This window comes from Schistocerca gregaria, chromosome 2 (genome assembly GCF_023897955.1).
Source record: "Schistocerca gregaria isolate iqSchGreg1 chromosome 2, iqSchGreg1.2, whole genome shotgun sequence".
Taxonomy (NCBI): Eukaryota; Metazoa; Arthropoda; class Insecta; order Orthoptera; family Acrididae; genus Schistocerca; species Schistocerca gregaria.
This window is the reverse complement of record NC_064921.1, coordinates 222832402-222904490: the sequence shown is the minus strand read 5'-3', so window position 1 is coordinate 222904490 and position 72089 is coordinate 222832402. Positions and strand designations below refer to the sequence as shown.

The following is a 72089-nucleotide window of genomic DNA, read 5'->3' as shown; positions in this document are numbered from 1 at the left end:
GGTAACGAAGTCCACGAATGGCTGAAAATTGTCTCCAAGTAGCCGAACATAAGCATTTCTTGTCAATGATCGGTTCAGTTGGACCAGAGGACCCGATCCACTCCATGTGAACACGGTCCACACCATTGGCGGAGCCACCACCAACTCACGCAGTGGCTTTTTGAAAACTTGATTTCATGGCTCAGTGAGGCATGTGCCGCAGTTGAACCGTACCATCAGCTCTTACCAAATCAATTGAGGACTCATTTGATCAGGCCCCAGATTTCCAGTCTTCTAGGGTCCAATCGATATGGTCGCGAGTCCAGGAGAGGCGATGCAGGCGGCGTCGTGTTGCTAGGAAAGGCACTCGCATCCGTCGTCTGCCGCCGTAGCCCATTAACGCCAGATTCCACCGCACTGTCCTAACAGATACGTTCGTCGTACGTCCCACATCGACTTTTGCAGCTACTTCACGCATTGTTGCTTGTCTGTTAGCACTGACAATTCTACTCAAACGCCGCTGCTCTCGGTCTTTAAGTGAAGGCCGTCGACGACTGCGTTGTCCGCAATGAGAGGTAACGCCTGATATTTGGTATCCTAGGCACACTCGTGACACTGTAGATCTCGGAATATTGAATTATCTAATTATTTCCGGAGTGGAATGCGTCTATCTGCCTTTCTGCGTTAGAAGTCTGTTAATCACGTCGGAAACATTTTCACATGGATCACCTGAGTACAAATGACAGCTCCGCCAATGCACTGCCCTCTTACCTATACTACCGCCATTTGTAAACTGCACACCGCTACCACATGAACTTTGTCCCCTCGGTGTATATACCCTACGAGGTCTGGTAAGAACACTAAATATGAACAACACTAATGCATATAATTTATTCCAGTCCAAACCAGCGTGGTGGTACAGCAACCTTATATAGTGATAAATTATAGTCCTAGTTTGCACACTGCTCTTTAATGGCTCGAAATACGTTGCGTTTCAACAAAGTAGGGTGAGCACAGATCGCCCACCAGTAATTTGTTCCAGGGCCTTATTTACGGTTTATGACCGTGGTCTTACTCTACGCTGCTATGACTGATGACCCACATCGCATGAGGTAAAGTGATGATGCCCCACCCAGGTGGAACGTGTCGATTTTGAGCGAATAAAGAGCGTCTTGCAACCTAGGACTGTCTTTCAATTTTAAACATTAGTACTCATAGCCTGGTGTTCTATATGTCACAGAGTATTGCACACCTATCACGTACATACCCGCCGATAGTGAATATGTGAACGAAGTTACCCTGACATCCGATTATGTCTTCTGGGTACTTCAATCTCCTTGACAGACAGTGTGTTTCCAGCTGCGACTGATGAATCACTATATCAGCTTAAATTTCCTTAATTTCCTGCAGTTACGTACATTTGGTCGCTGTTTTCGGTTTGGATCTGCTGACTTCCACTTCTTCACACAGAATGTGTACCTTTTTGCCCAGGAGAACAAAAGAAAAAACAGACTCAGTAAGTCTCTCTGAATGGATGCATAATTAATACAGCTATTTCATCATTACAGGACGAGCAGATCTCGGCTTAACAGCATTAACATTAAAGAAAACTGGTTTACAGAAACATTTTTGATGTTTTGTTTTCAGTGTCTGCGCATTACTGAAAAGATTTCTGAATGTTTTGATGCCTAGTAAAATGACAGAAATCGTCATCTACTACTATACCTTTTTAACAGGTGATGGAAGACATATTACGAATCCAAAGATTCACAAAGAGTCTTCTTAAGGAGAGATGGTAAGGAGAAATGTAGAGGAGAGAAATCTAGAGGGATAGGAGAGATCTAGAGAGATAGGACACTAAAACATCGACTACGGTTTGCACTTTTAATTAACAAATTGAGACAGAGAGGTTAATTAGGGAAGAAAAATTGGAATTTAAACGAGAAGATAGCTCAAAAATACCAGTTTGCGTTTAGAAATAAAGATGATACTCAAGCATAAAGAGTGTAATTTAATCGCAAGGCCCGTGTAATTTATGACACTCCTATAAATATAATCCCAGTGTTTTCACTATCGATTGCCGAGTGGCCAGTGAAAAATCTGCAGAAAGTCAATTGATATCTTTCTGTTTTTTTTCTTTTTGCTATACTGGCCACAATCAATTTACTCTTCCCTCTATCTGGTTCATGTTCCTTAATTTCTGACTCACAATGGATTTCTTTTTAATGACTGAAAAGGATCCAAAATACTATTTCTGAATTTTATTTCATGTTGCATCTTCTCTCTTCAGTGGCGATCCATAAGTGATGCGTCCTATTCAGGGAAAAATAATAGACTCAAAATGTCAATTCCTAATTGAAAAGTTCAGTTTATGCAACTGGTTTCTTATCACGACGCTTGAAACAAGTCTGAGGTGATGTGCCCAGTGTTCGAGGACATTGTCAATTATATGGGGAGGGGGGGCGGGTGCAGGCACTTGCCGCTAAATACTCTTCAATTATTATACGATGAAATGTGATTGTACATCCAGATACTGTTCACGATATTTGTTTCCACCACAATGATTGTATGTATCATGTATGATGCCTCTGAATCGATCGTGCATGGGTGAATTCGACAACGGAGACTGGTCTACTTTCCAATGGGTATTTGATATAGATTGCTTAAAATTACGATCGCAAATTCAGTCATATTGGGAGACACAATATTCTTAATGCGACCAAATCAACGAAGTGCTTTCAGAAGGAATCAATTAACACGACAGCGCAACGCTTGCCGCTCCTTCAACCAGTATCAGAGAAAATAACGCTCTGACATGCGTTGGCAGGTTTTGTTCAGAAGAGCAGAGAGCACGCTTAGTTGCAGTTTACTGTGTCTGGAGGGATGTCTGTGTTATGTATAACAACCAAGTAAAAGCAATAGAAAAGTAAAATCCGTAGGTAGCTGATTGCAAGTCGCAAATTTTCATAAAATGCATGCTGGTGACTTCTATATCGTACTCAAACCGCTATGTACAGTATTAGAGATAGTTGGGCTAATGCCTTCCAAACGAACGGTTAGAGCAGAGTCGTCAGTGATGTTTAAAGTGGTGAAAGCAAAGTCCAATATTTTTTTTCTTTTAGCGGCCACCACGCTAGTCGTGGACATGTATGCAATGCTCAAACTTTATCAGGAACTGCCAAAAATAACCGTTTTCGTAGATGTCGCAATGAGACTACTCAGCTATTCAAGAGCACTCTGGCCGTTTGCATGTAGTACAATCTTTATGTTGAAAGACATGGAATTGTTTCTCGAAGCTCTCGAATACTTCGATGGACGTGTACAGTACAAAACGCAGAAAAGAGGAAAACTCGTCGGCTTACTTTTGTGCTGCGTTTCCATTGTTCTAAGAGCGGCAGAATTCTCTTTTGCTACAGTTTATCTTCGCCGGTACCCTGAGAATACACGTGTACTACTGTGGATACTGTATGCATTATCTGGAGGCCTGGAATCCCTCGTCCTACTGCAGATCACCACGCTTGTACTCGAACTGCGTGAGAGATTTCGTGTACTCAACGACAGTATCCTTACGGCTGCCACTCCTCAAGGCGACAAGCACTTTTCACGCATCCTCCTGGGCTACGTTCGACATGCAGCGCTGGTATCCCATCTCGGGGTTGACCGGCTGCACCATGCACACGCAGTTCTCCAGCGGGCGGCAGAACTTTTCCAGCACCACTTCGGCGTCACCTTGGTCCTTCACGTGACGACGGCATTCTCCGCTCTCATATACGGCGCGTACGAGTTCCTGGTGATGTGGGTGGCTCCAGAGAAGAGCCACGCCACCGTGGTCAGCAATTCCAAGGCGTCGGTGGCAACGTGGCTGACGTCACACCTGCTGAACCTGGTGGCCGTGGTGCTCTCCTGCTCGGCGACGGTGGACGAGGCAGAGCGCACGCGCGACCTGGTGGTGAGGGTCGCCACGCTGCAGGGGCGCCCCTTTCTCAGCGCGGGGATGGAGCCGCTGCTGACGCAAGTGCTGACCTCTCGCCCGCTGTCGTTCAAGGCTGCCGGTTTCCTCACCATCGACCGCAATCTCCTGGTGTCTGGTCTCTGTGTCACCATCACATACTTAGTCATATTAGCTCAAATTTCTCTCAATTAACTATTTAATTGGCAGCCTTTTATTCAGGGAGAATAACCAAAAGAAACCGAACTAACTTCCTGGTGGACAGAGCTTTCGTAGCACCGAAATTTATGATTAGGAGTGCATAGAGCGAACATTCTGTCGCTCAAGATCGTAGGGACTTGTTTGGGCAGAGTTTACAGTGACAACTGAATCGTGTGATCGTCGATATTGAAATGGTTCATTTTTTAGAACAGCTCTGTGGCCATGAAAAGTGGAACAGAAACTCTTGAAATGTTGAAAACGGCGTACATGGACAATGCTTTGGAGAGAACTCAAGTGTTTGAGTGGATTTTCCGTTTCAAGAATGGTGAAATGTCAGTTGGTGACAAACCTCTTTTTGGCCGTCCTTCCAGGGCCCGAACACATGAAAATATTGAAAACATTCATTCAGTCATCAACGAAGATCGACGACGCACCATTAAAGAAACTGCAGAGCTGTCGACAGTGACTTGCACTTCAGTGCAGTGAACTGTGACAGAAGATTTCGGAATGAAAAGCGTGGCAGCAATTTCTTGCTACAACTACTCATCCCACAATAAAAACAAGGTCGCACAGAAGCATGCTGTACTTCGAAAAAAGGGTTCCGACGCTGTTTTTTCAAAACAAAGTAGTGGCTTGGTTTGACGTAGAAGGGTGACTGTTTATTCCCTCACGGCAATGGGTGCTTTCACATTGCCCTGCCTGATCAAAAATGGTGTAACTTCTGTTTTACTCATCCTCAATACTCAAACGACCTTGCTTCGTGGGCCTTTTTTTTATTTCCTAAGATGAAAACAGGCATGAAAGAAAGAGTTTTGCTGATATTGGTGAGGCACAGAGAAAAACGACAGAACAAAAGCAAACTGGTGCTTTTCATTTATTAAAAACGACAGTCACCATCAATCATCAAAAAAGGTTGAATTTAAACAATGTTTTGAAAAATGAATTAAAAGAGTAGACAGATGTATTAGTGCAATAGGAGAGTGATTTGAAAGGTTGTGAAAGTCTGTGCTTAAAATATGAACAAATAAGTTCAGTTTCTTTTGGGTGCCCCCTCGTATGTGCTGGCATTTAGTTATATGTGGCAATGGGTACTGCAGTTCAGGAAGTAGTTGTGTTTCTTTACAGCGTGTAGAAAACCGTTTAGTCTACACTGACGCAAAGGCAATGTTTTACATCATGAGGCACCAGTCAGATATCTATCAGACTTTGTGGAGATGATGTTAGCACAACAGATATCAAATTATTAAACCTTCACACAAACTTGAATTAATGTTCATCATCGCTGTCAGCATACCCCCTGCACGCCCAAATAGCTTCTGAAACTCATACTGACGAGGAGAAGACAGCAAGCCATCACCAGTTTCCCAGGAAATTCCCTCAGTCGAAGGGGACTCAAAATAAGGTAATACGCGACTCACATTATCCATAGGTACTCGATTGTTTCTGAGAAATCGACGGTCAAAGTTTACGAGGTATTTTTGAGGATTTTACTGCATTCAGGGTTTCTTAAATTTCCGCCCTATGTTCGAAACCAGGTTATTGTTTTCGTTTAATTTGTTATTATTATTTTCATTTATCTACACCTGTCCCTAAAAGTTACTACACGAATATTTCTTAGCAAATTATAGCATAGGAGGATATTATATTAACTGTAAAATTACAACTGAATTTCACAGTAAGTGTCACGCATTTATTATATAATATGTGTACATATGATATGTTGAGGGGTTACAATTTTTTTAAATTCCCATGTTCTAATATTTCACTCCCATATTAATTCCAATATTAATTATTATATTTTGTTCGTATGTTTATTCTCCGGGAAGACTTGATACATTCCCTTGGATGATACCTATCGTAGAAACATTCTATATATAGAAGTTCCGAACACCACGAGCTTCACACGAAGGCAGGTTTGGCACAATGACATTTCTTGATATGAATTTCACAGGGAAAAGAAACGTCGTTAATAATGCTGAAGATTTCACGCGTTGGCAATAATTTCGCGGCAAATCACGCATAACGGACCACTTTACAGCCGTTTGGTGCTTGCACTTGCTTATGAATTAATACACACAAAATGAGTTACTACGGAAACATGTTGAAATAATTTTTTTTTTTTTGCTTCTCTTTCATTCACCTAATATACACTCCTGGAGATGGAAAAAAGAACACATTGACACCGGTGTGTCAGACCCACCATACTTGCTCCGGACACTGCGAGAGGGCTGTACAAGCAATGATCACACGCACGGCACAGCGGACACACCACAAACCGCGGTGTTGGCCGTCGAATGGCGCTAGCTGCGCAGCATTTGTGCACCGCCGCCGTCAGTGTCAGCCAGTTTGCCGCGGCATACGGAGCTCCATCGCAGTCTTTAACACTGGTAGCATGCCGCGACAGCGTGGACGTGAACCGTATGTGCAGTTGACGGACTTTGAGCGAGGGCGTATAGTGGGCATGCGGGAGGCCGGGTGGACGTACCGCCGAATTGCTCAACACGTGGGGCGTGAGGTCTCCACAGTACATCGATGTTGTCGCCAGTGGTCGGCGGAAGGTGCACGTGCCCGTCGACCTGGGACCGGACCGCAGCGACGCACGGATGCACGCCAAGACCTTAGGATCCTACGCAGTGCCGTAGGGGACCGCACCGCCACTTCCCAGCAAATTAGGGACACTGTTGCTCCTGGGGTATCGGCGAGGACCATTAGCAACCGTCTCCATGAAGCTGGGCTACTGTCCCGCACACCGTTAGGCCGTCTTCCGCTCACGCCCTAACATCGTGCAGCCCGCCTCCAGTGGTGTCGCGACAGGCGTGAATGGAGGGACGAATGGAGACGTGTCGTCTTCAGCGATGAGAGTCGCTTCTGCCTTGGTGCCAATGATGGTCGTATGCGTGTTTGGCGCCGTGCAGGTGAGCGCCACAATCAGGACTGCATACGACCGAGGCACACAGGGCCAACACCCGGCATCATGGTGTGGGGAGCGATCTCCTACACTGGCCGTACACCTCTGGTGATCGTCGAGGGGACACTGAATAGTGCACGGTACATCCAAACCGTCATCGAACCCATCGTTCTACCATTCCTAGACCGGCAAGGGAACTTGCTGTTCCAACAGGGCAATGCACGTCCGCATGTATCCCGTGCCACCCAACGTGCTCTAGAAGGTGTAAGTCAACTACCCTGGCCAGCAAGATCTCCGGATCTGTCCCCCATTGAGCATGTTTGGGACTGGATGAAGCGTCGTCTTACGCGGTCTGCACGTCCAGGTGGATATACACTGTACTAGTGCCGACATTGTGCATGCTCTGTTGCCTGTGTCTATGTGCCTGTGGTTTTGTCAGTGTGATCATGTGATGTATCTGACCCCAGGAATGTATCAATAAAGTTTCCCCTTCCTGGGACAATGCATTCACGGTGTTCTTATTTCAATTTCCAGGAATGTACAAGTAGTACACGAAGTAGGACAAGTTATGTCAATACGCACTGGCAAATATTCACTTAATAATCTACTACAGACAACGGTATATAACTGAAAAACGTAACTGAAGGTAATGATCCGATTCGATCACGGGGCTCAAATTACGGAGCCGTGATATTAGCTACTGAGTCACCACGTCGTCAGAGATATCACCTGGTAAAAGCCAGATGCAGCACCTCAAAAAACCTTTGGATCCCTTACCGCCGTTTTTTAAAAACCAGCAAAGTATCTAGGATAAGCCGAAACACATGCTCGCTTAATTTGACCCCTCTTCCACAGAACAAAAGTCCACAGCTCGTGGTCGTGCGGTAGCCTTCTCGCTTCCCACGCCCGGGTTCCCGGGTTCGATTCCCGGCGTGGATTTTCGCTGCCTCGTGATGACTGGGTGTTGTGTGATGTCCTTAGGTTAGTTAGGATTAAATAGTTCCAAGTTATAGGGGACTGACAACCATAGAAGTTAAGTCCCAGAGTGCTCAGAGCTATTTGGACCATTGAACAGAACGAAATTTCTGGGAAATTGGGTTATGGCACTTGCCGTGTTCTCCTCGTGAGGAATTTCGTGTGACACTCTGCATGAGCACACGATGATAGCAGCAGGAAGGTGGTGTAAAAATTACTTCTCTTTGTGTCCCCCCCCCCCCCCCTCTGGGTGACTCATCAGGAGACCAGGCATCCCATGAAGGGTCCTCACCGGCCGGAGTGGCCATGCGGTTCTAGGCGCTACAGTCTGGAGCCGAGCGGCCGATACGGTCGCAGGTTCCAATCCTGCCTCGGGCACAGATGTGTGTGATGTCCTTAGGTTAGGTAGGTTTAATTAGTTCTAAGTTCTAGGCGATTGATGATCTCAGAAGTTAAGTCGCATAGTGCTCAGAGCCATTTGAACCATTTGAAGGGTCCTCACTTTCCTCAAGATGTGTATGGTGTAAAATGTAGTATGGGGTCTTGGATTATCCTGCTAGAGTATGCTACTTCTGTACTCCAACCATGAAAGCTATGATAACAGGGTTTACTGTTCTCGCCGCAGACTGGTGCGCATTCGGCCTTCCCTACGACTATTACGAAATCAATGCTGTTGTCATAGCCAATAGCTCCCGACACTATTTGGACAGCAGTAAACCTCGAGAATCGCTGCTTCTAGTGACATTTTATTGGGTCGTCTACTGAGACGTTTGCGTCGTTATGGTTGCCATAAAAAAGTCTATGTCGTCTGTGGTATGGTGTCAGCGGTAAACAATGCTTGGCAACAGTAGTTCTAACTCCAGCGATACATTCCCGAACGTTCGTGGCGACATTCTGTCTGTAATCTTTGCCCGGATATTATTTGGTTCATATGCCTCTTCGTCAGAGCCAGCCGAAAAATCCCACGGTCCTTTCGTCGTGATTCCTTCTGGAAGGCCCTGTGCCTACTCTTTTCAGCACACTGTTGTATTGAGCCCATTTTGTCACCACTCATTCTACTGTGACTGCGCTATACATGTAAGATGTCTGTTGTGTTTTCACATGTCACTCATACCAATGATCTTTCTGAACGTCCAAAAGACTGTGATAAGTTACACGTACACGTCCTTTGGCCATGCTGTGATGCGATCCCCACATGAAAAGTTGCAGCAATATCACTCACTATTCTACTCATTCTTCATATTGGGAATGGTATTTTTAAAAATAAGCACGCGTTACTGTGAGATATAATACTGGAATATAATACTGGAATACCGGTTTGGGAGCATTGGGTTCAGGGGATAAGATATGGCGTCGCCTGCGATGGATGCATCGTTGCGTTGGACAAGCCTGCATGTACGAAATAGCAGACACTGCTGTGGTTAAGGCCTTGGTGAAATACATGAAATGCATTAGCTGTTGGGAATATGAACAAAGTAACAGTTGCATAATGGAATGACGTATTTCCCGCTTATCGCGAGCGATTACCTTACCATTAGACTATCCGAGCATGACTCAGTACCAGGCCCAAATTTCCATTTGTCGTCAACCATGTGTCTATAGCCTGTACTGGTACATCCATTACGTACATTCCCGTGCAGAGGAGACATTTTACTTGAAATCAGCTTCTCCTGTGTCGCGGATAAATGAATCATTGCGGTGCCTGTGTTGTTCCGAATTAACTTGTAATGCTCCTTCTGAAAAGCATAAACGGCAATATCGTATGTATCCGCCGACACCCGGCAAGTGACTTTCAAGTAAAATGTTTCCCCTGTACGGAAATATACAGAATGGATGTACGAATACAGGTTATAGACACACTTATAAGTGCCGAAGGACATGAAAGGTAAGCAGTAGCTGAGAAGGGAGAGAAACATCATTGCAGCCTTTCCTCGAGGTTATTTAGTCCGTCCGTTGAGTAAGTTGTGAAAATTCTGGAACTTCGCTGATAACCTGTATCAGATCGACGTTCGTTAATCCGCCACGCAGAGTGGATCTGACTCTGGACCACCTACCTGTCTCTCAAGCCAAACTGTAAGAATTGGTCAGGTTTCGCTGAGATGCGTTGTACTCAACAGCTTTATAACCGTTTTTATTAACACAGTTGAAAAGTCACTGTGCACTTTCGTGGTTGAATGTATGTCATTGTCACTATCATGACTAGAATTACTTATATATGTTCATTTGTATGTGCATTTTTGCATTGGCATTGTAAAACTGTAAGAGTTGGTCAGTTTTCGTTGAGCTGCGTTTTACTCAACAGCTTTATAACCGTTTTTATGAATACAATTGAAAAATCACTCTGTACTTTCGTGGTTGAATCTATGTCATTGTCACTATTATGACTAGAATTACTTATATATGATCATTTGTATGTGCATGATTGCATTGGTATTGTATGTGTGTGTGTGTAACATAAAAAACAAGTAAATTTGTTATAAAATATTCCCACTGTCGGTAGCACAATTGTTTTTTGTGTTCTTTACAAAGAACATGTTCTTTACACGTAACATTTGTTTCTAAAACGCCTTCTTTGCTTTCTTAAATGTATACAAAGTGTATGTTGTGTAAACACAACGGAAAAAGTATATGTGACCACCGGAGATTTTTGTGTTTGTCTTTCTAACCATATTTGCAATACAGGACACCAACTATATTTTGAGACTTGTGCCAATTTAATGTTCTGTTTTTTTCAGTGTTGGCAGTATTAGTTTTATACATGTTCCCCGTAATCATTACTTTCAAGACGCTGTTACTGATTACTTCAGTGTTTACAATGTGTATGTGATGTAGAGTGCGATGTAATCGGGACAGAAAATCGAGGCTATGACCGCTGGAAGTAATTTTGCCTTTATATTTTTGTTTGTATTTGCAGCAAAGATCTTCACTAACTTTGATCCATGTGCTAAAACAGAGTTTTGTTTTCGTCTTTCTTCTGCTACTACTCAGTACCGCAGGTTACACCTAAATTTTACTCACAGTGCACACACATCATTGTAATTCATGTGAATCTTCATGGTGAGGAACTTGTAAACTTTTGAACAAGAACTAAAATAAATCTTGATTGCTAACGGTAAACGTGTGTTTCAGTTCTTAACAATAAAAACTACGGTAAGTCCTAACCTAAAACGTTGATCACTAATTACAATCACAAGCTCTTTTCTGGAAAATAAAACGGAAAAGGAATAAAGCTATCACGTCAATAAATTTGCACACTGAAATAATCTTAGGGTAGTTTGGGTACTGAGAAACATCATAAAACGATGTTAAACTGGTTTTGCAATACGGTAATGCAGTAATAAATTTAACTCTTAACACACAGGGTACAGTTCAATGATTTTAAATACTGGCATAGCTATATTGCGTCACTGTGCTTTGAGAACAGACTACTTGTATAACGAAATTGCGCCCTTTTATTGCACGACGTGAAATTAAATAGAACGGAAACCCACATGGAGTGGTGTTCTTACAGAGTTGGGTAAGTCTTACAAGAATCTAGTAAGATGGCTACTGTAGAGAGTCAGAAAGGATCAGAACACTGTACTTGTAGCTGTTTAAGAAGTGTGGTGTGTGTACTGTAAGACCTTCTGTACACACACCATCAGATTATTTGACATGTCCCTCTAACGCAGTACCCGAGTGTCAGCAATATGTCTCTTGGTTTTATCATGGCGTGTGTATCTTCTGCCGTTACGTCAGACAATAGAAATTCCACTTGCATGCATAGAGTAGCAGATTGACGGTGACCAACTTTAAACAGAACTTGATTAATTTTCACACACATTTATTAAAATAATAAAAAGTATAGACATTATGTAACTTGATTCTGGATGCTGTTTACAATTGACAATCTGAAGTTCCTTTGGTGTTGGTAAGTTAATCTTATTCTCACATATCTCTGATACTTGACAAAAGTGTCTATACATTTATCTTCATGGCTAAGTACAGGAATATGATAATCTTATTAGGTGCAGACTGAAACTTGACTATAGACTGGTACAGACTAAGGTAGACTGGTACAGACTGGTGCAGACAAATGCAGATTGACTAACCTGAGGTCTGCACACTCATTATAATACCTCGCGCTTTCAGGTATCACTGCGCGAGTGTGATTCCCGAGGAGAAAAAATTTTACGTTAGCAGCAATCTCATTGGCTGCGTTACATATTAATACGCGAATCGGCCGAAGCAGAATTTGGTCCGTCTCTAAGGCAGCTCGAAAATGGTTCTCAGATGTTTGTGATCTGTAACTAAGTGAAGTTTACTACTCTCAAAGAAGGTACAAAATTTCTTTACTCCTGAGATTATCACAAGTACATTCGTTTTCAATATAACATCAATACAGTAATTTGCTTTGGCACGAGTCGAGGATATTTAAGGGTAGCCAACTGGCTGTATTTTTATGGAACAGGACAGCTTCTGTGCTACGATTTGAGGGATCAGGAGACTTGTCAATCGTCGGTAGCCCGTAAAGACACTGATTTGGGCATTGTTTTAAGAACTCAATGGCATGCTGATAATTTGGCGTCCACTGATAACAGACACCCATTTGTTTAATCTTATTGAGAATCCTGCCTTTCTGGGAAGCTCAATGATTAATACATTACTAGGTTTAGATGAAAATCTTCATTCATGGGGGCTCATTGCTTATGACAATCGATGTTCCCTATTCCTGCACAGTATTACGTGTATTTTTTTCTTTCTTTGTGAAAGACACTCTCATTGTCAACGTTAATCTGTATACGAATAAAATGTCTACTAATATAAACTTCTGGCGATATATTGGGTTATTTTGCATCAGAACTTCTAATCCATGAATCGGACACTTAATGATTCTATCAGAATCATCACTGATGTTTCATAAAACTAAGACAAAACTGAAAAGTCGCTTACTGTTTCCAGGAGCGATTACATCGTGTTTACCATGGTATTTACAGACATTTACATACAGATACACATTTATCCTCTCACAGAACATTTGTAAACAAAATTCAGAGAAGTCAAAAGCTTCCAAACGTAAGGATGTTACATTTACACAGGTACACAAATGTTAATTTACGTTGTTATTTATAAACAAATCGAAAAAAGCTTTGCATCACATCGGTTCCAAGAGTTCCGGAAGCTGTACAGAAAACTGGAATAGAGAACAACATAAAACTTCATTTCCGCCCTTTTTATTGCTCATGAAAACCACACATTGCATCTTGTACCACCATGCAGCGAGACCTTCATAGGTGGTGGTCCAGAATGCTGTACACAATGGTACCTCCAATGCTGAGTAGCACGTCTGCTTCCATTGCTGCATACCTGTATTTGTCGTGGCATACTATCCACATGTTCATCGAGGCACTGTTTGTCCAGGTTGTACCACTCCTCATCGGCGATTCGGCATATATTCCTCAGAGTGGTTGGTGAATCACGTCGTCCATAAACAGCCCTTTTCAATCCATCCCGGGTATGTTCGACAGCGTTCATGTCTGGATAACATGCCAGCCACTCCAGTCGAGCGATGTCGTTATCTTGAAGGAAGTAAGGAAGTCATTCATATGATGTGCACGATGGGGATGCGAATTGTCGTCTACAAAGACGAATACCTCGCCAGTATGCTGCCGACATGGTTTCACAATCGGTCGGAGGATGGTATTCACGTATCGTACAGCCATTACGGCGCCTTCCATGACCACCAGTGGCGTACGTCGGCCCCACATAGCTCCACCTCAAAACAGCAGGGAATCTCTACCTTGCTGCACTCGATGGACAGTGTGTACGCTGGATTAGCCGAGCGCTCTAAGGCGGGGCAGTCATGCACTGTGCGGCTGGTCCCAGAGGAGGTTCGAGTCCTCCCTCGGGCATGGGTGTGTGTGTTTGTCCATAGGATAATTTAGGTTAAGTAGTACTTAAGCTTAGGAACATGAACTTAGCAGTTAAGTGCCATATGATTTCACATATATTTGAACATTTTTTGACAGTGTGTCTAAGGCGTTCAGCCTGATCGTGTTGCCTCCAAACACGTCTCTGACGATTGTTTGGTTAAAGGCATATGCGACACTCATCAGTGAAGAGAAAGTGATTCCAGTACTGAGAAGTCCATGTGGCATGTTGCTGGGCCCATCTGTTCCGCGCTGCATGGTGTCGTGATTGCAAAGATGGACCTCGCCATCGACGTCGGGAGTGAAGTTGCGCATCATGCAGCCTATTGCGCACAGTTTGAGACCTAACACGACGTCCTGTGGCTCCACGAAATGCATTATTCAACATGGTGGCGTTGATGTCAGGGTTCCTCCGAGCCATAATCCGCAGGTAGCGGTCATTCGCTGCAGTACTAGACCTTGGGTGGCCTTAGCGAGGCATGTCATCGCCATTCCAGTCTCTCTGTATCTCCTCCATGTCCGAACAATATCGCTTTGGTTCACTCCGAGGCGCCTGGACACTTCCCTTGTTGAGAGCCCTTCCTGGCACAAAGTAACAATGCGGACGCCATCGATCCGCGGTATTGATCATCTACGCATGGTTGATCTACAGACAACACGAGCCGTGTACCTCCTTCCTGCTTGAATGACTGGGACTGATCGACTATCGGACCCCCTCCGTCTATTAGGTGATTCTCACGCATTGGTTGTTTACGTCTTTGGTCGGGTTTAGTGACTTATCTGAACAGTCAAAAGGACTGCATCTGTGATACAAGATCCACCGTCAACGCCTGTCTCCAGCAGTTCTAGGAATCCCGGTTATGCAAACCTTTTTTATGTGTGTGTATAGATGTCATTCTTTTTGCAAAACGAACTACACTGCGTGACTAAAAAGAGAAGCACCCAGAAGAGATGGTAATATGTTAAAGTAACTATGTCACCGCACACATCATCAGTGAGTAGGTAAATCTCTAGAGTTATAACTCTCTGTCACAGAGAGAATGGACCCCGCAGCACAGAAGTACTGTTCGTGTTCAATTTCGCTATAAGGCCTCGTTGGTTATTTCAGTGGTGTGAACAGCATTAGCTGATGAGTGAGCGCTGTGATAAAAAGATAGTGGATACTCACTTGACAGAGCATTATCAACACCTGACAGAGTTTGAAAGTGAACTCAGTTTCGGCATCCACTTAGCTGGTTCGTCAAATTCTACAATACTCAGATTTTTTGGAGCTTTTAGATGTGACAGCGATATGATGTTGGAATACATGCAAACATGATTGTAGGCATACCTGTTGTTAAGGTCGATCACGTCCAACTCCCACAAGGGACGATGGCTGTATCACACACCAAGCACATCATAACATCAGCACCCTGGGATCTGAGATAAACTGAGAAGTCCCTACAACATGCTGTGTCATCTCCCTCCCACACCACTCGTAAGATACTAGAAGCATCTGGGCTAGGATATTACTCTCCCATGTGTATGCTGCCATTTACAGCATTAACAGCACAGCACTTATGGCTATGTTTGGAGTGGTGCCATGACTGGGGAGGATGGACTGCTGATGAATGGCATCCCTCTGTCTTCAATGATGAATTTCTGTTCTGCATTACTCTGTAAGACCATTGTTGGTGAGTATGGCGCCTACCTGTGGAAGAGATCCTATTCTTTGGATGTTTTGGGCAGGCACAGCAGTATTACTCTTCGTGTTATGGTGTGTGGAACCACTGGGTATGATTTCAGATGATGGGTGGTAGTAATTGAGAGAACTCTGACAGTGCAACAATATTTCATGAACATCCTGCTTCCTAATGTCTCTCCTCTCATGCTGTAGTACCTTGCTGCCATTTTTCAACAGCATGTTGCTCTGTACACATGTCACATGTCACATGTGTGACGTGACTCAGTTACGTTGAGGTATTCCCGTAACCTGAAAGATCCCCAGATCTGTTCCCAATAAAACTTGTGTGGGACCAGATTTAACGACAACACTATCCCAATGCCAGAATCCAGAATGTCAATGATCAGTTACAAAAATTGTAGCCCAGGTTGCCTCAGAAGAAGATATATGTTTGCCAACCAAATCTGTACAGGCAGTCAGAGAGTTCACTTCGTTATACCAACTGAATTCACACTGCAAAATTCCTTGCTAATATTTTGTTAAGACTAATACAACGTCACATACCTTCACAAGCCATGAAGTTTCATTTTGCTGCATCCTCCGCTTCAAAATAGTTCACTTTATTGGTCAGGCAGTTCAGTTTGGCAGATAAAATGTGCCTTTATGTTCTAAAGTTCAATTACATTTTTGCTTCTTTAGGAAAAATAAACTACTGAAATTGCTGAGAGAACCGTGGCTATAATATTTAATTTGTTCATTTAACATGTTTTCAGGAAATGTTTCTCTGTGCAACAGTATATTTTGGTTTGTTTTAGCAGATCACGTTTTCTGGCAGTGATTTCTGGGAAAATTGCTATTAGACAGTTTTGTATGTCATTGGTGTGTCTCTATTCATGTACATTTTGTTAACTATTCAGGATCTGAAAAGCGTTAATGTCTGAAAGCATCAGTGTGCTCTTCACAGAGTGTATGAAAATTTCTTCCAGTTTGGACTATGTCACATACAGGACAACTATTTCTCTGTGATTCATATATTCTGTTGCATTCTGTTATTGGCGCACTTATGTTTATTGTCTTAGGATAGTGATGTATAAGTTAGTTGTTTGTGGAGAAAGATATTTTATATGATGCTTATTATTAAGTTAGCAGTATTTTGTGATGCTGTGGTGAATTATGGGATGCTTGTAAACGTTTGTGTTGTGTCAGTTTTTTTTTCCTTTAGTGTACCTGTCACTGGTATTAGTTTGCATTTATTGGACATTTTGTCAATTAATTTACTGAATGCCCATTATTCATCACAGCTGTTTTGATGATGTCGATCTCTTATATTAGTGCTTTCTACTTAAGGGTATTAAAGGTTCAACATGGATCTAAATCCATCATACATGTGTGCTTGGATGGTGTGGTGGTTTGTTTGTCCTGATATTAGTGTAGGTTGGCGTCCAGTTGTGCTCCTCTTACTCATTAACAACTACAAGGTCTAAGAAGTTTATTGAATGAATTGTTTTATTTTTTGTTGTAAAGTTAATTTTATTATGGAGTGATCTGCAAACTGTAACAAGCCCATCAAACTGATATCTTGTGCAGTCAGATAAGAGCAGAGTGTCAACGATATATCTTTGGTAATAAATTAATTTTAAAAAATTTATGTTTTTCTTTAACAGTTTATTTTCCAAGTGGCTTATGAGTAAGTCAGTCTTAGCTTGATATATTACCTATAGCTAAGATTACTTTCTGTTGGTAAATCCAACGACAGAATGAGAAATGATTATAGGACAGTGTCTCAGGCAAGATTATTTTTTTAATTCAATAATGCTTTTCCTAATAATTTAAGTTATTGCAGTGGTAGGTGATTTCCAAATAGATTAAAACTATCATCACATGCTTGCTTTGGAATATTTATATCCTACATATATATCATATCATGTATATATTTTACTCAACAAGTAGATTTGAATGCACAAAATATCTTAAGGATATTATTTAATAGTTGGAAAGTTTGTATGTTGATGTATTCACAGAGACAACAATGAGTCAAATTGGTGAGTAAAGTTTGTGGATTTTTCGTTGTGTCCTGAGTTTGGGGTTATTTGCATTCATTATTGTGCAACTTCATCTTTGCATAAGATGAAGTTACAATGGCTAATTATTTCCCGTATGATTTTACTGGAATATGCTAGTGTGGTGCAGGTTTTGGGTGCAATTATGATTATGTTGAAGACAGTCCAAGTGTGGGATTTGAATAAACTTATACTTTATAAAACAATTTACAGTATCACTTTGTTTGTGGAAAGGAACTCAGCGAACCCATGGACTTCTCCTCTTCAGACAATTAACTTTAGATACCAACTGACATAATAAACCAAAAATAATCACTCATACCACAATAATAAAATAACAATATCCCCAAAAACATGCATATGACCATACAACAAGAACTTATCCTACGATATTTTTATATGATATATATGTAAATGACCTTTCAAGGGTGCATCAAAACACAATAACGACAAGCAGAACAGCTGAAAGGAATAATGTGTAGCAACCTACCACCAGTCCCTCATCCATATCCTGGACAAAGAACAGATAGGCTAGCACACTCTACAGCGTTACATAACTATTACAAAATCCACAAAGAAAGTGCAAAACAGACAACGTGTTTAGTAGGGTTTATTGAGTTTTGAAACTCAAGAAAAACCTTGCCTCACTATGCAAGTACACTGCAACAGAATCATAACGCAATAAAAACTTCCCATAGCCTCACTGTGCTTCTTTACTTCAAAGAAACATGGCTAAAAAGTCAGTAGTCCTGGCACTCGAATGACACACTATATATCGATCATTAAGATGACTCACAAATACAAGTGCCCAGAAAGTGAAATTATGGCGTACTCCAAACCACACGTATTTATTATGGTATGCTCTGTATCACAGTAGTGGAGACTCTCCTCTGGTCTTCCTCCCCTTATGTCACCTGCCATCTCTGCTGGATTGAAAAAGCAAAACATTACCTGCTGCCACAGCCAATGATGAGTGCATAACAACTGACCACACGACACATTGACCATTGCAGCCCAACTGCCTTCATCCTGCACGCTGTTCATGGCACCACAGCACTCCACTTCTCCAGGGTGTGTCAGCTTTCATTGGTGTCCATATTCTGCCGAACTACTCTGCCTCCCAACAGCAGCCAGAGAGGCTCCTGGCAGCACTTCGCACACTATGCTTTTGACATCTTGCATAGTGCACCACAGCAACATAACTCGAACATGACACATTAGTGCTGGAAAGCACCACTGTTTTGCAATACATGGCACAGTGGCTGGATCATCATTCAGTTCAATAATGTTGTTTTCTGACAAAGAATTAAGAGTTTTATTGCAGTCATCTGCTCAAAAGACAGCCGTGGAGTCTCATTTATCAGCTAGTTAGTTAACTGCGTGTTCTACAGGCCCTTTGATCGATTCTTTTATCGAAATGATATCAAATGAGTGGTATGTAACTAGTGTTAACATTAGTGAAGCCTTTTATTAGACTTACTTATGTTGCTACACTGAAAAACTAGTTCCTTTTTATCACAGGCCGCCAACTTTAAACAGAAATTTGTCCATAGAATAGAAGGAGCTATGTAGGAGAAATGATAGGTTAGAGTTAAAACTTGCTATACAACTTGTCAGAAATTTTATGGTACTGGGCAAATAGTCCAAAATTTTAGTTGCTGCCTGAGTCTCTGATGGCTTTAATAATGGGTAATAAAGGTCGTCTTTTCATTTAGTGATCTAGATGTGGTTATCACTATTCTTCCCAAATTGTGATGGATTCCTTATGATTAAAATTATGAGAGAATATGTAGTATGTTCTGGGATGGTGCAGGTAAAATGTCCAACTCGTTACACAGAAGCCTTAATAATAAAATTATCATGTTCAGTAAGTTAATGTTTCAACAGTTTTAATGCTCTCACTAAATGCTGTAATGACACATCGTTTTACATTTTTCTTTTCTTGTAGGATAATTGCATTTGTATTATGTGCAAAGACAATCTCTTCATTATGGTTCACATTGGCCATGTCTCCAACTTGGTTAAGGATCACCATGAATTTTTTAAAATTATGTTGTGTTTAAGACCTTTGTTCAGTGATGTTTATCTGTGCTTGCAAAATTAATGTTTTTGTTTATCAGTCTGTTATGAAAATTTTACGTTGGTTAACTCAAGATCTGTGCGGTAAAGGTTTCTATTACCTTCTTCTTTCTTTCTGAGTTGTAGCTTAATGCAGAAATCCAACATCAGCCATGGCAGTTGCTACCCCCTTAGTGTACATTGCAATGGACACTTGATACTGTATGGAATTTCTGTCACGTTGTGAGGACTGCATGACATAATTAAGTCAAGTAAATAAAATTCCTAAAGGCTTACTGAAATCACCCGATCATATCAACAGAGGAATTTCCCAAAATTTTGAGACTGTGCACAAATTTGATGCAACAAGAACTCTATACAGCATTTATTGAAGCATATCGCTATGAAGAATCCATTGACACATTTAAAAAATGAACATTAATGAACCTAGCTAACCACAAACTCAGGGCACCGAAACTCCACAAACATTACTCACCAATTAGACTCATTTTTTCTGAGAATAGAGCATTGTAAAAACTTTTGCAACCATTTAATAATATCCTTACGATATTTTACACATTCAAATCCTAATACCCAATAAAATATGTACGAGGGCTAATATGTATGAAATATAAATATACCAAGACAAGCAGAATTAGCCCCATATAATGACATTGTTAATTTGTTCACAAATTCCCAGTCAGTGTAATAACTGAAATTCTTATGTAAAAACGTATTAAACTGAAAGTTGAGTTGTTCAGTTACCTAAACTGATGCTGTCCCATAGCCGTTTCTCATTTTATCATTATATCTACCAACAGAAATAAATCTTAGCTATGGGTAACATCTCAAGCTAGCAGACTGACTTATTAATGGACTACTTAGGGAATAAACTGTTCATGGTAAAAATAAATTTTCTGAGAAGTAAGTTATTACAGGGGATACATTGATGATATTCTTCTCCTGTTTTACTGCACAACAGATCAACCTGATGAACTTCTTAGCGTATTCAGTTCACTTCATAATAAAATTAACTTTACAATAGAACATGAAACAATCCCTTCCATAAATTTCTTAGACTTGACAACTGTTAATGAGCAACAGGGACACAAGTGTTGCCTCTACTGGACACCAACCTACACTAATACTAGATTACACAAATAATCACACCATCCAAACACACAAGTATGCTGCATTTTGTTCAATGTTGAACCTTGAAAGCCGTTAAAAGTGAAAGCACTAACATAAGAAATCTACAACATCAAAACAGTTGCAATCAGTAATGAGTACCCAGTAAATCGACTGACAAAATGTCCAAGGAATACGGGGTAACATCAATAACAGAAACGCTATGGAAAAAGCAACTGACACAAATTTTTACAACCATCCCTTATTTACACACAGTATCACAAAATACTGACAATGCAATTACAAATATAATTACAAAATATCTTTCTTCTCAAACAACGAATTTGGACATAACCTACCTAAGACAGTAAACATAAAAACGCTAATAACTGAACGTAATGGAATATTTATATTACAGCATAACAGTTATCCTATATTTCACATAGTCAAAACAGGAAGAACATTCTAACACGCTAGAAAGAGCACAATGGTGCTTTCAGGTTCAACTACTTTGACAAATCCTGAGTAACTAACGAATGATCTGTACCTGAACAGATACACTAAAGGAAGTCTTCAATCGTCTAGTAGTACACTATATATAAGCAAGAATGCATTAGTTATTGCTTTGAGTTTGTTCATGAAATAACGTTTTCTGCGACCAGTCATGATTTTCTTTTCGCTTCTATTGAGCATAAAGCATTTCGATTCATGATCCCCAGTTTCAAGTGCGTTTTCGCCTTTTGCGTCAATTATTGATGATGTTTCTGATGTATGAGATATTGTATTGTTCTGTTGTCTTTACTGTAAAAGCAAGCGCAATTTTTAATTAATGATCGATCTTTATGTACAGTTAAAGGTGAATTTGGAAAGAACATATTTTTACACTTTTGTTGCTGTTAAAATTTAACTAAAACTTGCGCTTCGTTTTATTGTAAAGACAACGGAACGATCCAGCACATTGAAGAAGTCACTAATAACCAGCACAGCGCTTGAAGAACGCACTTCAATATGGGAATCATTTCCCATAGCGCATCTTGCAAGATGTATATAAAAATAAAATCGTGACTTAATGTAGTTATTTTACAGACAGACCCTCAGTGTCCGCAGTCACAGACTTTCACGAACCACATCTTATGGATAAAATAATAAATAAAAGTTAGAACCTCTTTATGATGCAAGGTCTCATCAAAGGTCAGCATATATAATCGGCTTTGCTAATGGCGACTATGCATAAATAATAATGTAACATCTTTTTATCATCTTAGAAGGAGTAATGTCTATGTACATTTGGAAAGTGAACATATTTGTATCTATATATTCTTTGTAGTTTTTGAATTTTCATTGTAAATGTGTTGATCAAGTTAAGTTTATATAGGTATTAAATATTCCTACGAACTCCTTGTCTGAGGATTATGTAACCGTTGGTGGGAATAATAAACAGCTATTCATTTTTGTCTTGACTTTATAAAAATTATAGCCATCTAGTAATAGCCACAGTAATAAACTGTTCTCAAAAAGTGAAGTAGTCTAATCAAGCAACTGAAGAGGGCCTCCAGGGATCTAAAAGAATCATGTATTGGAACAGAAATCACGATTTTTACTAAATGAGGTATGTTTCCTGTTTTACAGAAGTAGTACAGGCATGGCTGCAACACTGGCAACAATGGACAGAATTAAATAATGACATTTCTTTAGACTAATAATCCTATTTATCTGCTGGAATATGTGCTGTAGGGCCGTGGAAAGACCGTTACTTTAATGTAGTCCCATTTTCTCCTTACTTTTATACAAAAGCTTAATTGATTCCATAGTTTCTTACTTTTTTATATTTGGCTATTTGGTTCATCTTTGTTCTAAATACAGTGCTGTTTCAGTATCTCCATTTCATTATATACGGGGGTTGAGTGATGTTTATATTTTTATATATGACCCAATAAAATTTATGTATGAGACATCACTCCTCAAACTTAGTGTAATTCAAGAATTCTTGCGCTTTTTCCCTTCATATAATTACTTGCATTTGTTACAGGTATAGCAGTAACATGAATTTGTCATACATGTGGGTGTTTGCTCTGAATCTTCTTTTAAGTAACTTTTTGTCCTCGATGCACCTGTAACTTCTTACTTAATCTATATTTTCCTCATTCAGTACATTGCTTTGATGCAGTAACTGAATATATTTTTGCGTTTTCTTCTTCATGGTTCTTGTGCTTTACAGCTTGTTTGTTTCTTATGTGTTCTTATTAGTCATGTATGCAGGACGAATTTAGCCCAAGATGCTATCACCAATAAGAATAAGCAGTTTAAGTACCAAGGCCTAGTAGAAGAACCATACTACTACTCATGTCTTTCCTTTGTGTCTTTTTAGTTTTTCATACAATGTTTGTGACTAATGCAACCACTTAAATTGTAATTAATATTTTTTAAAATCGCAAGTACTAACATAATACGATTTTCAATCGTTTTCCTTCATTCAGATGTTTGTGGAATATCTATGACAATACATTTTTTTGTTTACCATAGAGGTCTACAAGTATGCAAAAGTCTGCTGTCAAATGGAATTTTCCAAATGTGACAACCATCCAAAAACCCTCTCAGTCATATGATACAAATTCCTCAGATCACAGTGAGATCTTGAAGTGTGGCCTCCTTAACAATGTGATCTATTGTTTGTTGCTCTGCTCAGCAATCACAGTGAGTATATGGACGGAAAGCCATCTTCTTCATGGTATAACCACATATTCATTGGCCAGATCTAATGTGGTTTACCCACAACCACACTTGTCCTGGTATTCCTAATCCCTCGTCCTTCTTTGTTGGATCTTGAAACAGACGAGCATTGTTGGGTGGTACTTCGATTTCATCGAGAGTCACATTCTTTATTACTTAGGTGGAATGCAGTAACATCAGTTTTATTTTGGTTAAGCTGAAGTCTCCATTATAGAAGGAACCATTTAGTTTCTTCAGATCACTTATCACCACACTCTAACAGTCAATCAGGCCTTTAGTCAGGAAGACTAATGCTAGGTCACCAGCATACTGGATTTTGGTGGAATCTGTGTCTGGCATACAGTCGATATACAGGTTGAACTGCATAGGAGCGAGAACTGATCCCTGACGGAGGTCATTATCTATACCTCTGCATCTGCTTGCTTGTTCATTCAAGAACACCTTAAAGCTTCTGTCAGAAAACACATTGCCAGCTAATAACGTCAGTTTTTGGCAAGGGATGAGTTCAGTAAAATTCAACATCATTCTCTCCATCCATAAAGTCTCATAAGGTGCTGTAAGGTCCACAGAAACTGCAGCTAGTTTGAGTCCTCGCCGAAATCCAGGTTCTACTAGTGTTGTCAACGTTAAGATCTGGTCGCTTCAATGTTTTCCAAAGCCACCTTGTTCAACAGGGGTGAAGCGATCAATGGCCTCTTGAATACCACTTACAATAAGCCTTTCTAGTGGTCTATAGGTCATGCTGATCAGTGATATTGGTCGGTAGTGGGAAGCATCAGTTCCGTCTTTTTCTGGTTTTAGGATGACAGTTACCGTAGGCTTTTTGAAATACTTTGGTAATTTTCCAGTTCTCAGAATCTCACTGAACAATTCAGTGAGCCAGAACTTGTTTTATGTCCGGCGACTTGGAGAAACTGTGATATATGCTATCAAAGTTATCAGCTTTTTTGACCTTCAGTATATTCAAGGCGTTATCAACTTCCTCACTGTGGAACTCACGTGAGTAGTTTGCATATGGTTCTAGATCCTGTTAATATACAATTCTTTTTTTCACAGTTAGTGTGTTTACCTCGTCTGTCATTGTGAATACATACAGTCATTGTCATCGAAATAAAATTATTTGTATAATATGTAGAGACAGCAAAGGACCTGGAAGAGCAACTGAACGGAATGGACCGTGTCTTGAAAGGAGGATATAAGATGAACATCAACAAAGGCAAAACGAGGATAATGGAATGTAGTCGAATTAAATCGGGTGATGCTGAGAGAATTAGATTAGGAAATGAGACGCTTAAAGTAGTAAATGAGTTTTGATATTTCGGGAGCAAAATAACTAATGATGGTCGAAGTAGAGAGGATATAACATGTAGACTGGCAATGGCCAGGAAAGCGTTTCTGAAGAAGAGAAATTGTTAACACCGAGTATAGATTTAAGTGTCAAGAAGTCGTTTCTGAAAGTATTTGTATGGACTGTAGCCATGTATGGAAGTGAAACATGTACGATAACTAGTTTGGACAAGAAGAGAATAGAAGCTTTCGAAATGTGGTTCTATAGAAGAGTGCTGAAGATTAGATGGGTAGATCATATTACTAATGAGGAGGTATTGAATAGAACTGGAGAGAAGAGAAATTTGTGCCACAACTTGACTAGAAGAAGGGATCGGTTGGTAGGACATATTCTGAGGCATCAAGGGATCACCAATTTAGTATTGGAGGGCAGCGTGGAGGGTAAAAATCGTAGAGGGAGACCAAGAGGTGAATACACTAAGCAGATTCAGAGGGATGTAGGCTGCAGTACGTACTGGGAGATGAAGCAGCTTGCACAGGATAGAGTAGCATGGAGAGCTGCATCAAACCAGACTCAGGACTGAAGAACACAACAAAAACAACAATAATTAATCATTTTCCTTAAAAACACACACATACAAACACACAGACACAAGGTGCTTATCTTAATATCCAATTGGAATTACAAATCTCTGAACACGAACTAAAAGGCAGACTTATTTCTCAAAATTTGTCAGATTTCTAGCAAGAAACACACGGCACTATTGTAGTAAATTAATTGTTGTGTAATGTTAGAAAGCTTACATAGTTTGCATAATGGCACTATTTGTAAGACTTACGGGTTAAGCAGGACTCGTTGCTGACCAAAGTTCAGTATCCACTCCAGAGTTTGAAACCTGAATGGACGATCAAATAAAATATTTCGAAATCTTTGTTTTCTATGTAACTTATCAAAATTCTTTCAGCTCACTTACTAACAAAACTGAAGAAAATCACAGGTTAGTAGGTGAGTGTAGTTTGATCCCTGCACCAAGCATTAATACCATACATAAATTGACTAAAATACATAAGAATTAGTTCTCTAAGACTGGAAAACACATATGAATACTACCACTGATTTAACTTAAAGTTTGAATTGACAGTGGCCACATTCTCGAGGCACCGGTACCATGTAGCCTTGAACAAGATCACTGATAGCGCGGAAATTAGCCTTGGTGTTCGTTATGGAACTTTTCCTAAGTAATCAATGGCATTCCCAAGTGTAAATTCATCAAAAGAACTCGTCTGTAAAACGGACTGGAAAGTCAGCTAAACTTTACAGTGATCCTGTGCTAGGGTATTAACATCGCGTAGCAGTTCAAACGTTCTTATCTTCTGCTATCACTCAGTGGAAAGTACATGACACGTCGATGAAGTGTCGTACTGAACAGTATTGAGACACATCCATATAGGTAGGAAACGATGTCTGCTATGCTTTCAAAGTAATACAAACATTATAGCGACTAACATTAGGGTATTCACTTTACATAACGTTTGCCACCTCCTGCTGATAATTCCAAACATTATAGTATTCTCATGCTGGACTTGTAATTTCGTCATGGAGCACAAAATGTCTGTCAACTTCTATTGGTAACACCAGCATGTGCTGTCCGTACCAAACATTAATACTACACATTAAATTTATCAAACTTCGTAAAAATGTGTTTGATAACGTTGCAAAATACACATTGGCACTACTGTTGATCTAGCGTACAGCTTAAAGCGCACTCCTGGGAGAGAATTGCCAAAGTAAACTGTTTGGAGGACGTGAAGTTCTGACCGCGAGTCGGAACTCGTGCTTGGATAGCTCAGTCGCCAGCGGACTTGCCTGCGGAAAGTACAGGTCCCAGTTCCGAGTCTTCGTGTGACATACGGTTTTAATGTGCCACAAAGATTGAAATCAGCGCACACTCTGTTGCGGAGTGAAAATCGTCTGTGGGAAAGATTTACTTGATTGAAACTAATAAAGGTGATTAACAAAAATTCTTCAAATGAATATCACCTAGTGGTCCATAAGTCTAAAAATTGAAGTTTAAGTTCTCAGACGACATTTGTTTGACATAATAAATTTTTATTTAGACATAGATGATCCCGTGTGTCGTCTAAGCTATTTTTAGCCGGTAAACATATACTAAAATCATGAAACTTTCAGCAGGCCGCTGCAGACCTTCACATAAAGTGAACAGGTAATTACGGCAGTGCGATAATACTCCAAAGAGCCATAGTGTCAAGCGCATTTAATTGTTCCACCGGAAGTAGTAAGTTTCATAATCTTTCTGCCCGATTCGCTGTGCAGGCTCATAACTTCCACCTCGCTAATGGTATATTTGAAGCCATGTAAGTACCCTGTATCTGGACACAGCTCCTCTGACTCCCAGGTTATGATTTTACGACAATCAAGAAAAGTTCGAAACATTCTATATTTCAGAAGACCTTAAACATGTATTCACTACTGCAAATCTTTATATATGTCAAGAGTAAGCTTCAGTTTTGACAGTGTCTCGAGAAAATATATAGGCACCTCAAAGCTTCTTATCTAGGTTTCAAGGCTTGGTCCAGAACAGAGGATCATGGACTCGTTTAATACAAGAAGATTTGTAATGAACTCATTCAGTTGGAGAAGCAGTTTATTCTGAAACGAGGAATGATTGTCTATCACGTAATACCAGCAGAACTTTCGTGTTTCTGTTTTTCAGCATCTTTGAGCGGCACAAATAAAATGGATTTCCTTACTACACTTGAATTCCTTAGCGAAGAAAACAAGGAATTTTATTCCAGCATTCCGAGTGGCTAGCAAATTATTTCACGACTGGACTTGGATCACGTTGGACAACACAACAACAACTTTTCTGTAAACAAATCTGTTTTATCTGATTTTCTCAAAATTGTGGCTGTATCTGTGTCTGCTCATCCTTCTCAACACTTATCAAGAATAAATAAAGAATTTGTGTATATTCGTACCAACGTAATTTTATCTCTATTGGACATAAACAAACAGCTTTACCATCTCTTTACTGCTACATACGTTCACAGGTAGCTACATTGATGAATAATTTTACATTGTCTAATCTTTATTTGACTGAACAAGACTTCATCTCTACTATAACTCCCCCGGTCCAGCTGTTCCCCCCTAACATTGTTATTTTTCTGTAGTAGCTTTCAGAGCTTCCTACCTATTTGTAATATACGAACCTGCATTTTGTGCTCTGAGATTCTAATAATTCAGTCCCTCACATGTTCCATCTTTCGCATAGAAAGTATCAGTATTTTCATTATATTCACAGATTTTTAAAGAGTTCTTTATTTTAGTAGTACGTTATTCAGTATAACAAACATTACGGAGCAAGCCATCGATTGTCCGTGTAGTACTATAAGGGCCGTTCCAAAAGAAACGAGCTGGAGTCTGGAATGCGCAAACCGGTGACAGGAGGGTAACGTCTTGGAGTGTGTAACGAGGTGTGGTTCCGACCAGGCGTGGAAGTTCACAGCCCGTCGCTTGAGGGCACGAGTGCACATCACGTGGCTATATAGAGCTAGCAGCAGCATGTATCAACGTTCAGCTCTGCCAGTCGCACTGCAAACGATGAAACGGAGGCGTCAAAAGAAGAACAAAGAGATGTTGTTCACTTTGCTGCAGCGGAAGGACTAGGAGGAACGGACATTCATCGTCGAGTGTCACAACTGTACGGCGAACACTCCATGTCCCTTGCAAGGGTCAAGGCGTAGCACAAGCTCTTCAGCGAAGGACGGGAGTCGTTAGCTGATGACAAGTGTGGGGAAGGTTACGCTGACGTTCTTCTTTGACCAAGGTGACCCCTCTCTGATTCACTTCCTGCAGCACGGGACAACAGTGAATGCCCAGCGCTAATTGCAAACCTTGACCGCCTATCGCCAAGCGATCAAGTCAAAACGACCAGACAGTCTCCCTCCTGGGATCATTCTGCTTCAGGACAATGCCTCATGCGCCCAACAGAGCCGCGGCACTCCTGCACAGATTCAAATGGGAGGTTCTCGGCCACCCTCCACACAGTCTGGACCACTCTCAATGTGATTACGCCATTTTTGGTCGCCTTAAAAAGGCTCTTATGGGCAAGCGATTCACGTCGGGCGACGACGTCCAGCTGTACGTGCGGAACTGGTTAACATTGCAGCTGTGGGAATTTTATGACATCCATTCACCGTCAGGATCAATACTTCTGACATACAGGTACTGGTTTCTGTAATTATGCCTGCGGCTCGTTTCTTTTTGAACGCCACTTATACATAAAGATGCCTATACCATTAATCTGCAGCACTTATATATTTGACCTACGTGTGCATTACAGAAAAACGTACGACAAATTACATTTGGTACAGGGAAGAATTAGAATGTTTGCACATCGTGCCTATATTTTTGTTTGTTGTGTGTTATAATACAGAGGTTAAATAAGACGTATATGTTATCAACGACTTAAAATAATAGTGGTAAAGACTCTCAAGTTGTTTCCATGTTTCGAGATTGCCAGAAGGCTTACGACACCGTTACTTACAAACAGCTTCTAATCAAGCTTCCCACCTATGGACTGTATGATTGGATTGGTGGTTTCCTGTCTGACAACTCACACAAAGTAGTAGGTGATGGTGTAATGGGAAGGAGGAAATATTAAAGGAAACAGCAAGTTTAATGTCAGTTACTGTGATAGCGCACAAAAATGATGTGAAGGCGGATGCAGAAGTGGGAAAGCGGCCAGCGAGTTTGCCTGACTTTCACGGGGTTACCAGAGCCCTTCGTGAGCCGGCAGGAGGAATGTGACGCGATGGATTTTGCCGACAGAGCGGCAAGAGGTTCAGCCGTCGATCTCCGTTGGGTGAGAGGCAGTGGTCCAACCAGCCTTGGGTGCCTAAAGGTACTGGATCCCAGCAAAAACTGAGCTAGCGAATTACAGCTTCCACTTAAACTGTGCGTATCCTAGTTAATATACACACTGATACCACAATTCGAGACGTATAGGCAAAGGTAATACAGGCAATGGAAGTCGATCTCTCCCCACGTCATCTGCAAATATTGATTGCTATTTCAGAGCCCCAGTTACTATAAAATCACATTAAAAGCTGAAATAGCGTGAACGTAGGTACCGGTCTATAAGTGAATGGCACTAACATTCGTTGCGTAAGCCAATGTGGGGAGGGTATCGGCCGGAGCGAAGCACTTCGTCCTGGGCACTCATGAACGGCGGACGCGCCAGTCTTCTGCCTCGGCGGCCAGAGCTGGTGTCTAGGTTTGTTTACGGCGATGCCCAACATTAGTGAAGTGTTGTGTGTGAGTTACTGTGCTCCACTGGTGTTGGTTTCCCCTATCCAGAAATAATTCGTGACCTTGCCATTTCAGTGTAGACAATTAGTGTAACATACACTGAAGAGCCAAACAGATATCGTGTAGGGCCTCCCCAAGCATGCAGAAGTATCGCAACACGAAGAGGGATGGACTCGACTAATATTTGAAGTAGTTCTGGAGGGCACTGACACTATGAATCCTGCAGGGCTGCCCATAAATCCGTAGAAGTACGAGGAGCGGAGATCTCTTCTCAACAGCGCGTTGCAAAGCATTCCAGCTATGCTCAATAACGTTCATATCTGGGCACTTTGATAACCATCGGAAGTGTTTAAACTCATAAGAGTGTTCCTGGAGCATTCTGGGTGTCGCTTTGTCGTGGTCGAATTGCCCAAGTCCGTCGGAATGCCAGAGTGGACATGAATGGATGCAGGGGATCATACAGGATGCTTACGTACGTGTCACCTGTCAGAGCCGTATCTAGACGTATCAGGATTCCATATCGCTCCAACTGCACACGCTCCACTCCATGACAGAGCCTCCACCACCTTGAACAACCCAATGCAAATATGCATGCTCCATGGATTCATGGGGTTGAATCCACACTTCTACATATCCATCCCCTCGATAGAATTTGAAAAGAGGCCCATCTGACCAGGCAACATTTTTTTCAGCCATGAACAGTCCAATGTCGGTGTTGACGGGCGCAGACCAGGGGTAAAGGTTTGTGTCGTGTAGTCATCAAGAATAGACGAGCTGGCCTTCGGCTCCGAAAGCCCATATCGATGATGTTTCGCTGAATGGTTCGCACGCTGTCACTCGTTGATGGCCCATCGTTGAAATCTGCAGCAATTTGGGCATTGTTGCACTTTTGTCACATTGGATCATTCTCTTCAGTTGTCGCTGAATCCATTCTTGCAGAATCTTTTTCCGGCCGCAGCGATGTCAGAGATTTGATGTTTTACCGGATTCCTGATATTCACAGTACACTCGTGAAATGGCCGTACGGGAAAATGCGCACCTCATTGCTATCTCTGCGGTGCTGTGTCCCATCGCTCGTGGGACGACGTTCAAGCTCACTAAATCTTGTTAACCTGCCACTGCACCAGCGGTAAGCGATCTAACCAACTACGCCAGACTCTTGTGGTCCTATACAGGCGTGCCGACCGCAGCGCCTTATCCTGGCTGTTGGCATATCTCTGTATTTTAATACGCATGAATATACCAGCTTTTCTGTCGCTCCATTGTATATATAGGGCATCCGAAATGTATCAAATGAAAGCTATTGTCCGGTAGGGTGTGACAAGTGTATAAAAATTGGCCATGTGCGTGTAATCAATTATTCATAATGACATTTACAATCGCATTATTTTGGCGCCAACCGGTTTCTACCCGCGATGGAGTCATCTTCAGGACAATTTACACCGTTTGGTCGCTCGCTGGAGTCGTCACCCTGTCTATGCATAGTTACCAACCGTGCACAGGCAGGGTGACGACTCCAGCGAGCGACCAAATGGTGTAAATTGTCCTGAAGATGACTCCATCGCGGGTAGAAACCCGTTGGTGGCAAAATAAATAATGCGATTGTGACTGTCATTTTGAATAATTCATTATAAGTAAATTAATCGCTGTTTATCTCCATACAACTATGTTGTGTAAAAAAAGTGCGTGTAAGACACGAGCATAAGGGTTCCGCACAAACTTAATAATGTGTACAGGGTGTTCATAAATTCCTCTTACAAACTACTAGGACTTGTAGAGAGGAGTGAGTACAAAATATTTTGAATAGGAACCCATGATCGAAAAACTACCGTTTCCGTTCTACTACGTTTTCAGCTCAGATGTTTAATCCGCACATTTCTGCTTGAGGAATTGAATTAGGGGTGACTCATAACGGTTATTAGCTAATAGTTCGAAAGGAAACATAACGAAACGTCCACTTATCACGTAAGAGCTTTAGTTTGTGTTAACACTTAAACATCACATGTCTATATAATTCAGCTTTTTTGCTTTTGATGTATTTTGAAACCTCGCTTCTCGCAAAATTTCACGATCCTAGGCCAACAGGAAGTACCATATAATGTTTGATGAGTGATTTTGTATCAAAATTTGTTAACCCTATATCATTTGACTGCACTGACATAGAACCTTCAACTTCTTACACCGCCAAGGGCCAGTAGATCACAGTATTTGACAAAAATTTCAACATGATGCCTCCAAAAATTTATGCAAAAAATCCTTTTTAAGTGTCGGACAGACAGATAGACGATTCTATAAACTTTCCGTTTTCACCAGATACGCAATCCTAAGAAAGAAAAACCAACCTTATCCTGAGTTACCTTTGTTTATTCAGCGTTGAGAAACAGATATCAACCTTCACGTTTTTTATTAGTTCCTGCTGATGTTTTAACACATGAGGTATGCAGAATGTTGGGCGTTTCCGCTGTGCCACAGGGCACAGAGGGACGTATACATGGGGGTTGATTGTGCAGGAGCCGTAGGAAATAGATAAGTCTGCTGTATTCTTCAGTGTTCGGAGTCGGCATGCGCAAGCACAATGCAACACCGTTTTAAATATCTAATCTACAAGCCTTATACAATCGCACGTAACGACCCTGTCTGTATTACCGTACGTGAACGAAAAGGAGCAACACTCGCCGGCCTGAGTGGCCGTGCGGTTCTAGGCGCTACAGTATGGAGCCGAGCGACCGCTACGGTCGCAGGTTCGAATCCTGCTTCGGGCATGGATGTGTGTGATGTCCTTAGGTTAGTTAGGTTTCATTAGTTCTAAGTTCTAGGCGACTGATGACCTCAGAAGTTAAGTCGCATAGTGCTCAGAGCCATTTGAACCATTTTTTGAGCAACACTCATATGTAATACACGGCACCCTGTATGGAGTATGTGATGTTACATCTGCAGGGCTAAATCAACTTTAAAGGGAATTATGGTAGAAAAACATACAGAGATTTAGTAAGAAGCCCAAAGTGTTTAGAATATGAGCCATTTCAACAAGTAATTATAGATAAGTTTAATTGTATGAAGTTGTTGTGAGTGTCTTATTGCACATGTTTGTTTTGAAGGGACTTATTTAACTGTGACTTGTCATCCTCTCTTTTTAAAAGAAAAATTTAGACTTTATGTTACTGAGAGGCATTTGTTACAGGGATGTGTGGCTGTTGTGGGTGAGTATTTCTTGTACCTTTAAGATTCAGTAAAGAAAACCAAAGAAACTTTTAGAGTAGGAATTAAAGTTCAGCTAGAAGAAATAAAAAGTTTAAGGCTCGCCATTGACGCTGTTACTCCGCCAGGGACGCAAAGGACTTGGAGGAGCAGCTGAACAACATGAACATCAACAAAAGCGAAACAACCATATTGGAACGCAGTCAAATTAAATCAGGAGATGCCTAGGAAGTTAGATTAGAAGACGAGATACTTAAAGAGGTAGATGAGTTTTGCTATTTGGGCAGTAAAATATCCGATGATGACAGGGGCAGAGAGGATAAAAATGTACACTCGCGACGGCAGAAAATGCGCTTCTTAAGAGAAGAAATTTGTTAAATCGAATATAGATTTACTGAAGGTATTTGTATGCTTTTTAAATGTGATGCTACAGAAAAGAGCTGAAGATTAGATGAGTAGATTTCGTAGATAATGAGGAGAGAAATGATGAGAAAGGAAATTAGTGGTACAACTTAACTAAAAGAAGGCATCGGTTGATAGGACACATTCTGAGTCAGTAAGGGATCACTATTTGGTATTGGAAGGAAGAGTGAGGGTGGAGCTAAAATCCCAGAGCAACACCAAGTGATTAATACAGTTAGCAGAATCAGAAAGACGTAGGTTACAGTAGTGATTCGGAGATGAAGAGGCTTGAAAAGTAGACTAGCAAGAAGATCTGCATCAAACCAGTCTTCGAACTGAAGGCTCAACAACAGCACGTATTGAGCACTGGGAATATGGTTTTTGAATATTTTTGTGTAGGTGCGCGTTGCAGAGGAAATCGTAAGAAGATAATCGGAACCAGAAAACACGTGAACATATAGTTGTGCGTTTTGGAAGTCTTCCGGTTAATTTAAAACTGGAGGGGAAATCATTATCGAGAAAGATATGAGTGATACCGTAGAAAACCTCAAAGAGGAACAGGATTGCCTACATTACAGGGAAGGTAACTTGATCTCCACACAGTATTTCTCATGGAAGAATATTAACAGTAATATAGAGGATGTCCTGTCAAATGACAGACTTACTTTTGAGAATTTATTCCAGAACATCACAGTAATGAATGAGCTTGGCGCAAAAGAAACAAAAGGAATTGTCTGAACACAATGCACTACATGAACAGAAGGAGTTAGAGGGAAATCAAGCCCTGACTCAACGATTAGCTGATACGGAAAACTGTAGTACCAATCGGTTGAGTTCCGGCAAACGGTGTCATATAATGGTGGTCGTTAATAGTAGTTGAACACGAACAGGTCGGTTTACTTACTGAACCGTAGGAAAAAAAATGGACTGCATTGCAGCGTCAGAGTTAGAGTTAAAGGAAACAGAATGGAATCCAACAGAGCTGTGAAATGAGGTGACGGTACCCAACTTTGGCTAGCAAACAACCCGTATGGGGCTTGCAACACAAGAGACTAAAGGAATTCCGGTAATGGAAGAAGCAGTATCAAATGAAGTGGTATAAAATTCAGGCCACTTAAGAAGAAGGGTTGGTGAAACAGTCGAAAAGGATCGAGAAATAACTGAGCGTCCCAGACAGATCGTAATAATTACCGAAGTAAGGAGCCACGAGCGTGAAGACGCAAATGATTCATCAAGTTGAGCGCACCACATCCACATAGCCATGGGAAAAATGTACCTGGGTGTTTCCATCAAGCAGTTCGAAGTATTACTGCCAAACCACTGGAATGAGAGAAGAAATCCTAGCTACGTTGAAAGTAGATTATATGAAAATGCGCTCTGTGGGAGCCATGTGAACCCTTCCAGTCAATAAAGAAATTACAGGAGAAGCTTGCACATAGAACATCATCCGCTATGAGACATTACAGGAGTAGGCTTTCACAAGGAATAGCGACAAGAGTTTAACGAACTTCTAGTTTTAATACTGCGAATTGAATCGGTATGTCAACGATCCGTTTAAACCTAAAGATCTGGCCACATTTATTAACTTCAAGCTGCCAGAGGGTATTAGACAACAACTTGTAACAGTCACTAAAATAGTCAGACCGACGTGGTGCTTCATCACATGTCTATAAGCTCAGAGTGAAGAAGTGGCCAAACGAAACGCCATCAGGGCAAAGTTAATAGCGAGAGACAACGGAGACGAAAACTGCGACTGAAATCGCGAGCGTTGCAAGAGCATCGGCATTGACGGGCGAAATGAGCAAATGGAACAGCGTCCGGAAGTGGGTGAGAAACGCGAGACAGACAGATGGAGGGCGCGACCAAGGGTAATCACACCCATAGTGCATGTGTGCGTCCATAACCTAGCACGTGGTCTCCGTAACTGCGTGGTATTCTGTAAACTCCTTCTCTTTCCAATGATTGTTGGTCTTCCGTGGCCGGCCTAAGGTATGTCATCGCTCACATGTGTTTGTACACTACGGCGATGTTCCGTTTCTGCTGGATCTTCCCTATGGCGTCAGCTAAGTCTTTAATGAAGACAGGAAAACTTAGGCTTTTGGAGACAGCAGTACACTACTATGATCTTTAAGGTGTTGGCCTTAGCTCTCTTTCCTGTAGAGTCAGATACGTTTTCAATAAACGATAGGAAAACTTAGTCTTTTGGAGACAGCAGTACACAACTATGATCTTTATCTGTTGGTCTTAACGCTCTTCCCTATGGCGTCAGATACGTATTTCATAAACGACAGGCCGGCCGTGGTGGCCGAGCGGTTCTAGGCGCTACGGGCTGGAACCGTACGACCGCTACGGTCGCAGGTTCGAATCCTGCCTCGGGCATGGATGTGTGTGATATCCTTAGGTTAGTTAGGTTTAAGTAGTTCTACGTTCTAGGGGACTGATGACCTCAGAAGTTAAGTCCCATAGTGCTCAGAGCCATTTGAACCAATAAACGACAGGAAAACTTAGGCGTTTGGTGACAGCAGTACACAAATCCCTCAATGCTCTTCTGTCAACAGACGGATAGCAGATATTCAGTAGCGCTTCAACCAAATAATACACTTCTACATCAAGCTGGCATGGTTCACAAATCTTCCTGACTCTATTTGCAAACGTTTCTATAGCGCTACACTATTGCTGGCGATGGTAATTTGAATCCCAATGTAAGTAACGGTCCGTTCGTGACGGCCCAAGCTACCACTGTATTTCATGAAGACTAATACAAGCAGAATTTTCATTAAATTTGCATTAATTTGCCATTGCTTCTTCCTGCTTGACGAGCTGAATCTTAGTACCTTTTTTATTGAGGCATTTATGAAGACAGCCTAATTTCTCTTGGCCATTGTCTCAACAACACAAAGCTATCGTCTACGATTAGGAGCCAGAAGTTCGTTCTTTTTGACAGTAATTCTCTGTGCCCATTCTTAGACTTTTTCCATGAAGAAGTTTGCTGGAATTGAGCTTAAGGAGCTCGCCAAGGCCTTCTTGTACCGAATGTGAACTTATTCGCCTTAGCACAGACAACAGTTAAAACCACTGTGAGTTACGGTTGCTGATTGACACAGACAAGGAAAATATTTTGAGTTTGACATAGTTTTAACCTGTAAGGAATTTTCTGACCAACGCGCACTCTGTATGCTGCATATTTAAAAATTCATTCTTGAAAGTGTTTCGCTCTTTGCAAATAATGTGCACATGTTGTTAATAAACTTTATTTGACTAGATAGCTATTAACGTTTTATTACATAAATACAATATCTGTAAATGGTAGGTGCATTTACTTCTGCGCCATTTTCTTAAAGCCCTCACGTAATGCTTTGAGGCTTTCTCCGTATTTTGGGTGAGAACTTTCAACACGTGGAAGCCACTCCTTGATGTTAGGCTGCTTCGTTGGGTCAATTCCACTTTCTGGAGCAAACTGAAGTGAGAGATAACATCAGCAACCAAATAAATGTTGAACATACGTATTTTTGTTGTCTAAATTAAATAATTTTTCTTAGTGTCATAGTAATTGTGCCTGATGGCGTCGCTCAAACTTTAAGGATATTTCTGCTGAACTAAAGAGAGAAAGTTTCAACGACATCATTTTATGCAACCCCTCAGGGCGTTTGAAGTCAAAATTAGCTATTTCTTATTAGATAGGTTGTTCGTATGTTCTTAACTTTTTAAAAGTTTAATTGATAGCTTTACGTTACCTCTAATGCCGACAAAGAATTAGCGAGCGCGTAATCAGCAAGTGTGATCTTGTCTCCTGCCAGCTAGTTTGCCATCCAGCATTCGGTTTAAAGTTTCCAGACCTTCATTTACTTCATCGATGCTGCCTGTATCCACCTGTTCGCCATAAAATTTTGGCCGCTGTTGACAGGAAATTAACGTAAATACAGATCTCAGCAAGTGCAACGGTATAGTAAGAAAGTGGGTTCTAAAAAGAACAAGACATAAAAAGAAACTGAAGGCGCACAAAATGAGACAGAGAAAGTGGAAATACATCAATAATTTAACATTTACTTTACACATCTTGTCCACACGATCAACCACGTTACCGAAACTATTAAAATTGTAATCAAAGACGTATTAAGTGCCGGCGGCGGTGGTCTCGCGGTTCTAGGTGCGCAGTCCGGAACCGTGCGACTGCTGCGGTCGCAGGTTCGAATCCTGCCTCGGGCATGGATGTGTGTGATGTCCTTAGGTTAGTTAGGTTTAAGTAGTTCTAAGTTCTAGGGGACTGATGGCCACAGCTGTTAAGTCTCACAGTGCTCAGAGCCATTTGAACCATTTTCGTATTAAGTAATCCAGGTAATTACATATTTACTGCGCTTACAGCATAGTGAGTATGGTCTCGTACAAAATCATTAAATGCGACAAGTCATCATTTTTCAGAAATGGGAATGGTTCAAGGGGAAATTTGTTTTTTTTTCACAAGGAAAAATCAGAGTTTCAAAAATTAATACTTAATGGGGAAATTCAATATGAGCCCTTTTCTCCTAATGCAAGTTTCCTTTTTTCATGCAGAGTTGATTCAATGTTAATGATTAGTAGTACAACACAAACTATGGGAACAAACTACAACTTTAATTAAGTTGTACCCCACCGCTACTATGAAATGAATACGTCTAAAGTAATTCTGAGATCAATAATGACACCTGCACTGCACCAACAGAAGTGAACCCAGTGACTACCGACTTCCAGCAAGCAGGAGGGGGGATGAGGCAGTGTTCTGCTGAACCCCGTTTTGCGAGTCTTTGCTCAAAATAGATTTCCCGTGATTTGTGCTCGTCACGTGACTGCGTGTAAGTCAGCCACCAATCACTTCGCTAGTGCGTTGATGAAGTCAGTGACAATGCGTCTGTGGCGAGGGTGTTGTCCTAAAATGCTTAGCATGACACAGATTGCGCATGCTCACAGAGAGGCGTTTGTTGTATCTGTTGCTAACTTGACAGTGAACATTCAGTTCCACATTCAACATGTTACTCTGCAGTTGTAACAAATGATCTGAAGATGTGCAGCTAGTTCGAAACCGGTCACATGAAAATATAGGAAAATTTGGGCACTTTAGAAAGGTCATTTAACGAAAGAAAACCATGGAACTACAAATAAAAGTTTGTTATTACTCCTGTTCTCATTCTGACTATACTAAACAAAAAGTGATTCAGCTCTTTGTATGAACGGCAATAATGTAATACTCACGGCAACATTGAAAATTCTGTTGTACAAATATTGATCAAAAAACAGCCTCTGATCGACAAGGACACGTCTGTTTACATCCTTCGGGTACAGAGAGTCATCCTTCGCGTACTTTGAGATGAGGTACATGGCAATGGCGCGGCTGTTAACAGACCACCAACTTATTAGAACCATACAGGCTAAGACATAAATTCTATGCTGTCACTGCACATTGGCACACATAGTGAGATCATGGCGTTAATTTATTACGCCTGGATGATTCCCTACCGAATATATAAACAAACATTCCGTGATTGTCTCTCTGAAAGCGAGAAGTTCCATACAACTTGTTTCAGCAGCAAACTTCAGGTTAGCAATGCTATCACATTTATGGTAAGTGTAACCACAATTACAGTGACCTCATGACAGTAAGCGGTCTATGAAGTGAACTGGTGTTGACAAAGAGGCCTATGATGCAACCATCTGCTGATTACGTGCCTCAGCTGGAAACCAGTGAAATTATTTATACATTACATCTTCTCAGTGTGCTGTAACTGATGTATAAATAACTTGCATCAGGCACAATACATGCAATATTTAGTGAATGATTCAGTATGTATCTAAACGAGATTTTCGGCAAATGACTGTCTGTAGAGGGAAAGGTAATTGTTTGACACTTTCAGTTCTTGACCAGAGACGGAATTTTTGTTTGCCTGTTAGCATATTAAACAAAGACCTGTGTGCTTGCTGCAAGAGGAGAAACGCCGTTGGTCAGACAGTGGTGGATCGCTAGACTCTGCCTTTTATGAGGCATAAATGATCTGAAGATGCTCTTTGTCGTCTTTAAATGAAAGAGGGTACAGGTGGACGAATAGTGGGTACATAACAACTAATTTTTAGTACTGTTTCTTCTAAAATATTTAATGTCTCAAAAGACAAACCTCTGTATTTATTACACATGGGATAATTATATCTCGGAAGTTAGATATCATCTTCTTCTTCACTTTATATATGTTTAAAGAAATGACATTTTGCAAGACGTCACTCTTGATAGTTGTGTTTCATTTAGATATGACTAGTAATATTGTGATGGTTTCGTAGATGGTACTATTTGTAATTTTTAGCACTTAATTCTGATAATTTCCTAGTGTGTTTTATTTGGTTAGGTGAATCGAATAAAACATTTTTATTAAGTGCATGTAGAGATAAACTAGTTAGAACGAAGTTTAAAATTAAACAGGAAATGTTATTGTGTTACATAAGTTAAAATAAAGTAGAGATAAAACAGTAATGGAGGGTACACATCACGTAACTAGATAATTAATAAAGTTACATTACTAACAGAAGTATTACCAGTATACCCGCTGCATAGATCCTCGAAGAACCAGTTACGGTTGGTTGCGGGTTAGATGCTGTCGGCAATATATAACTGAAGCTCCTCTGTGCCATAAAAGCTCTTCGTACACCACGGTTTGCTTGGTATTACATGCTGATATACTGGCATAATGTCAGCCTCTTGACTTCGAGGATTATGCCCGTTCTTTATTGCATTCATTTCTTCTGAGTGGTCAATATTTTTGTAGAAGGTCCTTAGCGGGGTACTTTTGGATACTTCTATTCGCGAATATATGTTTTCTGTTTGGATAGACTATCTGCAGTTTTGATCAGATACATTTTACCTAGCCGTTTATTGCTGTCAGTAGCTCTACTATTCGTCCTGCTATAGGATGACTCATTTTTCGGGCGTTGATGATCTTTAGCAAATACAGGAGCTAGTTTAGAATCAGGTAGACCTTCTACAGTTTCCCCTTTTTTTTTTTTTATCTGGAATCTTGGTGGTAGCTAATGTGAGGTTTCTTTCTCATCAAACATGTTTCACTGCTTCATATATACAAAACATTAGACCAATTTTCACATATGTGCCTTCTCTAAGATCCTTCAATCATAAATGATATAGCTTTCGTTGTATTGACAGAGTATGACGAATCTGGAATTATAATTTAAGTTCTTCGAGCTTATTTTTTGCGCCTGTTTCGCTCTAATTCACCATATGTTCTCCTTTATAAAGTTCTGTGCTTTGTGGGTTTGGTACTGATTACTGGACACTTTCCTAATTTTTCAGAATTGTTAAACGACTTGGAGCTTCTGCCTACTACCTCAGTTTATCCATAGAGTTTTCATATTTATCATATTGTACTTTGTGTATGTGGTTCATTACTTGGTAACCTGTAAATATTTCAGTTAATCGTCGTGAACTGTAAAAGCCATACATGATTTTTTCTAGTGTACTGACCACACTGTACAAGAACTATGCCACAAACGTTGTTACCGAAAGCAAACATTAATTTTTTTTCTATTTAATATTGTTTTTCATCAGTATACCAGTGACACCTGTGGGCTGAGGATGACACTACTGGGGGTCGGTACTGTTGAGCCTTCTTGGTCTGTTCGGACAGAGTTTAGTTTTAGTTCATCAGTATGATACGTACTTCTCACAAATCTTGTATTGTATTTCTCCATCTGAGTCAGTCGTTAGCTAACGGTCACTAAAGATTTGATACATAATTGTAACTAATAATTAATGCTTACCTTTCAGCAAGATACAGGCCATTGTCTTCCAGTGCAGGAGTGGTGTGCTGAGGAAATTTCTGAAATGATCGAGAAATATATAGTACTTAAGTTTGCGTAAGTATTACCTAAGACGACACAGACACTAAAAGGTGAACTAAGAAAGAATTCATACAATTCAATTATTTATACATTCTTTACGTGAATCGTCGTATCATAAAATGGAAACATAACAATGACAATTTCCGATTTTTGTATTCATTGTAGCATTCGTGATCTTCAAAAGTGACAGAATGTTATACTGACGAATAAGAACTGACCTCCAGATGCCACCGTGGATTATGTGCTGCAATATTCACACTTGACTCATTTGCCATAAAATATATGACTCACGTGTCGAGATGTCAGCCGACCAAGAAGTCATTTGCATTACATTCTCACACAGATAAATAATATACGATATTTCAGCACATTTTATGACGGCCATTTCATCAGACCAAGACGTATATCACACTTCGTCTGCAAAGTCACATGGGGCCTGAGGATTTTACTGGTATGGTATGAGTACGTGAACCACAGTAACGTCGTTGCTGTCAGGACGAAACGTTGTGGTCAAAACAACGTCTATTCCTTAGATGTGATCGTCATCGAATTATGTTTGTAACAGCGGATGCAAGAGTTACTGACCAACAACTACTTTATAAATTCTCTGAAGCGAACTCTGTAATTCAGTCTAGATTTCACCACTGTGGATTGCAGGAGCCTTCGCACAACACTTTTTCTTAACTTGAAATATTGTAATTAGCGAAGGTGATAGAGGCTCAGACGCCGACTGCGAAACGACGAAGCGCTCGGGCAGAGGGAACCACTTCAGCGGAACACTTATCGACGTCACGGAGGTAGGTCTGCGAAGGGATCACCGAAAGGCGCACAACTCGTATCGCGTGGGCTATTCCCAGGGTACGGTATATGCGAAGTAGCCGAACGGTCCTTGTCCTTTCAAAAATGTTCAAATATGTGTCATCAGTCCCAAAGCTTACACATTATTTAACCTAGATTATCGTAAGGACAGACACAACCCATGCCCGAGGAAGGACCGCTGGGACCAGCCGCACAGTCCATGGCTGCAGCGCCTGAGACCGCTCGGCTAATCCCGCGCGGTTTTGTCCTTTCCTAGAGCAATTTTAACCGACTCCCACTTCTTGATGTCTATACTTCCTTTCAGATTTTTCCGGCTCCTATCCATCCCTTGGTGACTTCAGGGCTTCACTCCCCCCTCGTCTTGACCTTAACCTGGCCTTCATCCTAGCTATGAATTATGCAAACCCCATATTTTCCATACCTTCTCCCACATTATACTTATCCCCACAAGCCTACCAACCTGTAACCAGCAGCCCCATCAATACCAACTACCCGAAAAGGACCAGTCAATATCCTTTCTTTCGATTACTACACCGAAATGCCGATCCCTCCCGTACGAGTGCAATAAAAACATTTTTTTACTTCCTCGCAAGTAATTTTTTAAAATTTTCTTACAACATTTTCCTGTGTGTCACTGTAAATGTTGTCACTGAAAAGCGTCCTTACGTGTATTTTTAAAAAACGTAACACAACCCAGCTTTTAAAGTTTGTAACCCACATTAGCACCAAACGCTTTTGGCTGAAACGCAGAATATTATTCCGCTGCCAGTCCATCTTCGTCCCATGGGATGAGGGAATGAAATTACAGTAAAGAAATACAAAACGGAACTGGGTACTGAGGTTAAATATGCAAGGTGAATCACCTAAACTTACACAGCAAATATTGCGGAAATGGGAAGTGCTGTTGATGTGCATTTGTCAAACAATGAAAGATAGGCAGGGCATTTATTGTTAGCCAATCAACAGTGTGTAGTAATAAATCGAAAGCGCATTTCTTGTGCAAACATACACTTTGAAATGAGATAGTGCCTATTGACTTTAATGAACTAAAAGTAGAGTAAGTTACAATGTTAGTGGTGTTTGTTGCAGGATTCTAGTGCAAGTGTTTTACGAGGTACCGTATTTTGAAAACTTCCCACAACGACGCTTTAGAATGCCTGTGTAGCGCATGCTAAAGAGCAACACAAGTGCGTACACTAGTTAAGTGGATTCTGACTAGTATCGAGACAACTGACCATAGTACGTTGTGTTCAAAATGACTACCCGCAGTGACAATACACGCTTCTAATCTGATACGGAATGACTGTTGCACACACGCTAGCATTTCAGCGGAGATGTCCGAACAGGTTCCAGTAATACGTTGTTACATATCACGAGGCGTAGATAGCGTCTTTCAGCTTCACAGACAGAAAAATGTCTACAGGCGTCAAATCAACGGAACAGGCCGCCCTCTGCATCTAGTCCAACCATTTGGAAACAAGTCATTAAGACCTGCTGTAGTACTTTCTGCACTATGGACTGTACAGCCATCATGTTCGTACCACAGGTTCCTTCTAGACTGCACAGGAACATGTCGTAAAAGATGGTCTGTTAGGATGATGCGACGCTTCTGCGCGTTCAGTGTTCCGTCTGTTGACCACGGGCCTATGAGCTGATAGTTCACAATCCCACACCACACGTTTACACTCCGCGGACGCTGACGTTCCACCTGACGAAGCGAACTCGGTTTGTCAGCAGACCAACAGTGCATGATTCGTAAATGTGGATTCACTAAACAAGATACGTGATATATCTCGAGTGTCCTGTCTCCCAAGTACAGAAGTTCCTATGATTCTCATAATCCTGGCCATGTAGCTGTAGATGGAGAGAGATGCGACCTATTTAGATGGAGAATGTGTGGGATACTTGCCTGACTCTGAAACTTCCTCGTGCGATTGCGCCTGAGCTAACGTCCGGGTGAGCCGCAAAAGCAGCAAAAGCACTAATTTCCCTCTCTTCTGTCGTCACTCGTTTCCTTCTTGTCCAGCTGTTACACTACCACTTTCACATAACTCACGTAACTGGTTGAAAAGGTTGACAAATAACTGTCGAAGGGGTGACGTCTGTTGGGATACCTTCCCGCATACAGCGTACAATAACTAACTGCATTATTCCTACTGTCTCTATACACTATGAGCATGTCGGCTTTCCCTGCACGGGTAAATCCCATCGCTCACTCACGACCTACTGCTTAGAATGTCACACTCTAACTTAACTAGCGAGTCGCTACGCACTCAAGGAACACACAAGCACACTGTAAGCAAACATAACAACATCGCACCTACCAACTACGCAAGTTAAATGGCACCAACAAGTATCGGTGCGGTAACTTTTCAAAATACGGTATTTCGTATACGACTCGTACTAGAGCCCTGCAACAGACACCACTGACTTTATACAGTACCCCACTTTTAGTTTGTTGATGTCAATAGGCACTGCTCCATTTAAGAAAGTGCATGTTTACACAAAAGTACACTTTCTAGGTATTATTATAATCTGCTGACTGGGTAAAAATAGGAGCGCCTGACTGCCAATCCATTAGGTTCAAACCGCACATCCATTTCCGCAATACTTGCAGTGTAAGTTCTCGGTGATTGACCCTGTATTAAACCTTTGGTTTAAATGGCTCTGAGAACTATGGGACTTAACAGCTGAGGTCTTCAGTCCCACCCCCACCCCCCCCTTTTTTTAAAATCTCATTTCGTTCGTTTCATCTGATCGGGGCAGACGTCGCAAGACACCAGTTTCAGTTCGTTGTTCATCCACTAACCCTCTGACCGAACACGTTGAGCTACCGTGACGGCTGACTACTTAAACCTAACACAAGGACATAACACACATCCATGTCCGAGGCAGGATTCGAACCTGCGACTGAAGCGCCTAGAACAGCTCGGCCACACCGGCCGGCCTAAAACCTTTGGCTGGAGAGTGGTTTTATACGCTGTCTGTACACCCCTTCGCGGGGAAATAAAATAATAATAAAGAAAAGAAACAGAGCGGGCAGTTTGAAGCTGGATCAAAAGCTTCCGTTGCTTCAACTATAGCACTACTAGGACTCTAGACAGCTGGGGCTGTGTACAAGTGTTGGACTCTGCATCAGTTTACCTGCGTGCTGCGGACCAACGTGGTTAGCGATTTTGCACTTGACTGTACTCCTTTCCTCTCCGTTTCCGTGTTAGCCTGCGTCGACTACTCGCTTCGCGGAGTTTACATGTGTTTGTACACTATCTGATCAAAACTACCCACACACCCTAGTATAACGCAGAACCGACCACCAAATGGCACGAGAGGAGGATTCCACGATAAAAGTAGGCGGGCAGTACTGTGTTCTCAGCAGAGAAGCACAAACAGCAGAATGGGTTGGTCAGGAGAATTTAGAGACATCGAAAATGGACTAATCATCAGATGTCACCTGAATAACCAATACATCAGGGTCATTTCAACCTATCTAAAGCTGCCCAAATCGAGTGATAGGGAAGTGATTCCGGACTGATAACGCAAAGGAACAACCAGAGCTAACCAAGACGAGGACCTCCCGTACCCGGGGTCAGGGATTTTCTCTGCCTCATGATGGCTGGGTGTTGTGTGTTGTCCTTAGGTTAGTTAGGTTTAAGTAGTTCTAAGTTCTAGGGGACTGATGACCATAGATGTTAAGTCCCATAGTGCTCAGAGCCATTTGAACCATTTGAACCTCACGTACCAATGGAAAAGAACCGTGCAGCATTGCGGGGAGTGGTTGTAGAAAATCGCATCGTATCAGCAGAAGGAACGACTCGTAAGTTTCAACGTGCTACCAGCAGACCAGCTACCACAACGAGTGAGCGTAAGGAGTAAAAGATATGATTATACTGTAGGAAATACTGCAACCAGTCACAGGTTGACGTCTTGCAAGTTTTACATTCAATTTTAGGACGCAAACCTACGGTATTCTGCAACCAAAATGGATAAAATAAAAAGAATCAGCTTCAGTGATCGAGCAGACCCACAGAACCCACGCTTTTCCGAACTACTTGAGGTGGTGTAAAGAGCAATGCCAGTGGACGGTGGGGGAATAGAAAGGAATGGTTTGCTGTGATGAATCACGCTATAACTTGTGGTAATTCCATGGAAGTCTTAGAGTTTGGTGAATGCGTGTAGACAGCTACTTTTTCATGGTTACGTTGTGATCTCTTTCTTACGCCTAAGAAAATGCGTAATGCGGACTGATATGAACACACGTTACTGCACTGTTTCTATCGGCTTGACAATCCATCCTGTCATAAAGCAGCAACTGGGAGGCAATGCATTGTGGACAATACCAGTCTTTAAATGAACGGGCCTGCCCAGAGTCCCAATCTTAACCCAATGGAACACCTTTAAAATGAAACAGAACGTGGACTTCGACGGATACTCCAGTACCCAGCAGCACTACCTTCTCTGAAATCGACTATTCAGGAACGCTGGGCTGCCATTCCTCTACGGACATTCAGAAACCTCACTGAAAGTTTTTTGCAATGTCCACTAATGCACTGGAGGGCAAAAATCGTAACACCAAGAAGAGGTTATGGGACATAAGCGAAAGACATTTGAAAGATGATGTTTATTAAATTTCGCACCAGTCGCGTAGGAGTGGCGCTAGTAAAGCCACTATGAGGTTGTAAATCAGGTCTGCTTCAGATACACGCTTTAACGGTCTTGAGCGTTGCTTCCCTATGAAATTGGACTTGTTGAGTTGATGTTAGTCAAGAGGCGGCAACCACACCATTGTCAACACCTCACTGAGTTAGAACGAAGTCTTGTAATATGGCAACGAGAAGCTGGATGTTCCTTCTGCGATACTCCAGAAAGGCTTGCGAGGAATGTAGCAGCTGTACATGACTGCTGGCAGTGGAGATCACGAAAATGTAGGGTCACAAGAACATCGAGCTCTGGACTGCCAAGAGGCACTACTGACAGGAAAGACCATCATATTCGGCGTGTGGCTCTGGCTTACCACAATGCATCGTCCGCCCCGATAGCTGAATGGTCAGCGTGACGGACTGCCATCCTGAGGGGTCCGGGTTCGATTCCCCGCTGTGTCGGAGATATCATCATTTCATCCCCATCCGGAGGGCAGGCCACCCAATGAGGCGTCGAATGTAGTAAGATCTGCACCAAGGCAGCCGGCCTGCCCCGTAAGGAGCCACCTGGTCAATGGCGCCAAACGCTCATTTCCATTACCACAATGCATCTGCAGCAGCAATTTAAGCAGTAGTTGGCACCACAGTGACACAACGAACTGTTACAAATCGGTTACTTCAAGAGCAGCTCCGAGTCAGACCCCCTGTATTGTGCATGTCACAGACCACAGACCGCGTCCGTGTGAGACTTCAGAGATGACTAGCGACAGCTCGTTGGGCGGCAGGGTGGAGATCTCTTTTCTGATGAAACCTGGTTCCGCCTCGGTGCCAGCAAAAGCTGTGTGTTGCTTATGAGGAGGCCAGTTTAGTTCCTGCATCCAACCTGTCTCTGTGGTGGAGACACTGGACCTGCACCTGGAGTTATGGTCTGCGGTGCGATTTCGTATAACAGCGGGAGCACTCTCGTGGTTGTCCCCTGCACACTGAATGCAAATTTGTACATTCTTCTGTTGACCTGCCACTCATGAACCGTATTCCAGGGGGTGTTTTCCAACAGGATAAGGCTCGTCCAAATACCGCGGTTGTAACTCTACAGATTGTCGACACGTTGCTTTGAGCTGTTAGATTATCACATGTGTTTGCAATTAAGCGTCTTTTACAACCTTCATTAACCATCCCTGTATTGACCGTCCAAGTGCAAAAGGCATGGAACTCCAGGGCACGAACTGATATTCAGCACCTGTACAAAACATCCATATACATTTGCTTGCCTGCATTCAACATTCTGCCGGTTACTTTGGCTATTAATGCACCACCATTTTACATTTGCAATGGCTTGTCTTCTGCTTACAATGACCTGTGATCTTGCGAAGTTAACCACTTAAGTATGGTACCTAGACAAATGTATTTCCGAAATTTTATTATTCTCCATTAATTACTTCTTGGTGCTGCGATCTTTTTTTCGTAACTGTATATCAGATAGTGTACGTGTGAAGTATTTCTGTTTTTTCTCAATAAAAGCTGCGCAATGCCGAACTGGGCAAGAAAATCTGGGGATTCATCAGGAAAATACTGCATTCACAAATTAACAGAGGACGCTAGAATGTGGGAAAGTCTCCTCAATAGATAAGCTACGTTTTGTTACAAGGCGACGGCGGTCTATGAGTATGTCCAGACAATAGTGAGGCGATCGACCTTGTAGTACCTTTAAAGGATGTTTATGTGGAATCAAACTGCAGTAGAATTTTACAAATCCACAGAGAAGTAGTTGTTATCATTTATTTAACAAATTCGTTTTTGATGTTCGGCACATACATGTTATTTTCAAATTTGAGAATTCAGTGTACCCTGAAAAGGCTGCAGTGGTGCGCTCATTAGAGGTGAAAGGGGTGGGGGTCGCCGCGCTAGTTGGCCAGTTCTTCGTGAGTAGGTGCGAATGAGTGCTTGTGAGGCCGTTACAGTACTGTCCAGTGATTCCGCTCACGCGTTTGTCCTCAAAGCGGTGAAAATTTCCTGGGACAGTAACTTATTTGCGAGAAATGCTATTGGATTTTTGAATATGTATCTGTCCGAATGTTACAGAGTGACAATCTGTAGCAATTAATAGACACAGTGAATTGATGAGTAATAAACCCCGTCCTCTCATGTAACCTACGTTTGAAGAGTCGCTTCTGTATTATTTAATAAAATGAGCTTGTATTGTTTCTATAGTCCAACAACATGTTTACCACTATTCGAATGCAGTCCAACTACAAAAAAATGGTTCTGAGCACTATGGGACTCAATATCTCAGGTCATCAGTTCCCTAGACTTAGAACTACTTAAACCTAAAGACATCACCCACATCCATGCCCGAGGCACGATTCGAACCTGCGACCGTAGCAGCAGCGCGGTTCCGGACTGCAGCGCCTAGAACCGCTTAGCCACCGCGGCCGGCAGTCCAACTACAGATTCACCACAATTTGAATGCAGTGTTGATAAATTGGGAAATAACGGTGACTCAAACCAAACTGCTGTCTCTGAAGGGCCACCCATTCTTTGATAATCAATTCTAATACTTATCGTAAATTGCAATAAAGATAAGATGGGTGTACAGTAGATGTAGATACCATTAGTTTAAACCTTCAGCAGTGAACAATGTTAATATTATCGTTTCTCGAATTACAAGTAGCGAAGGACAGTAGCACCGTTTCGGACTGCTGTATCTCTGACGAACACTAATCTTTCGTGAATTCGAGAAAGCTACCCTGACCTCTGTCCGGTCGTCCGCGCTCTTATGAGGTCATTTTTACCTGACAGATATTTGGGTCCTTATCCTGGGAGTTGCTCGGTCCCTGCTCATGTTAATAGCTCATAGCGCTGTTCTCTTGTCCTCTGTCTACCATTACGACTCTATAGTTTATGACTTTCTCTTCGCTGAGGATGAGAGAACCCTCTTATTTTGCTTTAGGATGTAAAACTATCCTAAAAGTCAGAAGAGTCACTGAGCTAGTTAGTGGTATGAGAAAGGAGATGGAAACGGTAAACCATTCCATTTAAATCCCATAGAAAATTTTATAATGTATTCTCATTACCTGAAATCAATCAGGTTAGCCACCTAACCCACTCTCCGGCGGACATAACATTACAAGAAGTTTCATACAAAATTTTTAAAAAAAGAAACGAGAAAATTGACTGGAAACATAGGATGTGATGTAATTGCAAAGTAGAGCACTGGAGAATGTGAAGAGACGGACAGACTAATAATTGGCGTATTAGGAATCGGCGAAAAGAGTTCGTAAGACAGCGGAGTAACACTCAAGGATCTAGATGTGTAGATTTCATACTGGAAAAAAAGCCTTGTACCCAAGTGTAGAACAGATAGGGATAGGGTAAAAGATCAATCATGCTCCAGTTAAAAAAAATCCTGAACGAAAAGATACATTGCTAATACAAGCATATATAAATACATCTCCAAGGACACAGAGGCGATGGAGAACTACGAATAGATACAGCAGTGGTCGACAAGCTTTCCTGCTCAAGGGCCAGTACTGAGATTGTGAAGTGACTCCTCTGGCCGCATGTCTACCGATATTATTGTCAACCAAGGTAAGTCAGTATGTTATGTGACCCCACTAGGTTAACTATAGTATATGGTGCTAAGTTGGAAGCATTTATCCTGGTACCGATAGTTAAAAGTCGGCACCATTCGTAATACTTTGTATCGACTGCCCGATTCAGATTGCTGCCATCCTTATGGACACCAAATATGTGACACAGTAATTGCTTGATGGCGTGTTGCTGTTAAGTCCACGTGACCGAATGATTAAATGACTAATAACAGTAACTGTGCTTATATTTAAAAAGTGTTTGGAATGTTATTTTTCTTCTACTCATTGCGTTGTGTTAGAACAGCCTTTATTTAATATAACATTCCTTGCTACAAACATTTGCTGCATTTGGAGAGACCGTCTCTATACTTTGCACTCATGTTACATCCGTTTGATGCTTTTTTCTCTTTTACGAATCAGGTTCAAAATGGTTGAAATGGCTCTGAGCACTATAGGACTTAACATCTGAGGTCATCAGTCCCCTACAACTTAGAACTACTTAAACTTAACTAACCTAAGGACATCACATACATCCATGCCCGAGGCTGGAATCGAACCTGCGACCATAGCTGTCCGTACTTGGCATACTCTCGTGCACTGTTATAACAGTTCCTCGTTTTTCTATGTGTCTTCTAAACATGAGCTAGCCATCTAGCAGCTGTTTTCTCTCTAAATAGTACCTAATGATATTTAGTTAATACTTTGGAGCGTATGACACAATGTTCAATGTAGGGTAGCCACCAAATTCTTTTAGCTCCTTTGTCGTAGGGTTGGGCATCAGGATAGTTTTCTGACAGACTCTGGTAGTTTTCCTGATTTGTATAAGCCGTAAACTTCCAGTTTTATCAAGTGGAAGTCAGAGGATGTTATTGTGATAGAAAGTAATTGGAATAAGTAAGCAATACTGTTCACAACCTAAAGGTTGAGGCAGTACTTAACTGGGGAACGCCCTGTTGTAGTTGGTATGCCCTTGCCTTCGAAATGACTTACGCAGACCCAAACCACGGGACAATTTGGCATTTTTCACGTACACATATCATTGTCATATGCTAAAGAGGACAGAAAAAATCCGACTGCTGTCTCTGTGTTGAACCAGAGAAGTTTGGTCTAATACCTACCAATTAACCCATCGAGACACATTCTTGCTACAAACACATTGTTACAATGGCAACGACCTGGTATTTCCACTCTCAATATCCAAACCGAAATTAAGTCTGTTATCAAGGGACTGTTGAACTTTAGCAAAGATTCCTACTGTTTCAGTGATAAACTTTAAAACTCAAGGCAATGGACACCACGAAATCGTCCACTGACTCCACACATCTGGAACACACGTCTCATGGCCGCAGAGAAAGCAGACCACTGGTGTCACATCTGAGGATAGCGTGTACAAGCTCACTTGGGTCATAACAAAGCTTTCCCAGTACTTACTTTGTCATATAAAGAAAATAAAAAGTTAGCTTTTATACAGTGTCTCGTGTCTCTAAGTATGTAAATATATTTTTGCACTCTATAAATATACTAATTATGGTAACAGGTAACACATACATTACCTTCAACATTTCGGGCGACTTCATGTCAATCTCAGAGTCCTTTATATGCACTACGAATACTTTCAGGTCAACTCCGATGATACCAGCCACCAGACGACATGGAGGACTCATGGGATGGTCGTAAAGAGTTGCAGGAGCCATCGTCGTACCTAAAAAATTAAGTGAACGTTAAATAAGTAATTTCTACAACAGTAGCCAGATTCCTCAGAAACTTTGCGAGTTTTGTATATTGCATGCTAAAGAGAAGAATGAAAGTAGTGATTCTGCTAACAAAATATAAAAATTAAGGGCAGACGCTGTGTGGCGTAGTTAGTAGTGGCATCATTAATTGTGGAAAAAGCTTCAGTTTGATTTAAAACTCAGTGTCTTTAGTAGTTTGCTACAAGTGAACAAGCTCTATCATACACTAATTATACAGTAAATTATTTTGTCAAATAATCTTGAAGTTAGCAGCACTGCAGCAATTGTGACACACACGCACAAGAGAATGTTTTGTATACGTCTCATTGAGAAACAACAACTTGATTATTGTTTTATCATAATTATTATGTTCTTCTCTAGTAATAACTTTTGCTAAAGTGTAGTAAAAGGTAGTTTACTTTAATCTTAAAATAGATTTGACGGTGGCAGAACATGATTCCAGTAATGTAAACAAAGAGCGCTAATAGGAAGTTTAGAATTCGTCCGGCTCGTAAAATCTGATACCTAATGCGTTATAGTAACACGTGCGTAAAAAAATGTGCATCAGCTTCGTGCAATTTAATCTGGCCTGAAGTAAGAAAGTCTCCAAGGGCACTAATCTGCACAGAGCAGACTCCTGGATGAACGAAACAGATAATTAATGCAAATCTCATAACATTCCTTACCGTTAAACTGAATTCATTTGATGAAAACGGTATCTGAGTATTTCAGTACTTGTACAACTAACCTAGAGTGGCAGTGAACATTAAAAAGTGATTTTCATACTGAGCCTTGCCGGCTTGTGACCACTTTCGGCTCGTTTATTTCTCTGATTTACTGGCATCTCAATAGATGGTGTGATTGTAGTGTACACCAAAAAGCTTCCTTTCGAGCACGTGAAGGGAAGCTCTGTTCGTCCACCAGCAGTTGGTAAGAGCCGAGCCCTGGGGTACGACGCTGTCTGACGGTGGCCAGTTTTCAAAACCATCTGCGAGCCGAAGTGCCAGAATGTGACTTGGAGGAATCGTCGCCGTTGTTGGTGTTGGGAGTCGCCTCCTATTGTATTGGACTGCCGTAATTGCAAATTTGGCCTTCCGTTCGTTGCTGGAATTTTAAGTGTTTGGACTGGACAGCACTTCTTGGGCAACGGTCGGTATTACTTACATGTCTGCCTATTCGGTTCGAGCTTTACATGGCTCTCTGAGATTTTTTGCAGTTCAGTTTCATGGAGCAGTTACCATACTGTTTATTCAGAGTGCATCGGTGTATACAGGTTGTATCATAGTTAATGGCGTAAACCCATACAGTTGAAGGTGCACGGTACTAGAAGCAAAAAAATCTCGGTAAACATAGGGTCGAAAAAGCGTTCCTTAAGATGTACGAGCAATTTCCCATCTTCGATACTGTGGAACAAATCTTTTCTACTGCAAGTTCTTTGCTTTCCATATTTTTGGAAACGGCAGTATTGACAAAAATAAAAAAAATGTCCAGCAAACATGTGCTCAAAAGCTCATACCTTAAAAGTTACGAGCACTTGATTATTAGAAGAATTATGTTTCAAACGAGCAAAGATGAACAAGTGCTCATAGCTCTTAGGGAATGCATTTTAGAGCACAGGTTTACTGGACTTTTTCTCTTGTTTTGGTCAATACTACCACTTCCCAAAATATGGAAAGAAAAGAACTTGCAGTAGAAAAGATTCGAAGATGAAAAATTGCTCGTAGCTCTTAAGGTATGCTTTTTCGATCTGTGCTTACTGTGACTTTTTTGCTTCTAGTATCGTGTACTAACAACTGAATGTGTTTACACCATTAATTATGACACACCCTGTACACAGTTTACCGTATGTTATGATGAGTGGTACTTAAGTACATAAATTAGTGAAATGGAAGTGAAGTAGAAATTAGAAAATAAATGAAAAATGTAGTTCAGTTTAGAAGAATTTCACACTGAGAAGCAGCGGGCAAAGCAGCAGTGGCAAAGGCCGGCGCTTGCAATTCAGCATAGCACGTCCAGGAGAAGCTGTCGATTCAGCCGTCAGGGCATCACCCGACCGGCTTACGTCAAGAAGATTCTTCTAGAAGCTTTTCAACGTGACAGAGGAGGCCATCGCTCTCCCCACATAAGCGGAAGCTGTCGATTCATCCGTCAGGGCATCGCCCGACCGGCTCACGTGTTTCTCAGTTGTCACATGTGAGCAAAGGCCCTCGCCTACATTCCATGAGCCAATGACCGACGTTAAGAAGATTCTTCGAGAAGCTTTTCAACGTGACAGAAGAGGCAATTACCGTGAACTCGTTCACCTCCAGCGAACTGAAGTGAATCAATACGCTAGACGCAGTGGGCCCGACAAGAAGAGTAGTTTTCAGTTCACTTTCGGTGCTGAAGGCTGTCATGCAGGAAGAGACTACATCGTACACAGAAGCACCAAGTCCGCCGCTCTGATGGAATAGCAAGCCGCAGCCTCGCCGCCATAAGACAGAAGTAAGAGGTATTTGAAGACTGATTTTTACGTACCCGGCTGACTCGTGAGGACGGGAAGGAGACGGCCTTACATCATCAGTCACCTGTGAGCTGGGATGAAGATCTGACAGCCGAAGACTGGCAAGCTGGAGTCCGTTGTTCGAGTCCGGGACACTGGCCTTCCCCTGCCGCGCCGCTCCGCTGGCCGACGCACAACACTGACACACGCGGACGCTTCGAGAAAAGAAACACTGGGGCGCCACATCCAAGGTATCACCGTCCGATGCACGACTTCGTTCCCAATAATTAAACGGGCCACAGCACGATGTGCGTCTCCAGCCAGCTGGGCGAGACGGCGACACGAGATACACACCGCCACGCGTAATCAGACGCCGCCGCTACCGCAGCAGAAGGCTTCGCAAACGACACAGCTGCCGCTCTCCGAGCCAGAACATCCAGTAAGGGAACAGTTGTACAAAACCTTCAATAAAAGTTATGTCATGTAAAAATGCTGTTTCATTCTACCTCATACCCGAGCCAGGGAAGAACCCACCCTTCCCACATATTATTAAGAGAAAAAAAAATTATTTAGTATTTTCACCCTGACGTGATACTTTTGAATCAAATGCCCTTTTGCAGTAATGCTCATTCTGACAAGCGACTAGCATCAAAAGAGAAAACCCAGTTACATTTAGTGACAGAAGTGTTACAGTTATTTCGGGATTTATGAGATTTTGGGGCCAAGTTGTGACTTAAAATCAGAAGATATATTAGTTCTTACGGATAATTTTAAAATCCGTTACATCTAATTTATTATTATCTTCAGATATGCGTTTTTCTTAAAATATAATTATGTGATTTTAGAGGCTATTGTAAATATGTGTTTGGATTACTTCAGACCCTATTGTGCAAGCTTAAGACTTCGATGTATTTCGTGGTGGCTAAAAGTTTATGCTAAATATCATCAGTTACAGACGTGTAAGGCTTATGCATCTTCTAAGACACTGATTGCACTAACGGCCCTCTGCTGGATCTATATTGGTAAGGCCTTACATTTAAAGTATGTTTTCTGGACTTTAATTTGTTCACTTCGTTTTGTCTAGCTCGAGTTAGCTTTGGCCAGTGAGGTACATTCACAAATGGTGTTGCAAATTTTTCTTTTTTAATTTCCTTGTTCTGTTAAAAGGTATAAAAACCATTTGTAGATGCGTAGGTGACTGAATAATTTTCTGGTTTCTTAGCATTAGCTTCTATAGGCGTCTTTTGGCGTTTTACGTTAGAAGAGGCTTTAGTTATCTTGGCTTAATTTTTTGTGTTTGGACTATGATATTCTTGTCGACAGCTTTTGCTAAACAGTGTTCCTGTAGTTCGGACCCTCACGTGACTGTATCGTGCCTGGCGCTAGCAGGAGGCCTGTTTTTTTTTCTTTTATTCCCCAAAACAGTAACAAAACTGGCTAGCTTACAATTAAATGGCATAATTAAGTGACAGATAATTGCAGTCATAAATTACAGCATTCATAGAATGAAGAATTATATTCAATCCTTAGCAATAGCACACATTTAGCATCTTCACTGTCACCTTCAACTGGTGGCAGTTCAGCATGCACATTTTCTTCTTCTGGAGTCTGAGTTTCCTCATCATCATTTTCCAGGCCCGAATTAATCATTCAGCACATACTTGATGTGTGTTCCTTCCAGGGTAAATTACGTGGACAGGAGAGCAGTCCCGAACGGAGACATCGCAAAACCTTTCACCGTCTTGTTATTTTTTGTCACTTCCAGCCTTCTAAACGCATCCTTAGGGAGTTTAAGATCTTCCTTTATAACAGACACCAGATGTTTGCTGTACTACTGATTTATTTTTCATGTGTGACTTGCACGTGGGGTTAGGATCGGGAACGTGACCCAATCCATCTTCTCTACATGAGGAATCCACGTGTTCGTAACCTATACCCATTCTGTTGAAGACAATTCGGAGCATGTTACAATATTTCTTAATGTGATTCTTATACTCAAGTGTTTCCTCGAAATCAATATGTTCATCGCTCCCAATAGTGTTAAAAATGTAACTTGTAATTTGCCCATTAACCAAATCTCTGCGTTACTTTTTGCCTGAGGGTAGTAACTTTCTTCTGGTCTGATGAAAATGTTAGTTGATACATTGTTTGAGCAGTTCTCTCCCTGGTCCACCTCTAGTTGATAACACGACCTCCACATTTGTAACAATGAGGCACACTATCAACGAGGTTGCATTTTCTGCAGAGATTAGTGTTACTTTAACCTATGGCAAAGAGACGCTCATTAATGCTGATGATGTTATTGACTACCTTGTATCACGCTGTTCTCACGTCAGACGAAAGAACATCACTATTGATGTTTTTTCCAGACCACATTCCGTGCTATTCCAGTATATTTAGTTTCTATGTTATTTTTCCTTTCATGTTTACGTCTTTCAGCTAAAATCGCCTTTGCTTTAACGTTTTTGGAGTTTAAAAACTTTTAGCTTTGATAGCTGAGCTCAAGATAATACTCCCTAATATGTTTTAGTTTAAAACTTTTTTTTTTGTATATTTATCGGAGGCTCTGCACTTTCTGGCCTCACAATGTCGTATAGTTTTGCTGTAATGCACCCTGGATCGTTACACATTATGCTCCATGTTCGTTAGTCATACAGTGCCATCGCTGTGGATTTGATGTCGGTTAATCCCATTCCTCAATTGCTTGGATCCAAAACTGCTGTCTTCACCAGCACTCGAAACAATTCTCGTTTCCACAAAAACTTCGCTAAGGTGGACATGATCGTCTTCGCCACCAGTGATGGAATGGGAAGAACTTGTGCTACGTAGTAGGCCTTCAATAAAATGTACGTGTTGATAAACAGTATTCAGTATAGGGTCCACAATCCTTTATAGAATTCAATGGGCAGTTTGTCAGGTCCTGGAGATTTCCTAGCGGGGGACCTGCGCACCATTTTCAATACATCTTCCTTGGTGATGTAAGAAGAAATGTTCTCATCATTATCTCGCGATATTCGTGGAAGATATGTACTAAAGAGCTCACCGTATCCTTCTTCGTTTGTTTCCCCTGACGTTTACATACGTTCAATGTACGCTGAGATCTCTTTAATTATTTCCTTCTGGGTGGTGATTGTGGTACCATAATCGATTTGCAGTTCATCCATGAAACTACTTCTTCTATTCTTGGTGTGTCTGACAAGGTGGTACAATGCAGCAGTTTCATCTTCAGTGACTGACTTTTTCTTTGGATCTTAAGTCTGTCCAGTTCCTTACGTTTCAGGCTTATTAACTTTGCCTTTATTTGCTTGATGTCTTTTAATCGTGTAGGAATTGTATCTGTCTGATCGTAGAGGTCCCTTGTAGAGTTCTATAGTCTGTTTCCTTTCTCTGGCCATATCTACACTAAAAGATATTAAAACATTCCTTAGCTTTTGTTTCGCTCGTTGGGTCCACCATTCTATCACACTTAAAAAGTTGTTCAGTGAACGGAGACACATTTCCCAAGCTCTGCTTAGCGCATCTTCTAGGTCTTCTTCTGATAATCACGATATATTTAGATTCCACTGGCGTCTTACTTTTCGGGTAGGTTGTGGTGTTAAATTTACGCAGGTCAACAACGCAGTGTGATCGGAAAAACTAACGGGAACAGTTTGTGTTTTCAGTATTTCGTCTGCTAAATTTTCCGATACGTAAATTCTGTCAATTCTGTTACAGGAATTCGCAACAATATGCGTGAAGTTCACCATTGTTGGGTATTTTGTTTCCCACGCATCTTTTAATTTTAAATCAGCAACAAGACCTCTCAAGTCAGTTGAGTAGTTGAAGTTGGGGATTTGATCCTTTCACCTCATTGCACAGTTAAAGTCTCCCCCGATTATAAGTTGCAGGGAGCCTTTCCTCAGTAAATAAATTACGCTTTCATTAAAGAATGTGGCTCCTGCAGCTCTATTACTGCTGCCACAAGGCCCATATAAATTGACAAAAGTAACATTTATTCCAGTACCTCGCCCCGATTCTAATTTATCAACATTATGTGCATGGATGCCTTCTCTAACTAAAATGGCCGTGCCAACACTCGTTTCAGTGGAAATATTGTAAAAATCAACGTAATTAGAAAAATTTAATTGTGGGGATACCACTTCCTGCAGGAGAGCAATGTCCGTCGCTAACTCATACAGAAACTGTTTCAGAGCAGCTATTTTAACATCTGACTGCATCCTATTAATATTTAACGTGGTAATCGTTTATGACTGTAACATGGGAGTGACGTTTTATTCCCCTAGTCTGTCATTTCATGCTATTCCATGCCGGATACTTCCTGAGAATCTGACGGGAGACTACCGCCCCGGTTTGCATTAGAAACTTTCTTTTTACTTTTCTTGTGGTTTGCATTGACACTGGCATTCACCGAAGATCTGCTCCACCCACCCCCGGAGTAGTTTTCCACCGAGGGAGGTGTCGGTGAATCTGGGGGAGGGGGTGGGGGGCAGTCGTGTGCCACCATCTCGTCTGCCAAAGGCGGCGCAGAAGCAGTTTGCAAACATTCTTCCAATGCCCAGTCACTTCTGTGATCACTTTCGTTTGCTGTTATTGCTGTAGAACTCCACTTCTTCGTCGTGGGATTAGGGCTCTGACGTCGCCTGTTGTTGGCAAACACTCGCTACCTCGTCATGTTTGCTTTCAGTTGCATTCGCGAGTGAATCTGTCTGCATTGATTGACTTACCGGTACTGCAGCGCGGGGTTGTGGCGTCATCAAGGCCAGCGCATTGCCATTTACTGGCGCGTCCAGACCTACAGAGTGGGACTGTGACGTCACTTCGACCTGTTCGGTTCATGGTGGCGTACTCGATTAGTCTACTGAAATACGTGACTCAGAGTTTGAATCTTTGCCCACAATACTGTATGAAACAGTAGTTTCCAGTAGCGGACTGGTGACCTGAGAAGTTAAGTCCTATAGTGCTCAGAGCCATTTGAACCATTTGATTTCCTCTTCATCTGTGCTACTGTCGTTACAAGTTCGACGTCTCTTGTTCGTGGCTGTACTACCTTTCTCAGCCGGACTGTCTACAGCGTCTTTCCTAAGTGAAGGTGGAAATGCTTCAAGAGTATTTTGTGTCCTGTCCTTCACATTTCCCGTAGTGCGGGAACCTTCACCACCCGTCATCTGATTTTCGATCACAAGATCAGCCAGTGTTAATCTTTTACGCTGTTGTAAATTATTCTGCAATACAAACACATGTTTGGGACAGTTTTGCCGGAGATGCCAACTTTCGTTACGTATGTGACAAGTCAAAGTCTGTCTATTGTAAATAACGTGCGCTTTGTCACCACAAATCAAAATATGAGATCGAATGTTTTGTTTGACATGCATATCGACAGAACGAAGACCACTTAAAGCATTGCAATCTATGTGGGCTTGACCATCGTTCATTACGAATTTGCTTGATGCCTCAGTGTTTAGAAAGTATGTCTTTTAAGAAACAATTTTCTACCTAAGGATGCAAATTAAATACTCTGACTTGTTTATATTCAACATCAGCATTAGAAATGGTAACTGTGGTCACCGAATTACCGAGATGGCGGAATTCAGATTTTCCTTCTAATTTATGCAGAATCCGTCCCAACACCAACGGGGAAAACAGCTTCACAAAAAAAAGCAGCATTGCTCAAAGTCGTAATAAGCAGTGTGCGTCTGAAACAAAGTAATGCCAATAACGTCAACGATCCAGTCATGAATTTTCAGTCACTTAGCTGAACATTACGGGTTGCTTTGGCAAATCCAAATCTTAGCGTAAGCTTTCTGGGAAACGTGGTTGCCATGTCATCAGTTAACAGCTCGCGAAAACAAGGAAACTAAAATGCTGCATCACCACAGTCACAATTTTAAACAACACTGTAACGCAGCGACTGAAGAGAAAGTCGTAACATCCAAACAGAAGCGCCACAGCACGTCCGCTCAGGACGACCGCAAAAGCCGCTATTCTGGTCCCAGACAAACGAAACTTTAGTGTAACTGCTTGCCGAAAGACTATGAATAATAATGGACATCGCTTTAAGTTCAACTGCCTGTAATACAACTACATTTTTAGATTATTTCTCAATGCGAACCAAACTGCGATCTCTGTTTACAGTGCCAAGCAGAGATTCTAGGAGGCCTCTTAGTGTGAGCCGAGGTGTTTGGGGTATTGGCTGGTGTCTGGGGCGACACTGCCCCGTGGTGCACAAGTTCGTCCATGTCGCCTGTCTACAGACGAAGTGGATTTTTATCAGCCTTTCTCTTTCCCGCCTAAAGGTTACTGTTTCAACGCCTGCCTATGTATGTAGCCGTCATGTTTTCACGTTCTTGTGCTCTTTAAATTCAGTCAGTTATACTTATTTCGCTCTAATTAATAGTGAGCCATTTTGTACAAGTTTCCTCCAGTGTCTTGCATATAAAATTTTCACGTAGTGTAAAGGGTATTTTTAAAGGTCTGACGTTTTGTAATTAACGTTTTAACTTAACGTCACTAGCCGAGAGCGCTAATGCGCTTGCTTCCTGGACTGCGGTAGGCGCGAAGGAACCAGATCGAATCCACCCGGCGGATTACCGACGTGGGCCCGAATGCCGGCCAGCCTGAATGTGGTTTTTAGGCGGTTTTCCAAATCCCACTAGCTGAATACCAGGCTGTTCCCGACACATCGCCTCAGTCACACGAATCGCAGACATTTGGAACACGTTCGCACTAGTTCATGGTTTACACTCGATGCAGACAGCTGGGGTACTCTTATGGGGTGGTGGCAGGAAGAGCATCCGGCCACCCCTTTAAATTAACGATCAGTAATATCCGTTGTAACCATGCCGACCCTGCGACAAAGGCACACCCGGAGGTAGAAGAAGTAGTTTAAACATAACGTCACGTTGTCCCATGGAAATATTGTTTCATTACTGAAAGCACTTTGTTATTTAACTTGCCCACATTTAGATAGTTTCTTAAGGCAATTTATGTCTACCTATCTTAATGCAAAGGCTGTCCATCGATGAAATGAAATGTCGTGTGGCTAGGGCCTCCCGTCACGTATTCCAGTCGCCCGGTGCAAGTCTTTTTAAGTGAGACCATTGCGGTAACTTGTATGTCGATGAGGATGATACGATGGTACGACGGTGAAGACAACACAACACCCTGTCCCTGAGTGGAGAAAATTTCTGACGCAGTAGGGAATCGAACCCGGGCCCCTTTGCACAGCATTCAGCCACGCTGACCACTCAGGTTTCGAAGCGGACAGTCTGTTGATGGTTTGGGGAATACGTTTTAGAGACATTTTTTATTTATCTGTCATTAAATATCAACTGTAAGTTAAGTCTCAAAGGCAGAGATAGTTCGATAATTCATTTTAAATTATTAAAACAGGTTAATTCCATTGTGGTGCAACTGGTTTTAATTATTGGTTAATCTTAAGTGGCTAATTCCAGAGCCTACTCGAATTGGCACGTACTGTTCATGCACTTTGTTAAAGTATTACGTTTATTCGTTGAAATAAGTATGAATTTGAAAATGACAGTTGATGGCAGCTGTGGGCCTGTCCTTCCAGGTCATGCTTTCCCATCGCGTCCTATGTTCAGGGATATCACATACAAATAAAAATGTATCAAGTCCATTAAATTGAGAATTATTTACTAGAACAGCTTGTGTGCTTCAAGCACCTCATGGAATGTTAGAGGAAAATAATGTCTTAAGTAGTAGCTGGAGTAATTTTTATAGTCGTTCTGTCGATATACTCAGAAAATAACATGGGCGAAATTATTGTAACCTATTACGTTTGTAGATCACGCCAACATTTATAAACGTAAACTATCCACGTCTTGCAAGGAAACCGTTCATCATGTTGGAGCACATAATGACAGCAAAGTAAAGAAATACGTGGAGAACGTTTCTCGATATACTAATACAATACTCAAATCAGTTGCTTTATATGCTATGTCTCTTAAATATTCCCCTTCAAAAACATTTTCAAAAAAATATGGTTTTGTAAATATTGTACCGTATTAAATGTATTCCGCCAAAAGAGGACAAAAATACAATCACCTTCATAACATCACGTTTATTTTAAAACATGCTTAACCGTTATAAACTTATTATATGTAGAGGATAAAATGCTACGTGTAACAAAGGTAAGACATGGCTAAACTAATTGTCTCCTAGCTATTATAGTTTTACTTTGTAGTGAAGAGTATTTGTGACAAATTAATTATTACTTTTCAGAAGATTATACTCGTTACACAGGCATAAAATGTCAATAGGAGGAAATTAATGACCCATTACATCAGTACCATTTAGTCAAACATATTGTACTTGTCTTTCTATTTCATTTACACTCTGGTTTCAATTTTCGGTTCAATTGGGCTGTTGAAACTTCCTAATGTATGATACAGAATAAAGTTAACTCTTCAATCCTTTATTTTTTGCAACTACACTACTGGCCATTAAAATTGCTACACCACGAAGATTACGTGCTACAGACGCGAAATTTAACCGACAGGGGGAAAAAAAAATGCTGTGGAATGCAAATGATTATCTTTTCAGAGCATTCACGCAAGGTTGGCGCCGGTGGCGACACCTATAACATGCTGACTTGAGGAAAGTTTCCAACTTATTTCTCATGCACAAACAGCAGTTGACGGGCGTTGCCTGGTGAAACGTTGTTGGGATGCTTCGTGCAAGGCGGAGAAATGCGTACCATCACGTTTCCGGCTTTGATAAAGGTCGGATTGTAGACTATCACGATTGCGGTTTATCGTATCGCGACATTGCTGTTCGCGTTGGTCTAGATCCAATGACTGTTAGCAGAATATAGAATTGGTGGGTTCAGGAGGGTAATATGGAACGCCGTGCTGGATCCCAACGGCCTCGTATCACTGGCAGTCGAGATGACAGGCATCTTATCCGCATGGCTGTAACGGATCGTGCAGCCACGTCTTGATCCCTGAGTCAACAGATGGGGATGTTTGCAAGACAACAACCATCTGCACGAAAAGTTCGACGACGTTTGCAGCAGTATGGACCATAAGCTCGGAGACATGGCTGTAGTTACCCTTGACGCTGCATCACAGACAGCAGCGGCTGCGATGATGTACTCAGCGACGAACCTGGGTGCACGAATGGCAAAACGTCATTTTTGCGGATGAATCCAAGTTCTGTTTACAGCATGATAATGGTCGCATCTGTGTTTGGCGTCATCGCGGTGGACGCACATTGGAAGCGTGTATTCGTCATCGCCATACTGGCGTATCACCCGTCGTTATGGTATGGGGTGCCATTGGTTACACGTGTCGGTCACCTCTTGTTCGCACTGACGGCACTCTGAACAATGGACGTTACATTTCAGATGTGTTAGACCCGTGACTCTACCCTTCATTCGATCCCTGCGAAACCCTATATTTCAGCAGGATAATGCACGACTGCATGTTGCAGATCCTGTACGGGACTTTCTGGATACAGAGAATGTTCGACTACTGCCATGGCCAGCACGTTCTCCATATCTATCACGAATTGAAAACGCCTGGTCAATGGTGGCCGAGCAACTGGCTCGTCACAATACGCCAGTCACTGCTCTTTATGAACTGTGGAAACGTGTTGAACCTGCATGGGCAGCTGTACCTACAGCTCTGTTTGACTCAATGCCCAGGCGTATCAAGGCCGTTATTATGGCCAGAGGTGGTTGTTCTGAGTACTGATTTCTCAGGACCTATGCACCCAAATTGCGTGAAAATGTAATCACATGTCAGTTCTAGTATAATAATTTGTCCATTGAATACCCGTTTATCATCTGGATTTCTTTTTGGTGGAGCAATTTTAATGGCCAGTAGTGTATATATACAACCAGATTGTCTCTAACAGTTGCCAAACGCATTTCCTCTGTTGTTTCGGCAGATATTTGCATTTTTGCATTGTGTAGCTAGTGTCGGCCCAGACAAACAGTGCTTATGGGGTCTTTCACACATTAATCAGTGTCGCTCGTTTGTTGCCCGCTACAAACAAAATTATTTTTAAATCGGAATTTTATCTGCCCTTCAGGTAGAGTGACCACAAATTAGTCCTATACGATATTTGTTTTATTGATATGTGTTAAGAGGGCAGTAAAACGAGAAGGAAAACCAGTACTCCAGCAGCGACAGCACTGCCCCGGCCTGTGCAGGCTGCTACTGCCAAGTACGCAGGACAGCTGAGTCTCTGCTGGTTTTTTGTTTATTCTGCGTGTTTTACTGTACCTATTGCTACATATCGATAAAACTAGCAACTGAGCAGACTAATTTGGGAGCGCTCTATCGAAGGGGCACGGAAAATTCGGTTTAAAAATAATATTGGATGTAACGTGAAACAAACCGACGCCTTCTGTTGTCAGTGGGCGCCGCATCGAAACTTCACGAAAACTGCCGTAAAATTGAAATTCTGTTTAAAAATTAGCCCCTGCTGGAAACCAAACTGGGCCATTCATATGCTATGTGAGCATTCTAACACAAAATAACACTGCCTGTCAAACAACGAATCTTACTTCAGGATGGTAAAGACTCTAACGAAACTTGAAAGTCGATTTTCTCCAGAATTTCTTCTGGTTGTATCGAACTACTTCGGGATATTGATATTTGACTTCTCATGTTCACATGTCACAAATATAAAAAAATACAATACACCGATTGTCGTCTGATCTCCTTGTGAGGGACAACAGAATTATGATATTTTATTCGGTTCCGGAAATACGCTACTTCTCAGAAGAAGTGAAACACCCGTATGAGAGTGTCGGATGTCAAGGTAACTTCGTACACGTACACACCATCGGCAGCTGTGTAGATGATTAGAGTCGCAGTCCTGTGTGACACGTAGAATGACCACCATAATGCATTAGTGTTGTTCGGTTTTTGGGGCTATTATCAGGCCTTGTGCTGTGTATTAGGGGTGTGAATGGCGTCAGATCATGAGTGAACATTGTGAAGAACACTGAGATACCGCGCACTTGTATGAGAAAGCGTTGTCAGCATGCTACAGCGTTTTAAAGAGGCCTAATTGTGGGTCTTCATTTGGTCAGCTCGTCGAATTGTGCAGCATTCAGATTTGTGGAGTAGTTGCATGTGCCAGTGGCCCGGTGTTCGACTGCGCGCGAACGTGAGTGCAGTCATACTTGCCGACAAGGTCACGGTCGACCCGCCTGGCCATCACAGCGGAAGATCACCGTATTGTGCAACAAACGCTCTGAAACCTTTCAAATCTGCACCACTCATCCCAGAATAGGTAGTACACTTCTTGCAGCAGTATGTATCATCCCGTACGATTGGTCGGAGACTGTGTAGCAGGACACACACTTTGGAATTATGGTACCGCCCACTCTCTGTCGTTCACCAATGGCTGCTTCGAAATCTGTTCGCTGAATGCTGATTTCTTGACATCAGCAGTATTAAGCACAGATCTACTGCCCAATAGTGACATATGAAAATCTGTGTCGGATTGCGACTTGAATGATGGTTTCTCGCTTATTGCGATCGGTCATCTTAAACTCTATAGCTACTTATGTACAACTGCTACACTGACACAAACTTTTATATTTCACACTGTCTACATCCTTGCATCGTAGCCCACTAACAGTGTCTGTTCTTTCAGACACGCATGTAAGTATAACAAACCTAGGACAACACACGACGGTAACAACATTAGTTTCGATTCCTCATTTCTCATTCCCCGTGTTGTAAGTAACGTTGAAAGCTTAAGATAATGAATTTAGTGGACTCAGGTATAATGATATACATAATGTGACATATGGAAGTCTGAGTCAGTCTAGAAAACAATAGCCAAAGTGTTTAAGGCTACTGCTTACGAAAAGGGCAAAATCCGTGTTCGACTCCCCGTCTCATACAAATTTTCATATATCACTATTGAGTAGTAGATCAGACACTAATACAGCTGATGTCAAAGAATTCGCAGTGGACGAATGAATTTCGCACAGCTGTAGATCGTCAACAGTGCTTGTTCTTTCAGACAAATGGCTGCATTTGGAGTGGCGCCATTATCGGGAAGCATAGTCTGCTGACGATCTGCGTCACATTGTGTTCAGCAATGAATCGCGATTCCGCAGTACCCCAGATGACCATTGTGGGCGGGTATGGCGGCGACTCAGTCTTTTGGACAGTCACTGTATCAAGTCGTGGGGAGCCATTCGGTATCACTGCAGGTCACAGCTGCTTGTTACTGAGGGAACTCTGATCGCACAACGGTCCACCACGGACATCCTGCGTCTTCCTGTTCAAAATGGCTCTGAGCACTATGGGACTTAACATCTGAAGTCATCAGTTCCCTAGAACTTAGAACTACTTAAACCTAACTAACGTAAAGACATCACACACATCCATGCCCGAGGCAGGATTCGAACCTGCGACCGTAGCGGTCGCGTGGTTCCAGACTGTAGCGCCTAGAACCGCTCGGCCACGTCGACCGGCTTTCCCATGGTCATTTCAGGGAGCGTGTTATTTTGAGTTTCCATATTATCTGAACAGCATAAACGTTGTGGCGTGTCTGACCAGGACCCTGGCTTTACCAAGACAAGAACATTTTTGTCCCAACAGAGATCATTTCAGAGTCACGATAAATGTTGCGTTCCTTCTATAGTTGTTTTGAAGGTCTAAGGAACCCCCCCCCCCCCCTTTCAAAAAAAAGCTCTGCAGACCAAGATATGATTGAATATGGAAACCTAGGAACTTTTATGGGCTCCATCCCTGTTCACAAAGGCCTTTTACGATGCTGTCATAGCGCGTTGGCTGGGCGACCTAGAGTTCTGTCTCTTGCGCCCCCGGTCTCTGTCCAGGTATGCTGTTCTTCTGCCCCGCCGACCGAAACGCATTGTTTCCTCACCGTGGGTGAACTTCTTGGGCCAAGCATTCTGCCCGCTTTAAGTGATTCGAGATGTTCCTTTCTCAAATGGCTGCACATTGCTTTCAAGCCCCAAACGTCCACACAAGATTTTTATCAAATGACCTACAGCCTGCTTGTTCGCAACTCCAGAAAAATACTATTTGAAGGAGAGTTACCATAAAGATCCCATACGCATTAACAATGTTCACGCTTCCGTAAATGCCTGCTAGTGCTGATAACTTCCTGTAGTCTCACAAACACGATGTCCTGAGTGAAAAATCAACATTAAATTTACCCTTGAATACGGAGAATAGTGAGAGAGTGACTCGTCCTCTCTTAAGGTTAATCTCTATGACTTCCGGTATCTTTGTATGATTGTTGATGAATCATGTGTCCATCATTACAACCAGGAGAAATAAATATCAAGTCAGTTCCCGATCATGAAAATTTATGGATGTAAAACAAAAACAAGTAAAAGTAATGTCTTTTGTTTGGTTCATGTGACTGCACATTTGAAAAATCGATAAAATATACCTGCCTCGCAACACTTAATGTTACCGGACGAATTTCATAATGTGTGAGGTTCAAAACATTGAGCCTGTACACACCTAGGCTGTTGAGACTGAAACAGAGCAAGAACTCGCCTTTGAAAAAGTTCTCCGTCCTTAGTACTCAGAGTCGAGATTTTTTATACATTTTCTTATCTTAAAAAATGGTCTAAAAGAAACCATTTTCGTTGAATGAAGAGACTGTCTTCACAGTAAACAGGTGCTACGCTGTATTAGAAACACATTTATTGTTACGAAAACACCAATACTAGAATCTTTATGTATCAAGCAAATTGAGATCCACAACGGGTAGGTAGGAAATTCCTTTTTCTTCGTGTCATTGCGTTTACCAACGTTCAATCATGATTCTCTAGAAATGAATAACTGCAAAAGTTAGACTTTGAAACTATAGTGCATTAACAATGAACTGCATTCAGTGAAAGCACAGTAATACGATTTTGTCGTCTGGGAAGCTGTATCACTTTAATTCAGTCCTATCTACAGCTGTTACTGCGGGAGGGGGGGGGGGAGATGAGATCACTTTCACTACAAATTTTCTTTCTTGCTGATGGTATAATTATGTGAAGGACATCTTTAATGATCTCACCAGTGGCGTTACCTTAAACTTTAATCTTAAACATCCTCAACAGGTATGCTTGTAATGACTGGATGACTACATACTTTTGATTCCCGAACAAGCACAGGTACTTTTTTAAATAAAATATTTAAAACAATTTTGTGGCTTAGTTATTCACATCGCGCAATAAATGAATTAGCGTTGGGCGTTACATACCAGATAGGTCAGCAGTTAGCTGGGTTTAGCGCTGGTTCAGATATCCCACGGCGTCTATATCGGAATGGGCGACTACCGACCACTTTATAACGCTTGAAATGCAGCGTCATGGTGACTGCTAACACAAGCACGGTGACGCGAAAATACGCGCCGATACCGACGAATCATGCTCATTCACTACATGTATCTAGAAAGTTTGCAACTTATTTCCCCACCTACAGCACTATTTTATGTATGAAGAAGTATATCACAGTAACTGACTCGATCGTTTTCAGGCATCAGCCTTTCGATTTCTCTCATGCTTCTCTCACCATTTCTTTGCCTACAAATTCACGAGATAACTTCTTTTACATTTTCTAATCATCTTCTGATGCTATATAACTTTGTTTCTGTAGTTACCTCCAGGGACAATTTGACAATCCAGAGAGAACTCTATATTGGCGTAGCTAATTTCTGCATCCGTTCCATATACTAAAATTATTAAAAAGTCTCTTTTCATCCTGCATAGCAGGTATTTTTAATGCAGTCACGCATCACCTTTTGCGTAAGAGAAAACTCCTCTGGCTTCTTAAACAGAATTTTTTTAAAACAGGTATTGTTTCTTAAACAGAAAATTTTTTAAACAGGTATTGCATTAAATGGTACATTCCTCCGCTAATATAGACTGACAGAAAACATTGCAAAACCATAAAAATAATTAATGTAGACTAATGAAATTTCAGGAATAGGTTTATCAAGATAACGTATTCCAGTGATTAACTGTGCAAGACCACAAGTTAACGTAAGTACGGGATAAGCTATTGCAAATGTGAAATTCAGTTGCATTAGCAACCGGTGTAACTGGCAGAAAGTTGAATTAAAGGATGCAAACGTGCATGAATTGTGTTGTGCAGGTGCCAAATGTCAGTTTTCAGGATGGAGTTGGTGCAATTGGTCGGTCAATACATGGACGGTTAATGCTGTTTGTGAATAATGCTGAGGTTGTCATCTTGAAGTACCATGTGTACGTGACTGGAGGAATCTAATGACCGAGCAGGCCAAGGCAACATGTCGACACTCTGTAGAGCATGTTGAGTTACAACTGAGGTATGTGAGCGAGCGTTATCATGTTGGAAAACACCTCCTAGAATACTGTTCATGAACGGCAGCGCAACAGGTAGAATCACCAGAATGATGGACAAATTTGCAGTCAACTTGCGTGGAATAACCACGAGAGTGCCCCTGCAGTCTTAAGAAATCGCACTCCAGACCATAACTTCAGGTGTAGTTGCAAAGCATCTGTCATTGAACTCATCGTGCCGGAACCCTGGCAGATTCAGCTTTAATCAGAAAACACAACAGACCTCCATCCTGCCCTCCAATAAGCTCTCGCCGGAAACCACGTCGCAATTGGCGGTGGTTTGGGGTAAGTGGGTGTACACTACAGGATGCCTGGTTCGGACTCAAGTTGCTGCCGCATGTGCATTCTGATACGCCAGGGCCAAACGTCGAACACGATGGTGTTCCCTTTCAGTAGTGCATGTGGCCGTGCAGGGCTCGGTCTTCTTGCAACCGTACACTTTCGTGTCCACTGCTGCCAGGAATCATGTACAGTGGTTACATTCCTGCCAAGTCTTTCGGCAGTATCGCAGTAGGAACTTCCAGCTACTACTAGTCCTATTACACAAACTCATTCTAACTCAGTGAGGTGCTGATAATGGCGTCTTTTTCACCTTAAAGGCATTCTAAACTAACGCCAACGCACCACGTCCAGTTTGAAAGGTCGCTCACAGCAATTGTAGCATGTACTTGAAGGAAACTAGATTTGCATTCTCTTAGTGGCGGTTCTAGCGCCACTCTCATGCGACTGGCGTCAAATCTGAACAGACGTTGTCTTCCAAATGTATAAATACGTCTGACAACTTTCATTTATGTTGCATAACTCCTTGTGTTGTTGCAATTTTTTCCGTCAGTGTATATTTGTGTGAGTGTGTGTGTGTGTGTGTGTGTGTATGTTCAAAATGGTTCAAATGGCTCTGAGCACTATGGGATTCAACTGCTGTGGTCATCAGTCCCCTAGAACTTAGAACTACTTAAACCTAACTAACCTAAGGACATCACACACATCCATGCCCGAGGCAGGATTCGAACCTGCGACCGTAGCAGTCCCACGGTTCCTGACTGCGCTGCGCTCCTAGAACCGCGAGACCACCGCGGCCGGCTGTGTGTGTGTGTGTGTGTGTGTGTGTGTGTGTGTGTGTGTGTGTGTGTGTGTGTGTGTGTGTGGCCGAGTATCTATCGCCAGCTGTCTTTCATGCCTTTGAATTTCCTGCAATTCAATGTTTCCTTTTTTTGCCTCTTAATATATATTTGTTTTTATTTCAAGAATATGTTGTTAGCTGTCCTCAACAGAGGCGGTATAACAGTAAACTCTAAACGAGAGGTAATACAAAATCGAGAAGCCAAAGTAAACAATATGAGGAAATGCAGAAACAGCGCAAAGCCCGTATCCCGCAAAACCAGATGGCAGTTAGGGTTGCCAGTTAGTGGATGCCGTGAGTTGTCATCCCTGCGTGGCCTCTGGAATTCAGACAACAGAAACCTTCCTATTTCTAACTGCTTTCCATCCTCTATGAGGTGTCCGAGTTCACACTTTGTGAGTAATTCTTTTGCCATCCACATGTCCCATAAAAACATACCATCCTAGTTGTTAGTTTCCATCGACTGTACCAATGTTGAACGTATTTTGGTATTTTGTTTGTTGTCCTCATTTCTTACCCTGTATGAAATGTAGGAACACACGAGGTAATACCAACTCGTCTGATCTTGGAAGACAGGTCTAAGAAAGTCAAACTTACAGTTATATAAAAAGTCCCAATTTCGAGTCACAGGCCGTCATGAAGATTCAAATCAGCACACATCCCGCTGCAGACCAATAATCCATTCTGGATATATTTGTAACATTTGGAGATTTGGAAAAA

At 41.7% G+C, this 72089-nt stretch overlaps 1 pseudogene; it reads right to left on the bottom strand.

Annotated features, from left to right (window-relative positions):
* Positions 1–37095: 37095 nt before the first annotated feature.
* LOC126336725 (glutathione S-transferase 1-1-like) lies at positions 37096–69171 on the bottom strand (annotated as a pseudogene).
* Positions 69172–72089: the final 2918 nt, after the last annotated feature.